This window comes from Juglans regia, chromosome 7 (genome assembly GCF_001411555.2).
Source record: "Juglans regia cultivar Chandler chromosome 7, Walnut 2.0, whole genome shotgun sequence".
NCBI lineage: Eukaryota > Viridiplantae > Streptophyta > Magnoliopsida > Fagales > Juglandaceae > Juglans > Juglans regia.
The window spans coordinates 33,514,804-33,586,892 of record NC_049907.1 but is presented as its reverse complement, the minus strand read 5'-3'; the positions used below and the strand labels follow the sequence as shown (position 1 = coordinate 33,586,892).

General features: G+C 36.6%; 4 protein-coding genes across 4 annotated transcripts; 3 read left to right on the top strand and 1 right to left on the bottom strand.

Annotated features, from left to right (window-relative positions):
• Nucleotides 1–28,049: 28,049 nt before the first annotated feature.
• LOC108982576 (exopolygalacturonase-like) lies at nt 28,050–30,470 on the top strand. Its single transcript, XM_018953989.2, has 5 exons — nt 28,050–28,289; nt 29,026–29,337; nt 29,471–29,760; nt 29,898–30,126; nt 30,246–30,470. Exons 1-5 carry the CDS (start codon nt 28,050–28,052, stop codon nt 30,468–30,470), a joined length of 1,296 nt encoding a protein of 431 aa, XP_018809534.2.
• Nucleotides 30,471–44,388: 13,918 nt separating this feature from the next.
• Nucleotides 44,389–47,204, top strand: LOC108988989 (probable serine/threonine-protein kinase nek3). The gene is made up of 2 exons (XM_018962425.2): nt 44,389–46,131; nt 46,720–47,204. The coding sequence occupies exons 1-2, from the start codon at nt 44,773–44,775 to the stop codon at nt 46,891–46,893; spliced, it is 1,533 nt and encodes a 510-aa protein (XP_018817970.2). The 5' UTR covers nt 44,389–44,772; the 3' UTR covers nt 46,894–47,204.
• A 13,786-nt stretch (nt 47,205–60,990) lies between these two features.
• LOC108988992 (ethylene-responsive transcription factor RAP2-3) lies at nt 60,991–62,381 on the top strand. Its single transcript, XM_018962430.2, has 2 exons — nt 60,991–61,267; nt 61,575–62,381. The coding sequence occupies exons 1-2, from the start codon at nt 61,081–61,083 to the stop codon at nt 62,180–62,182; spliced, it is 795 nt and encodes a 264-aa protein (XP_018817975.2). The 5' UTR covers nt 60,991–61,080; the 3' UTR covers nt 62,183–62,381.
• A 5,312-nt stretch (nt 62,382–67,693) lies between these two features.
• On the bottom strand, nt 67,694–69,055 carry LOC108988979. Its single transcript, XM_018962415.2, has one exon. It carries the CDS (start codon nt 68,891–68,893, stop codon nt 68,351–68,353), a length of 543 nt encoding a protein of 180 aa, XP_018817960.2. The 5' UTR covers nt 68,894–69,055; the 3' UTR covers nt 67,694–68,350.
• Between the last annotated feature and the right edge of the window lie 3,034 nt (nt 69,056–72,089).

The window sequence follows — 72,089 nt, the reverse complement described above, 5'->3', positions numbered from 1 at the left end:
CCCACATATGGGGCCAATGTTGATGTCGTATTTCGCGTGCCTGGGCCACTCCACACTAGTAGCGCTTGAGCTCTTCCCTACAAGGAGGAGAATGGGGAGCTCGGGGGTCGTGGTACCTCAGACGCTCGAGTCAATTTAAGGCTGAAGAAGGAGAATAGAGTGTAAAGGAAAGAATGAGGTAGCAAACAATACTCAAGAATGAGAGTAACCCCCCTTCTCGACAAAGAGAGGGGTATTTATACCAAGCTGAGGTGGACCCCGAGGTGATAGCGACCGGTGGGTTGCCCCGTACTATGATTGCATGTTCTTGCCAAACCCTACTCCACGCCAAACTTTTCAATCCTAGCTAGGACCATTGTCAGCACCCAGGTTGGTTCTTTGCTGCGTGCCGACCCCTAGGTGCATTAAATGCAACGTGGCTCCCTTGTGGCGTGCTTGCCTCTGCTTCATTTAATGCAGTGTGGGCCCAGGGCAGCTATGTCAGGGGAGAGGAAGGCCCTGATGGTCGGCCAACCCTGGTCGCCAGACTGCCCTGTCAGGGTAGAGGCACCCTTGTCAGTGGACCTGATTCTATGTCAAGTTATGCCGTTTACCCCACCCTTTTGTTAGAACATCTGATTCCACATCCTGAACTTCCTGGGCAAGGCCATTCCATCCCAGGTCCTAGGCGCGGGCCTGGGCCTGGTGATCGACCTACCCCAAATGCCGAGCGTGGGTCTGGGCCCGGTATTCATCCCAACCCTCATTGGGGATTTCTCCTTTCACAATCATAATTCCCAAAATATGAATAATGTTTTTCATTAAAAAATTATTCAAAGCCTCTTTGGCCCATTTGTATTTTTCTGCCTCCCTCTGTACCAGCCTCTCGCCATCTCGCCACTTCAGTATTCGATCATGTTACAAAATAAGATGATAGGTTGGCCTCTCTCACAGATATTGAAGTTGTGTTATATATATATATATATATATATATATATGTACAATACGTGTGTAATAGTAATACGAGTAGTTTCATAGATGCTTTGGATTTGTTAATATTAATATTGGCGTAAATATAAAAAAAATATATTTTTGGGGGGAAAGAAATAATTTTTACACACTAAAACAAAAATCATCTCAAAAAATTAGTTGTAGGGATTAAATTCAAATTCCGTGCCTAAAAAATGAAGGAAGTCATTAATCATTAGAATCGTAAATGTTTTGTTTGAATGATATAGGTAGTGACGAGAAATTTTGTCCCTAATAAAATATTTGTTTGAACATTTATTAAAATGTTCAAAATAATAAAATAAACTTTTGAGCAGATATTATATATGGTGGAAAGAGAAATTTGAGCATTAAGTGACTAAATTTAGCAGGACATTGACTTACATTTTGAACAACTTACTACACTGTTTCGTTATTCGAACGTAAAATAAAGAGTTTGAATGGAAATTAATTGCAGAAATATTTTCGAACATAATAAAATAAAATTTCAAACGGATACTATATAGGATCAAATGAGGAATTGGTGGGTTAAGTTACTAAATTTAGTGGGACATTGACTTACCATTCAAACAAATTATTACACCTTTCAAACATATAGGTTAATCGTTGTTCGAACGTAAAATAAAATGTTCGAATGGAAATTTATTGCAAAAATATCTAATGGAAATGGAGAAACGTCTGAATGCTTATTGATTACGTCCAAATTAGTACGCAGTGTTATAGTATAGTTCATGGTGTCGATCCACAAGGAGTCGGAAGAAACAGAGCATGATGCAAGCTTAAAAAAAGATCAAATTACAATATAACAAGAATCTGAAAATTCTACCTAAAGCATGTAATTAAAATGAGATTAGGGCACAGATAAGAAGGCAAGTAAAGTTTTGAGCTTCAATCAACTGGATTCAATACTCTGACTTTTTCAATCCAAACTATATATACAATTAAGAATTATAGCACAAAATTCCTAATTGGAAGATATGACATTATATTCATTTACTTTCTCAAATGTAATTCTAGAATCTATTCTCCCTTTAAAAACCACAAATTTCATATATAAAAATGAATATTAGATCTAAAGACGACATTATGTTCTCAAACAATAATGCAGTAAAAGATCACATCAATGGCATAAAAAGCATGTTTAAGTCACAATCATATATTCATAATCCTATAGCTCAAAAAAATCAAACCATAGCAAGATTTAATATAATTGTCTCAAACTTATAATATCCAAAACAAATAGCGAATTGAATCCTAGAATCTTAAACAATAAAGCTTAATCTATAAATTGAAATAAAGTTAAAATATTTTCACCGATCAATTTCCGGCCTAGGCTTTACCCAAGATTTAGTTCTCCATGGAAGAACTAAAAATAAATAAAAATAGAATTTTTCTCCTCCCTTCAGAACTGAGCCGTCTCCCGTTTCAAAAATTGTGCTTCCTCCCTTCCAAAACTCCTCAATTTCATGCTAATGATATGCTTATATAAGGGAGGAAAGAAACCCTAATGTATTCATGATTCCCGCATAAAAAATTACCTAAATTTTAGGACTTATCTTGGCAGCCACGTACGAGCTTCAAGAATTCTAATTTAGTAATCCCTATTAGGAAACATTTGTAACCCTTTAAGATATCTTTCCAACACATCAGGAATCGCATAAATCGAGTTTGTGAGTGGAAAGTTACGATTAAAATACTAAAGTATGTTCAGGTTGTCTCCTAGTGTGTTTTGGACTCCAACTTATTATCTTGATCCAAATTACTCTTAAACCCTATCATTATCCTTATTTGAAGAGTCATACATTCGTTGAAAGCTCATAGGTTGTTCCAACGTCTTGCCCACTTGAAAGTCTTTTGAATATGACTGGCTTTAACTTGCTCTTTTATATACCCTGAAATTGAACATAAAAATCTGCTTAAGAGTATCCTAAAGTAAATAGAAACTCAATTCAAGAATACACATTAATCCTATAATTTATATTCATATTTTAGCATTTTAGTCCAATAATATAGTATTTAGAATGCACTTTCGTATACTCATTACACCCCCAACTTGCTTATTACTTGTCCCTAACAATTTCTATGCAAAAGTGATGAAAGAGACCAAAGAAAATCAAACAAAAAGGCCACCAAGTCACACTTTCCAGATTCATGTATCAAAGTAATCTTAGGAATTCAATAACCCTATCACAAGCAATCTACATATAGCAATCCACAGAGTGTGTGTGTTCCAAACTATATCCATCTAACTAGAAGCTCTGACATATGCAACATCAAGAACATCTCAAGCGAAAGATTTGATCAGCCGGAAAGAAACTTTGATGTTGACAAGCAAAACAACGAAACGGATTTTCTGTATTTTCCCAACACATACGTCTACTTAGTGCAGCGCATGATTATAATTCATATTGAAGAGAGTTCGAGAAACCTGAGAGGTATGTGCTAAAAACTTGCCCTGAGATGGAGAGCCAGCCACTTGAAATAAGTTGTAATTATTTGTTAATTAATATTGCAATCTCCTTAAAGGAAATATAACATTATAAATTATTTGGTAATTTTCAATTTCAATAATCATATTAACGTCTCAAAGGACTGTGAGTAAATAACATAAACCAGAAACATGAAGAGTAGTTCCTCAAATGCTTTGAACAACGATTACTGACATTATCGATGAGAGTTTGAATTACCACATGTAAATTATGATTGTTTGTTTTTGTATGTTTATGATTTATTCAATATGTAGGTTGTATAAATGCATGCAAGTAATACAAACGATATCTCAGATGAATTATATGCATTGGCGCATGGCCCCTCAAGACACGTTGCTCGATATTCTGTATGTACTTATCAGGGAAGTGGATTTCACAAAATGAATGAAGAACGTTATAGGAAAACATAAAATAGTGGTGTCCTAGTCGAATGACGTCATGACGGAGAAAACATCAATTTCTATGGGATTAATTTCAATATCATTGGAATGAGATATTTGGGAGAACTTATGGTATATTGGTTTAAATGTGATTGGTGAAATTTAGGCAGTTCTCGAAGAGGAGTGCGTGATGATGAATATATCTTGAGTATTAATATATCGCAAAAATGGTATGAAGATCCTTTTGGTTTGGCTTCCCAAGCATTTCAAGTATTCTACTTAGATGATCTTGAGTTAGGAAATCAATGGCGAGTGGTACAAAATTTTTCTCCAAGAAATATATATGATGTTATCCCTGAGGTGGAGGGACAAGACAAAGAAAAAGATGAGCCATCTACTCAATAAGCATATCAAGAGAGTCAACCCGTCTTTAATTTGTTTGTCGATTTGAGCAAATATGAGATGATTCCATTACATATGGAAGATATTGAGGTTATAGTTGTTGATGCAAAATTGAGGAAAATGTTGACTGATCTAAAGTATCTACAAATGATGAGGGCGAATGGTCAACTGAAATTGATACAGTTGATTGATTTATTTTGTGTTCACATGACACTTTATTACATATCTCTTATGTAATGAATGTATCAGTGCTTTGAAATTATGTCATCAAAGAGGAAAGAAGTTTTCATCTCATCTCCACCTATTCCTACATCTCCATCTGACTCACCACTAGAGATTAACTCACCAAAACAAGATAAAGATGTTATAATAATTTTGTTTCAATTAAGGTAATTCATATATATTAAATATTTTCTAATCATCATTTACTTTGTTTTTACAATTAATATTATATTTTTTAGAGTTAACAGTACAATCTCGTTAAAGTCGAGGTACTACTAGAGGCATGACATTAAAAAAATATCGTAAAGTAAGTATAATTAAGGTAACATTCCTGACGAACATACTGAATGTGAAAGACAACTAGCAGCTTGGATTGCACGGCATGTGGGTGCTATTACATGAATTTATGCACCTTTAGTTACGAGTTCATGGCATAAAGTCTCACAAAATATAAAAGAGCTTATCAAGAAACGTTGTTTGGTAAAGTTTAATTGATTTCTAAAATTATTTAATATGTATGCAAAATATAGAATATGCAAATGATAATTTTTTTGTGTATATATTTTGTCAAGAATGATTTCGAACTAAATTTTGGTCTTCTGCAAATATAAGGTGAGGTTTCATCAGCATTATAAGAGCATTGCCATTGGACTAGCCAAATGTCAAAGCAAATCTATAATTTGACTATATGTGAGTAAAAACATCTACATTGGAATAGCCAATGTTCCAAAGTTTAACATGTGAGCTAGAGTAAATTAAGAGGGCTCTCCATTATTGGCGAGTCACTATTCATCCTCCATCCCATTATTTTATTGTTTTCATCAACGTCCCCTTTTCTCTTTCCCTCGTTCTTTTCTCTCTTCAAACCCACCGCAACCTTCTCTCCCTCATCCGTCCCTCTTCTCTCTTTCTCTGTAACTATAGGGCTCGTAGCTAGTCTGTCCCACAAGAATGGTGTCTAGAATCGCCCCCCCTTTTATTAGGATCACTGTGAAGGTACGGTCTCAAACACTACTTGAGTAATAACATCGGATTTAAATTTTGATTTCTCTGTCTCTCTTTTTTTTCGAAGGAAAAGCTTTAAATCTGTGAATTTATCTGCGGTCCATTTTCTGGGAGAAATCTACGTGGTTCAGCCATGCATCTGTTTGTATATTAGCATTATAGTATTCTAATTGATGTGGTTAAATACCTCGAATAATATTAGTATAAAATGTTAATATTAGGTTGAGGAAACAAATAGTTTGTAAATAATAATTTTATGTAAAATATAAAGGTTAACGCTATAGCTAGTCCAATGTAGATTCACCTAACAAAATATAAAAGGTTAATACATTTATATTATTATTTTGACTTTAAGATGGCTAGTCCAATATGGATTCACCTAGCTAAAGGTTAATGCTATAGCTAAAACTTGCAATTCTAGCCAAAATTTAGACTTGGCAATGCCAATGCTCAAATAAGTTCAAGAATAAGGACAAGACACACCAACATCATTTTCAGGATATCCGACCTTCTAATTGGAAAAAAACTTTGTGACATGTTTGAAAATCCAGTATGCAAGGTAAATAAATTGTTTTACGTGTCATATTTTATAATTTTCTCTTGCTAATATTTACAGCATCTATGCAGGAGTGAGGTTATATAAACAAAACAAATAGGTCAAAATTGAAGATAAATCATCATGCAGGCACAAGATCTTTCCATTGTCTCTCTAAGAAATTGGTACTAATATTTTATATATTTGATTGTATATAATTTGTTATTTGGATGTATTGTAATTGAGAAGTGTTATTTTTATGTATTTTTATCACTCTTTTATTTATAAAAAATGTCATTTTCCCTTAAATACTATTGATTTTATTTTATTTCTATATATTTCTCTATATTTTCTTGGATTTGAAGGAATGAGAAGATTTCGTGTAAAATGAGAGCATTTTGGTACAAAAGAAAAGACTACGGATCCAGACCGATGAGAGGCAGCGAGATCTGAAGAGAGCCAATAAGATTTGGGCGAGAAGCCTTGTCCCTTGGGTAGGAAAGCTCTTGCCCAAAGGCGAGAAGACTTACCTCTAGGTAGGTGAGGAGACTCGTGACCAGAAAGTGGAAGAGCTAAAATCATCTCAGCCGACATCTCCAAGTATGGAACCATCCAAGCTTGAACTCAAACTGCTTCCATCAAATTTAAGGGATGCTTTCTTAGGCCAAGACTCTACTTTTCCAGTTATTATTAACAGTTCCTTGAGTGATGTAGAGGAAGAGAAGTTGCTGAAAGTCTTGCGGGAACACAAAATGGCCTTAGGTTGGACTAACTCAGACGTTAAATGAATTAGTCCTTTGATTTGCATGCACAAGATTTTAATGGAGGATAATTTTAAACCAATTGTCCAACTCCAGAGGTGATTGGATCCATTGATGCAAGAAGTGGTGCATAAAGAGGTATTGAAGCTTTTAGATGCCGGGATCATTTATCCAATCTCAAATAGTGCATGGGTAAGTCTAGTGCAAGTTGTCCCAAAGAAAGGAGGGATAACCATGATCAAGAATAACAACAATGAACTCATACCGACTAGGACGATCACGGGATGACGAGAATGCATAGATTATTGAAGAGTGAATGATGCAACTTGAAAAGACCATTTTCCCTTACCTTTTATTGATCAAATGCTAGAAAGACTTACCAGTCACGCTTACTATTATTTTCTAGATGGATATTCCGATTACAATCAAATAGCAATTGCACATGAGGATCAAGAGAATACCACTTTCACTATCCTTATGGCACTTTTGCATATAGGCGCATGCCTTTCGGTCTTTGCAATGCGCCAGCCACTTTCCAAAGATGCATGATGTCCATTTTCTCGGACATGGTGGAGAAATTTTAGAAGTCTTCATGAATGACCTCTCCATTTTTTGTCACTCTTTTGATAATTGCTTATCTAATTTATCTTTGGTTTTGCAGAGATGCAATGAGATAAATCTTGTTTTAAATTGGGAAAAATGCCACTTCAGGGTCAAGAAGGGAATAGTGCTCAGCCACCGCATTTCTTTCAAGGGAATTGAGGTCGACCGAGCAAATATAGAAGCTATTGACAAACTCCCACCACCAACCAATGTGAAGGGTGTGAGGAGCTTCTTGGATCATGCCGGGTTCTATCGTCGGTTTATCAAGGATTTTTTTTCAAATTACTAAACCTCTCTGCAATCTATTGATCAAAGATACTAGGTTTGAATTTTTTGATGAATGCTTGCATGCTTTTGAAACATTGAAAAGTAAATTAATTTCAGAATCTATCATTGTATCACTGGATTTGAATTTACCTTTTGAGTTAATGTGTGATGCTAGAGGTTATGCTATAGGATCTATTTTGGGGCAGAGAAAAGATAAAAATTTTCATGTTACTTATTATGCAAGTTGGACCTTAACAGAAGCTCAACTAAATTATGCTACTACTGAAAAAGAATTATTAGTAGTTGTGTTTGCCTTTGATAAATTTCGTTCTTATTTGATAGATTCAAAGGTGGTCGTCTACACTGATCACTCAGCTCTTAAGTACTTGTTGTCAAAGAGGGATGTCAAACCAAGATTATTAAGATGAATTCTGCCATTACAAGAGTTTGATTTAGAAATAAAAGATAAGAAAGGTACCGAGAACGTAGTAGCCGACCACTTATCTCTTCTTGAGCTTAAAGAGGCGACTGGCGAGGAGAAATTCTCAATTAATGAGACATTCCTAGACGAGAAATTAATGGGTATACAAGTTGTTCCATGGTATGCTGACATGGTAAATTATTTAGTGTCCAGAATTCTACCGGCCAAGATGACTTATCAACAAAAGAAGAAATAATCAGGAGGAGATGGAGACCAAATAATCAAGAGATGTGTGCCCGAGGAGGAGATGGAGAGCAGACTTAGACATTACCACTCATTGGAAGCGGGCGGTCACTTTGGTGGAGCAAAAACAGCAGCGAAAGTTTTACAATGCGGCTTTTATTGACCGACTATTTTTAAAGACTCTTTTAATTTTGTTAATTTATGTGATCATTGTCAAAGGGTTGGCAATATTTCCAGGAAACATGAGATGCCCTTAAACAATATTTTAGCAATTGAATTATTTGAAGTTTGGGGTATAGATTTCATGGGTCATTTTCCTTCCTCATATTCTAACACATTTATTTTGGTTGTTGTAAATTATGTCTCCAAATGGGTGGAAGCGGTCGCCTTACCGAACAATCATGCAAGGGTCATAGTGGGTTTCCTACGGAAGAACATCTTTTCCCGATTCGGCACTCCGAGGGCCATAATTAGTGATGGAGTGTAGCATTTTTGCAATCATCAATTTGAAGCGCTACTAACTAAGTATGGAGTTACCCATCATGTGATGACACCATACCATCCTCAAACAAATGGCCAAGTAGAGTTGTCGAATCGGGAGCTAAAGCATATACTGGGACAGACTAGGCGAGAAGGTTAGATAATGTGCTATGGGCCTATCAGATAGCATTCAAAACACCGATTGGGATGTCACCTTGTCGGCTTGTTTATGGAAAAGCCTGCATCTACCCGTGGAGCTAGAACACAAAGCCTATTGGGCGACAAGAACACTGAACTTTGATTTACATGTGGTTGGCGAGAAGAGAATGTTGCAGATCAACAAGATGGATGAGTTCCGCAATTATGCTTATGAGAGTGCTCAAATTTACAAAGATAAAACTAAAAGATGGCATGATAAGCATATTCTGATAAGGGAATTTGAAGTCGGGTAGAAAGTTCTATTATTTAACTCAAGACTTTGACTCTTCCTGAGAAAGTTGCGCTCTCGGTGGCAAGACCATTTGTGTTGACCCGTGTCTTTTCCTATGGGGTGGTTGAAGTCCATCATGAGACAAAAGACACATTTAAAGTAAATGGACAAAGATTAAAACCCTATATAGATGGAGACTTTAACTCGAAAAAGTGTTTTACCGACCTCGCTAGTAATAAATGATGAGAGGACAATGTCTATCTATTGACTTTAAAAAAAGCGTTTTTGGGAGGCAACCCAAGTTTTTTTTTATTAATTTTTATTTTTGCTTTATATTATTAATTTTCTTTCATCTTGCAAGAATGAAGAGGTGAGGAGATCTCCAAGGAGTACATGGCTGCACCTTCAAGGAAAATATTCAATTGGCAGAACTGGAAACAATCAAGTGAGCATCTCTTACCTTCTCTCATTCTTTGCTTTAGTTTCTTTTTTTCTTGTTTTTCCACTTTTCCATTGAGGACAATGTGATATTTAAATTTGGGGTCAAAGAATATTATTTTATTTATTAAAATAAAAATAATAATTATAATGATGATGATGATAAAAAACAGTATGGTTTGATGAATAAAGAGCTATGATAAGAATATGATTGAAATTAATTATAATTTTTAGAAAAGATTCTCATTACTTAAGCCTAATCGTTAATTCTTTACTTGCTTATTTGATATTTTCTATGTTCAATGAATGCTTCTTATGATTATTAATTGTTTTGAGTACTTAGAGAAAGTTTATGTGAATTTTGTGAATTTGTATGATCTCAACTTACTCTAGAACTTGTTTGATTACACTCGAGGCAAAATCCTAGACAGAATAATACTAGGGAAATAATTAAGGTATTCTTTGGACCGATTGAGTCTTTCTAGCTTACCTGTTTATTATCTTTATCTCTAGTCGCCCCTTTGAGGTTTATTGAAATATATTTTGGCATTATGTTTTTCTTTCTTGTAAACCTCATATTCCCTACCCTATTTGAGCTTAAATACTGATTTCTTTACTTTTCAAGAGAACTAAGTTGACATAAAGTTACAGACTCACAAGAGCATGAAGGTCTACAAGTAAAGTTAATTATAGCAACATTATCAAAATCATAAGTTTGGGGGTGTTAAGAGTCAACTCGTCTACTATGTGGCCAACAAGAAAAAGCCGACGAGAGTCATCCACAAAGGCAGTCGAAAATGTTTGGAATATTTCCACAAAAAAAGAAAGAAAGAAAATGTCCGACTTGCCAAATAGAGAGGTAAAGAGATAGATACTTGAAAGTGTAATAAAGAGAGGTATGTTGAGAGATTTACAATGATTGAGAAGAAATGTTTGTGTTAGAAGTGAGAATGCTCTATCTATTATGTTGGTGTTCAAACTTAAGTTCTCTTGCTTTTTTTGAATCCTTTCTTTTCTTTGTAGCCCTCACCCTAGCCTTACATTACAAGTTTAATAAAAACCTATTGATCCCTGTTGATAGTTTCTGTTCTACATTAGTGGAAAGTGATTTGAAAAGCAAGCCTACGGAGTGTTTAAAGATCCATTATTTATTTACTTGTTTGCATAAAGCTATCCGGGGAGCTAATGATGAAGTGAGAATAATGGGTAAGCATGAATGTGGGAATGGATAATGCGATGGAATTGAGTTTTGAATTAACTTTTGGACTTGATTGATCTTGAATGATTCCTTTGAATTATAGACTTTAGGCAATCTTTGAGACAATAAATTTTATGAATCAAACTAATGCTTGTTTTAATTATCTTTCTTTTCTTCTTTGCTCGAGGGCGAGTAAAGCTTAAGTTTGGGGGTATTTGATAAGTATTATTTTTCTATGATTTTTATCACTCTTTTATTTATGAAAAATGTCATTTTCCTTTCAATACTATTGACTTTATTTTATTTCTATATATTTTTGTTTATTTTTTTGGATTTTAAGGAATGAGAAGATTTAATGCAAAAGGAGAGCATTTTGGTACAAAAGAAAAGACTACGGATCCAGACCGATGAGAGGCAGCGAGATCTGAAGAGAGCCAATGAGATTTGGGTGAGGAGCCTTGTCCTGTGGGTAGCAAAGATATTTCTCTCACCCAAAGGCGAAAAGACCTACCTCTTGGTAGGCGAGGAGACTTGCAACCAGAAGGCTCAAAAACTTGGCGACAACGCTCTTGGACACCAACTCAAAAGACCAACCTAAACAACATCTTGGACAACAACGAGACAAAAGGGCGAGCAGCACTCAGTAGGTTGGCGAAATGGTTCTATCATCCTAATCAGGAGTCTCTCCACTCAATAGGCGAGGAGACCAATTATATTCAGTGCACACGACATCTACCCAGTGGGATAATTCCTCCTGACCGAGATCAATCTGCTGCTAACCACCAAATCTGAGTTCCACAATCAATCTGTCGGCGATCAAATTCTCCCGAACTCTGTAAATCAAGCCGTTTATTACAAAATCTTCCATTTTAGATAATTCCATTATTCTTGGGATAATTCCTTTTACATTACCATTCATCTTTAGAAACTATTTTCCAGATTTGCAAGCTAGATTTAGTCGCATTTATCTTGTTTCCAGATTTGAGTTTTAACATCTATTTAATCTCGTCTTGTGGGATGAATATGAGAGTTTTTTTTTTTTTTTTGAGTTGTTTAGAGAGTCTAAGTTTAGGTTTCAATAATTCAAAGTTTATTATTTGAATTTCTTTCAAGGAGGCAGATCTGGGGGAGCAAAGGCGAGAGTTGCATGCTTCATCAACTAACTCCAATGAAGAATACTAGTTTGATTGTTTTTCTTTTTAATTTCATTATGAACTAATTTTATTTTCTAGAACTTTTATGTAGCATGGCATTGAACGCATAATTTATATTACAAGTTATTTTATTTTCAATATTTCCATGATTGAGTGTTTATTCTTTGTTTTTAACGCTTGTAATTTTCTAGCTAGCTATTGTTCGATCTATTGAATCACAGTGAGACCGAGAGGTGATTTGTGATGGTGATTTGTGATTAAAGTTTTAGGACTAAGCACCATTAGTTGAACGAAAGTAGATATACTTTACTGCGACTAGTGTGATTTTTAAGAAAAATTCAAAGAACTTAATGAGTCTTCAATTAGTTAAATTCACATAGAGATATGAAGTTATTAGTTGGAGATATTTTTTGTATTATTCGAGAGAAAATATTGAATAGCTAAGGGATTTTTATTATCAACTTGGGATAATTGGAATTCTATGATGAGGAAGAATAAATTGTGTGTGATTTGTTAAGTGAAATCAACGCTCTAAATCTATTCTAATTATCTTTAAAAATCTTAATTTTAATGCTTTTGGCTATAGTTTAATTTAGATAATTCATTCTTCAAATTTTGGTTTTCTAAATAGTAATTAATTTAGTCAATTTCAATACTCAATAGCATAATTATTTCATGTGGGTTCGACATCTGTTTTCTTTAAAACACTTTATTACTTGTTATGATTATGTGCACTTACAGATTTATTTTTATCCTAACAATAATGGCTTTATATCTATAAAATATGTATCTTGTAGCAAGAGTCAGATACCAACTACGATCTGACAAAATTATAAACTGCATCACATACTGATCGTAATGGAAAGTGGACTCATCCCAACATCCGAGAAATTATGTAAGTATTATTATCTGTTTTCATTAAACATATTTGAATATTTGTGGCAATATTAATTCTTTGTCTTATGTACAGAAAAAAATAGTTGCCCTACGTGCTGAATCTTTGTCATATCAAAATTTGTCAACAAGTGATGTTGAAATTTGTTCAAAAATTATGAGTCCACGTTCAGGATATTTTAGGAATTTGGATCGCTATGTCAAGCCTTCTAGCTCTTCCACATCGTCCAATAATGCCTCCAACAACTCTAGAGCATTAGAGGAAGCAAGGTCTGAGATCGAGGAATTGAGGATAAGACAACATTAGTTAGAGGCTCAATTGGTGCAACAAGCAGACATGGAGATGCAAATGAAACAACAAGAACAACAACAATAGGAGTTCAAGAGAGAGATGAAACTCCAAATGCAGATGCTTATGCAACAATTCAGACCTCCTAACAATTGATTTACATTATACTTATAGATTTTATATCTATTTTTGTATGATGAACAATAGTATTGTTTTATTTATTTTGTTTGTACTTATGAGACTACTTTTATGTGTGTTGAACCAATTGTAATGTACTTTTGAAGATGTTATGCATGTGTATTTGGTTTTTCATTATTGGATAAAATCAAGTACTTACTGTTCGAACAACCAAAAAAATGTTCGAACGAAAGTAGTCAAACCATTCAAAGAGTGATAGAGAACATTCGAACGTAATCTGTAATAAACGTTCGAACAATAATCGTAAACTGTTTGAACGAATTTATTTCCGTCGACCACCCACTAAGTATGCTTTTGAACATATAATTCAAGTCAAACATAATCATTTTACCGTTTGACCAGAATATATTTTGAGTTCAAACACTATTTAAAGTTTTGCTCAATTTCATCCCAAAAGATATTTTTTAGAACAAAATTAAGATTTTTTATCTCAAAAAATATTTTGGGACATTGATATTGGAATGACCTTGAGACATTTTTTTCATCCCAAAACATATTTTGAGACAAAATTACAGTTTTTTGGAACCTCTTCTCTTGTAGTGACAATCTACCTTGCAAATAATATTAAAAAAGTAACTTTATTTACCTTTTCCTAACCCCTAGAGCTCTAAGTGATACGGCCCCTTTTCTAGTGTGAGAAATTATCCGTTTACTAATATTGCATAGTTTATATTAGCTTTATAATTTAACATCGTATCACATTAAATTACGTCAATTTATATTTATATTTTTGTGAAATTTTTTGTGATTAAAATATTTCTCAATTAAATATAATTTTTTAAAACTAAAAAAATGTCAATTTAAACGAAAAACAATATTTATTAGATAGTTATGCAAAAGTTACGAAATAGTATAATACATCCCACATTCTACTCTGTTTTATAGATTTTTCTTGGAAAAATGTGGAAACTGGGAATATCATCATTTATCATCTTAGAAGGCCTTATATTTTGAACGAAAAAGACATTTTTTGGCATTTTGAATAAAATCAGTACCGTAAGGTGGAAGTGGAAGCCCGTCGATATGGTTCGGGAAGCTAAGCAATAATCGAACTAATTGGAATGACAGAATTTTCTGATCTATAACATGCATGTGTACCTAGAAAGCAAGACAACTATCTAGCTAATAAGTTTGTTTATCTAGCTATGATAATGTAAGTATTGCTAGTTAATTATGTACATGATTTATCCTCTAGCTCTCTGCTATAATTATATAGAGCTTGTTTTGCAATTGATATTAGATATTAAGAAGCTTTTAGACAAGGATGAATGAAGTCTTAACTTTATGTCATAATAGTATAGGCTAAATCTTGGGGGTTTGAGGATGGATCAAGTTTGGAACCTGAATCAGCTTGATGTATGGTTTTGGGATGAAATAGAGATTTCAAATTGGTACCATAGTTATTGTTTAAGACCCTTCAGTTTTAGGCCCATGTAGAAAATAATGTGAAAAAGTGACAAAGAGGCAAGAGGATAGACTCAGTATGATGGAGCATGGAAGAGGAGAGCTTGAGCCAAAGGTAAGGAGTCTGAACCATCAATTTGTTGTATTCCTGCTAAAAGAGGAGTGACTGATGGAATTGATGGTAATTTAAAGGAAAATGTGTGGCGCCCCAACCCCCGCTTGGGATTGGACGGATACTGAAATGCTGAGACATGTAACACATGTCTACATACCCCATGACAGATAATATGCAATGCTCCTAGATATACTAGCAGTATGCAATAAGTAATGCAATGAAATATATATGGCTCGTTTGAAACAAGGCAACGCCTAAAGCGCCTTAGCACATGGTACCTTAAAATTATGCATAACCCAAACATTGTCATCATCAAAAGATTTCATTTCAAAAGCGCCCAAAAGATGGTTATGTTCATTTTTCCAAAACACGGGACCATAAAAAATAACTTGTTTCCACAAAAGTAAACCTCATGTCATGTCTCTCAAAAGTAAACCTCCAATCATGTCTTTTCACCACAAAGTATTTTAGGTTCCCACTCTCTTCATTACTATGGCTCTATTTGGAGTCAAACACCAAAAGACCCCATGTGATTTCTAAAGCTCAAGTGCCAAAAGTTCCAAGTCCTTTACTATTTCTTTTGCTTCAGTCGTAGTCTCAGAGGCTTGCTTAAGGAAAGTTGACAACTAATCTATGTTCCACCAAAATCTTATGTTTTTCGTTGGGTTGGTAACTATAGCAACAATCTCGGTCTCTCTAATGCTAGCTAAAATCTCCATGAGAAGTGGGGCTATGTACTTTGAAACATCTGCAGTAAATTCATGATGAGTCTTCACGGTATACTCATCCTCTATCATGGAGCCATCCAGGTTCATGATTCTATGAAGTCTGGGGTACCTGTCACAACTTCTATCATTCCGAATGGGGAATGGTAGTAGAAACTACCACAATGAGAGTTCGAGAAATCTCAACAAGTAAGCACACAACATACAATGATTAACATAAGCATACAAGTGGCAAACTGTGGAATGTATGCATGAACATGTACTTGACACATGACGTGACCCAAAAACTTAACTTATGCACTTGACTTATGCACTTGACCTTTTTCAAAAGACATGTAACATATTCTTTGACTTCGTGAAAAAACATTCTTTGTCATCATTTCATATCTTGTTAATCAAGTGATTCTAACATATCATATCACATGATCCATATCATGTAGGCTCATTGCCTTGTTCTTATAACACATGTGGACACATAACGACTCCCCTATGCACCGCGTGTTTCTGCTAGTTACTGTACCACCAACGGTTTGTACACCATGGTGACTACGTCTTATTCATATTCATATGATGATAATACGACAGTACTTCGTCGAGTTATTTACCCTAGTCATGTTACCCACTAGCATTAGGTGCTACTTCCCTTCGGCATCCTTTATAAAAATATCCATTTGAAGCACGCCGACGGTTCTTTGTCGACCTAGGAGTTACCACTCTATTCTTAAATACTCCAAAGTAGATAGAGAAGCTCCACAAGGACATTCTCTCATCCTAGCATTTGGAGTCAAGATAAAACACGTTAGACACTTTTCTCTTTCTCTTTGAAAAATCTTTTACCCAAATGCATGTGACATGAGACTTAAGACGTGATCCTTCTCATACTAGACATGTGACACGTGAGATGTCGTGCATGAACTCATTAAACATAACATACTCAAATCATAGCATAATAACATGGGACATGTGAGACATCAAAACAATTTCATGAACATGAACAAATATGTCTTGGTCGAAACTTCAAAGGTATGTAACATAGAAAATATTCACTTAAACATGTTCCATACTTGAAGCACAATAAACAATAGTCATGGCATGGATGGAATGAACATGAAATCATGGCAACATCATAGGAATTCAAAAGATACAACACTACAATAGCCGAAACTTCATGATGTGAGAAACATCAACACAACATCAAGCAAAACCGAAACATAAGCATGTGATTCATGGCACTTTCATCATAGATCCAAAACATATAACATTATCTCATGATCTTATACAAGTCAAAGCAATATATTCAACTAAGCAAAAACATAGATTAACATTCAAAAATGAGAATAACAATGATTTACACAAGTATATACATATGTTAGCCAACTAAGTTGAGTGTATACTTACAAAAATCTTTTGAGAAAACATATAGCAAGCTGTAAATGGGATGTGCAAACCATTAGAACAAGGGCTTCAAAAACCCTAATCCGCGTGCATGAGTGTGTGTGATTTCGGGTTGTCTCTTGCTCATGGAAATTCCAAGACCATTCAATTTTAGGGTTTCCTGACATGAAAACCCTTCAAAATCCGTGACTCTTGGTTGGATCTTGAACGTGTGTGTGGTTCATGTGCGTGGTCGAACGTGTGGAGGTTCTAAGTCCTCAAGATCTCGGCTTCCTCTCTTTTCTCAAAAACTCTAGGTTATTTCAAGATGAAACAACCTTGAACTAGTGTGTATGTGTACCAAAAATCTAGAACTCTTTGGAGATTCATCATCTCTTTGAGCTAGGCATGAGTGATGTGAAGAAAATAGAAAGTAAGAGATCCTCACCGTAGCATCCTTCTTGCTAGTGTTGTGACCCTCTCTTGAGCATAGACAAGAGTAGCCTCTCTTGTTTGGATGGATGGAAAGTGAGTGAAAGGTGAGAAATCTTCCAGTTTTGGTGTAAAGTGGTATGGAGGATGGATAGCATAAGCAAATTTTGAAAATGGCAAGGGAAGAAGAATCATTGGGCATGTGTCTCTCTTCCCCTTTTATAGAATTCCTCTCAAGCCCTCATTGGTTGCTTGTGGTCCAATGCATGAAAGACAAGTGTCATCTCTTCTCCCCCCTCTAGTTGAATGTCTCTTCCCCTTTCACACCCTTGGATAGCCTTGGGAAGGTGGAAATATCTCTTAGGCGTGTGGCCCTTGGCCCTAGCCAAAAGTTTTGTCTTCTATGCCCCTTTTGTTTTGTCTAGACACAATGCATCTTAGGGTACAAATGTAAATCACTCTCTATGTTTCTTCATATCCCAAAAATGAGGCTTTGCATGTGCGACACATGGCATAGGCGTGTGCCTTTCCCTAGCCATCAATCTCTTTTCCCAATTCCCATGTGATCCTTCATCTTCCAATGCCTCTTCCCTAGGTGAATTTTCACTTTCCAAGAACCTCTTTGTAGCGCTAAGGTGACAAAGTAAGGGTAGGTTAGTCATTTTGCGTGGTTGTATCTTCACATTCCTTCTAAAAGGTCCTTGCATGTTGGACAAGTGGCAATATCTGAAGATAATCCCTTGGATGGGCATGTGGTATGGAAACCGACCACTCTTTTTTGTCCATTGGGCTTCCCCATGCAAATCCCTCTTGAAAATCCCCTTGGTCTTCCCAAGGTGTTACTTCCCTATGTAAATCCATCTTGGGACTTCAAACTCACGCTAAGTGGCATGGTGTAGGCGTGTGGGTGAGTTGACCAAAAGTCCCTTGGCCTTCTCTAGGTCCTTTCCTCTTCCTTTCTTCTAGAAGGTCTCTTCCATGCATGACATGTGGCATCCAAGCTAGGAATGGCATGCATGCCCTCCTTTGGCTTCCCAAACACTTCTCTCTCTATCTCCGCTAGCCCACTATCACATCTAGGTACATAGTGCTATGCATGCATGACACATGGCACTTGTAGCAAAGCCTTTTGGTCTTGGGCCAAACGTTACTAGGGTTTTTGGGCTTGGGTTTCTTATGGTAGCCGAAATATACATGGGCTTAGTTGGCCTTCTCTTGGGCTTGCGTTGCTATCTACAAATCCAAGACCTTAATCCAACTACACATATTCTCATGACCCTAGAATAATACTAAGGCAACAAAATAAACACGGATGTAATCTAATCATGTTTTGGGTTATCACAAAAGGCCACTAAGAAGGGTAGATATGACTGTGAAGGGTTGAAAGTTTATGTGGCAATGAATTGGCAATGGCTAGAAAACAGACTTGCCAATTGCAATGAAAATCTCAAGTTGGAACTGTCGAGAGCTTGGGAACCCTCGGATAGTTCAAGACCTTTGCTCCCCAGTAAAGAAAAAGAAAACCAATGTAGTGTTTGTTATGGAAACAAAGATGATTGCTAGAAAAGTAGAGAAGCTGGAAAGAAGATTGAGCCTTGATGGGTCCTTTGTGGTTAATCCTATAGGAAGATGGGGCGGTTTGGCACTAGGGTGGAGTGGTATTTTAATTTAGAAGTTCTGAATTATTCTCAAAGGCATATTAGTGCATGGATTACTAAGAAAGGGACAAAAATGTGGTTACTAATAGGCTTTTATGGGGAGAACCAGAGACTAGTATGAGATAGGAGGCTTGGAAGTTGTTGGCATCCCTAAAACCAACTAATCGTCAAGCATGGTGTGTTATCAGGTATTTTAATGAGATTGTAACAAATGATGAAAAAGTGGGAGGCAAACTTAGGTTGGAAAGACAGATGGAGTAGTTCAGAGATGCATTAGAGATGGGGTTTACATGATTTGGGGTGAAGGGGAGACAAATTTACATGGAGCAATAGACATGTGGATGAAACATTCACAAAAGAAAGGCTTGATAGGGCTGCTGCTAATGGACTTGGGTTGAGAATCCCAAGGAGGCATGGGTGGAGGTGTTGGTAGCAAGCAGTTCAAATCACAGGCCCATCTTACTTCAAGGAATCATCAAAGAACAACAACACATGTAGGAGAAGGGGCTACAAGTATGAAGAAGTTGGGGCATTGAAGAAGAGTGTGAGAAAGTGATAAGGGAGGAATGGGTGAAAGAAACAGTTGAGAGAGACCCTTTTAAGATACAATCACTTATGAGAAGATTTAATAAGGGCCTGTCAAAATGGAGCATAAATAATAAAAGTGGGAATCTAGCAGAGATAAAAGAAAAGACAGAATCTCTATGATTAATGCTAGTAGATGAGGGTAGACACAATGCAGAGGAGATTAGCAGGATACAAAGAGAAGTGGGAATGTTATTAAAGCAAGAGGAATTAGATTGGAGAGGGTCAAGAGAGAATGGTACAAGCTTGGGGATAGAAATACAAAATATTTTCACACATGTCCTAGTCAAAGAAGAAAAAGGAACACTATTAAGCAGGTTTTCAATGCAAACAACAGAAGCCGTACAAGTAGAGATGAAGTTGAAAGGGCTTTCAACTGTTACTTTGAGAAATTGTTTACTTCTAAAGGCCTTCATCAGAAGACATTGAAAGCTGCTTGAGGGAGGTGGAGCCAAGAGTTACAGATGAGATGAATGAGGCTTTAATCAGGTGTTTTACAAGAGGTGAAGTGGAAGGAAGAAGCAATCAAGCAGATGGCACATTTGAAGTCACCTGGCCCAGATGTCTTTGGGGCTTGTTTCTACCAAACTCATTGGAGTATAGTAGGTGATAAGGTGTGTGAAGCAATTATTTCATTCCTCAATGGTAACTCTTTTAATCCCTCTTTGAATTATACTTTTATTACTCTTATTCCCAAAGTCAAGACCCCTAAAACTGTAAGTGAATATAGGCCTATAAGCCTCTATAAAGTGTTGTACAAAATTACATAAAAAATGTTAGCTAACAGACTTAAGAAGATCCTCTTAGTCATTATATCTCCCACACAAAGTGCCTTCATACCAAGAAGGCTGATAACAGACACATAATGGTGGCGTATGAAGCATTGCATTCAATCAAATCAAGACAAAGGGGCAAAAATGGAAGCATGGGAATTAAGTTGGACATGTATAAGGCGTATGACAGGTTAGAGTGAAGATTCTTGGAGGAAATGAAGAAGAAGATGGGTTTCTGTGATAAATGGACAGAATTGATCATGAAATGTGTCACCTTGGTGTCTTACTCTGTTCTCATCAATGGCAGACTTAGAAAGCAGTATTATCCATCTCGAGGATTAAGACAGGGAGATCCTCTCTCGCCTTATTTGTTCATTATATGTGCAGAAGGGTTAAGTATTTTACTTAACAATTCTGACCAAAGAGGGCACACAAAAAGGGTGATAATGGCTAGGGGAGGCACTAGAATTAACTATCTGCACTAGGTGAATGTCTGGCACTATGGCATACCCTAGAGTTATGAATGTTGTATTTTTTTTTTTTTCTTTTTTTGTAAATAGTGGACTAGCATTAACATTTAGTCATTGGGCCCATAATGGAATGGGCCATTTTAATAAACACATATGGAGGCCCCTACTCTCACCCCTACTTTAAAAATAGAACTAGCTCATTGAGTTCTATATAGGTTTTTTGCTCTTCCTCTTCTCTCTCTTAGGGGCAAGAACAAAAATCAGACAAAGAGGGGTATAGAGTAATTCTCTCCATAACTGGAAATTTTCCTCCTTTACAGGAACTCTAAAGCTCTATGGAAAATATATGACAAGTTATTGGAGGTATGAACTCTCAGTTTTATTGAACACATGCTTTGCATATGGGAAGAAATTATCATATGTTTTGATTCTAACAGTTGGTGTCAAAGCCATCTTCCTTATTTTCATGGTTGTATTATTTTACCTTTTTGTTCACTGTAGCAAGATTTTTGGTGGGTTTCATCTCTTCTGGTTTCTGCAAACCGTATAATAAAGAACTTCATGAGATGTTGGTCAAATCTATGACTCCTTTTTTTCATTGGACATCAAGACATTTAAGCAAACCGTTGGTATCAGAGAGAGAGAGAGAGAGAGAGGATATTTTTGTTATATATCTGTTGTGCTATTTTATTGTCGTGACGATAGAAATGTAATAGGAGTCTAAGTCTAACAACCCTCACAAATGTTTATAATTTTATTGTCGAATTATAAAATAGCGCACTTACATTTCTATGCGTGCCTCAAAATTATCTGTTGTGTTATTTTATAATTTTATTGTGGCAATAAAGAATCTTATGTGGAGATACTCTTTTGAAGGGTTATGTCATTTTGTTGTAATACTGATGGTTTGGAGTGGCTATGTACCCTCTTCTCATGGGATTAGTCATGATAAATTATCGGAATTGTTATATTGATCCTACTTCTGCTTAATGACCCTATACTAAGATCCATATGAATAGTGAATTTGCCCCATTGGCAAACCATTAGTTGATAGGATGCTTAAGACGATAAAGATAATAGTGAAGTGCTTGACACTTGGTGGCCTAGTCCTATCCTCTCGGTAGCAGGTCATTTTAAGTTCTTGTATTTAATTATTTTTGTTTTATCATGCGTAAGAGCCTTTTATGTATCTTGGACTTTAGCATAGTGCATACACATCTATTTTGAATAAGACTCTAGCATGGATATAAGATTTCCTAAAGGAGACATTTATGGGTGCATGTTTATTCTTCCACATGCATAATAAATTTTGTTATATTCTCCTCAGCTTATGGCAATGCGGCTCTGACTCTCTCTTTGTCTGCCATCAAGAGTCTAACGAGAACCAATTATGAGGATTGGTATGAGTCTCTCACTATTAATTTGGCTATCATGAATTTGGGTTTGAATTTGAGGGTCGATATGCCTTTTGAACCCACTAGTGAAAGTTATGCAGCTGAAAAGACTCATTATGAGCAGTGGGTGCATTCTAATAGGACTTGTCTCATGATTATGATGTATACTATTGACAAGTCTATCAGGTAGAGCATAACTGATACAGATAGTGCTAAAGAATATCTTGATGTCGTTGGGAAGAAATTTACTAAGTTTGATAAGACAGAAAAGGGAACTCTGAATAAACTTCTTACTACCACAACCTATAATGGGGTTAGTGGAGTCCGAGAGCATATCATGAAACTTACTCATTTCTTTAACAAGTTCAAAGGAATGAAAGTTGAGTTAGCAGATAGCTTTCTTGTATGGCAAGTGCTTGAATCTTTGTCACCTCAGTTTGATGCACTCAAGACCACTTATAATGCTCAGAAAGATGAATGGAGCTTGAGTGAAATTACTGCTATTGTAACTCAAGAAGAGGAGATGATGAAAAAGGCCAAGTCTCATGCTGCTTTCATGGTAACTGTTAATAAAGAGAAGAAGAAGTTCTTCAAGGGTAATAGTAGCAACTCCTGTAAGATGAAGAAATCTGAAAGACCTTCTCAGCAAGCTAGTGTGAGTGTTCCAAATGGGCCCAAGAATGAAGGTTTTAAGGGAATGTGCAACTTTTTTCATTTGTTTGGGCACAAGAAGGTTGAATGTAGGAGATTTAAGGCTTGGTTAGACAAGAAAGGTACACGTTCACTACTAATATGTTTTTAGTCTAATCTAGTCGATGTGCCTTTTGATACTTGGTGGCTAGATACTAGTGTAACCATTCACACTACAAATTCTTTGCAGGAATTAAGGAACCGCAGAAGACTAATTGATATAGAGTTGGTAATAAATATGGGCAATGGTGTGAAGGTTAAAGTTGAACATATTGGTACAGTCAGACTTATTTTGCCTTCTAAGCATGTTTTGAACTTGTCTGATACTGCTTTTATACCTTTCATCAGAAGAAATCTTATCTTTGTTTCTATTTTGGACCAATGTGGTTATGTTTTTCATTTTGTAAATGGAAAGGCTACAATCTTTTATGACTATGTTGTGGTAAGTATTGCTACTTTATATGATAGTTTGTATAAAATTGACTTGCTTCCTGCTTTAGATCATACTTCTTCTAGTGTCTCTGTTGTGAATGCTATAATTGGTTTTAAACATACGAGATCCAATGAAAACTCTTCCATGTTGTGGCACAAAAGGTTGGGTCATATTTCTAGAAAAATAATTGAGAGGTTGATTAAAGATGGCATTCTAGTTGACTTGGATTTTTCTGATTTTGAAAATTGTGTTGCTTGTATCAAAGGGAAACTTCCAACAAAAACTAGATAGCAAAAGATTAGTAGAAGTCTGGATATTCTAGGTTTAATCCATACTGATATTTGTGATCCCATTTTACTTGCCGTTTTGGAAAATTATAGATACTTCATTACTTTTATTGATAATTATTTTTGCTATGGTTGTATTGAGCTCATTTGAGAAAAATCAAACTCATTGGAAGCTTTTAAGGCTTTCGAGGCTGCTGTGGAACTCCAGAAAAATAAGAAAATCAAAGCGGTAAGATCAGATAGATGAGGTGAGTTTTTTGGGAGATATGATGAAACTGGTAGAAATCTCGGACCTTTTGCTACATTTGTCGAGGTATGTGGTATCGAGGCTCAATACACAATGCCTGGAACTCCTGAACATAATGATATTGCCAAAAGAATAAATTGTACGCTTATGGATATGGTGCAGTGTATGCTTACTCATTCCACTTTGCCTGAATTTTTACAGGGTGAGGCTTTGAAACCTGCTACATATATTTTGAATTAAGTACCAACTAAGTCGGTTCCTAAAAATCCTTATGAGTTATGGTTAGGTAAGAGGCCTAGTTTGCATCATTTTCGTGTTTGGGGTTGTAAAGCGGGAATAAGACCTTATAATCTTCAGTAGAAGAAACTTGATCCTAAGACCATTACTGGTTATTTTGTTGGCTATTGTGTGGGATCAAGAGGCTCTAGATTCTATTGCCCTTCTAATGTTACTAGAGTTATTGAATCTAAATCAAGCCATTTTCTTTGAGGATGTTAGTGACAGTGGGAGTTTCGCGTCACGTGAAGTTGTATTTAAGGAGGAGCGTGTTGTTATACCTGGTCAAATTACTCCTCCATCAGTGGTTGCGCCACCATTGACAGAGGGAATCAGTACTCTTGTCCAAGACCCTGTTTTTGACACTATAGTTGATGTAGATGTGGGGATCGATGTTATTGTTTTGAGGAGATCACAGAGAATTCGTAGACCAGCAATTTCATATGATTATATTGTCAATTTGCAGGAACATGAGTTTAATACTGGTATGTCTAATGATCTAGCCTCTTTTAAGGAGGCTATTGATAGTCCTCAATCTTCATATTGGATGGACACTATGCATGATGAGATGACATCGATGTGTCAAAACGGTGTATGGGACTTAGTTGAACTACTATGTGGCTATAGGCCAATTGGTTGCAAATGGGGTTTTAAGACCAAGTATAATTTTGAAGGCCAAGTAGAAAGGTATAAAGCTAGGCTTGTTGCTAAGGGTTTTAACCAAAGACAATGCATTGATTATAAGGACACTTTCTCGCCTGTTTCTACCAATGATTCTTTTCGGATTATTATGGCATTGATGGCTCATTTTGATCTTGAGCTGCATCAAATGGATATCAAGACAGCTTTCCTTAATAAACATCTATTTGAGGATGTGTACATGATACAACCAGATGGTTTCCAAGTGGAAGGAAAGGAACATATGGTGTGTAAGTTTAACAAGTCCATTTATGGGCTTAAGCAGACATCGAGACAATGGTATCTAAAGTTTGATGAGATTGTTACCACTTACAGTTTCAAGGAGAATCTTGTTGATCAATGAATATATTTTGAGGGTCGTTGGGAGTAAGTATATCTTTCTTGTTCTTTATATGGATGATATATTACTCACCACAAATGACATTGAGTTTCTGTTTGAGACAAAACGCATGTTGTCATCTCATTTTGATATGAAAGATCTTGATAAGACCTCTTATGTTTTGGGCATCCAGATTTTTGGTAGAGATCTAGGGTTGTGGAACTTTATCTTGGGGCTAGGTGTTGTGAACAACATTTTGAGGCCGTTGAAGATATTTTGTGACAATTCTACAGCAGTCACTTTCTCTCGAAACACTATGAGCTCTTCTCGCTCCAAACATATTGATATTAAGTTTTTTTTGTTAGAGAGAAAATAGCCGAGTCTTATATTTGTGTTGAGCATATTTTCACAGAGAATATGTTAGCTGACCCACTAACTAAAGGTTTAGCTCCAAAGTTGTTTCAGGAGCATGTGACTCATTTGGGGATTGTTAAAGTCTTCTTTTGTATTTAGTTAGTGAGAGTTCTGTGATCATTGATTGTTTGACTATATACGCATATTCTATTTTAAATATAGCAATGTCAATGAATGCCTGAGTCATGCACATTTAGGATAGGACGTACTTTATATATTGAGACATTGACTATTCTCGTGCCTAGGTCACTCGCATTTTAGACAAGGCGATTGTTTATGTAATGAGACATTATGTTTGGTCTCGTGCTTGAGTCACGTGCATTTTGAACAGGGCGTACTTTATGTATTGAGACATATTGACTAGTCTCGTGCCTAGGTCACGCGCATTTTGGACAAGGCAATTGTTTATGTAATGAGACATTGTGTTTGGTCTCATGCCTGAGTCACGTGCATTTTGGACAAGGCATACTTTATGTATTAAGGCATATTGATTAGTCTTATGCCTGAGTCACATGCATTATGGACAAGGCATATTACCTACAAGACAGAATTTGTTTTAGTCTATGCCTGAGTCAGGTGGTTGTGAGTATAAGCTTGGTGTCATATATCCTATCGGTATAGTCACTAGACTAGTTGCTGCAACTGTATTTTGGACAAGGCCTATTGCTTTAAAGACATTCAGATTTGTCTCTAGGGCTTCTTATGGAAACGGGTGTTTGTCACTCTTTTGATTATTTCCATATTGCACTCGCATCTCATCGACCTGAATTATGTGATTGCAAGTATTGATCATGTGTCGTATGCTCTATCGGTATATTCTTCACTAGTTTGTACTTAAAGGTTTGAACAAGGCCTTTGATTGTGGGATGTTTGTTTGTGTTTATATTATTATTAAATATAATGATGTCCAAGTGGGAGATTGTTGTTGTTTTTTTTTTTTTTGGTAAACAGTGGACTAGCATTAATATTTAGTCATTGGGCCCATAATGGGATGGGTCATTTTAATAGACACATATGGAGGCCCCTACTCTCACCCCAGTTTAAAAATAGAACTAGGCCATTGAGTTCTTCTATATAGGTTTTTTGTTCTTCTTCTTCTCTCTCTTAAGGGCAAGAACAAAAATCAGACAAAGAGGGGTAGCGAGTAGTTCTCTCCATAGCTGGAAATTGTCCTCCTTTTCAGGAACCCTAAAGCTCTATGGAAAATCTATCACAAGTTATTGGAGGTATGAACTCTCAATTTTATTGAACACATGATTTGATTATGGGAAGAAATTATCACATCTTTTGATTCTAACAATGAAATGATCTTTGTTTTCAAAAAATAGTTATAGAAGGGGATGCTCAGGCTATTGTCAATGTTGTAAATAGGGATAAGGAAGATATGTGTTCTACATGGGTCACATTATAAAAGATGTAAAAGAGTTTTTAAGGTATAAACCTGAGTGGAAAGTGCAATACTCACATAGGGATAGTAATACAGTGGCCCACATTCTAGCTAGGAAAGCTTTGCAATTAGAGAATGAAAGGGCCGGTATGGATTGAGGATAGCTCCAAGTTTATACCTATAGTCAGTTGACAAAAGATAGATTATGTAATGGTTGACCTTTTTATGAATATGAATGAAGGAAAGTTTACACTAAAAGGAAAAAGACCCTTTGGTTTTCCGATGAGATTTATTTATTCTGTTAGAAATATGTAACTATCACGTATGAGGGATATATAAACCAGTGTTGCATATCCACGTCTTAATCACCACCAAATTCTAAGCGAGGGTCAGAAGCATCACATTTATATTCTAAAATCACTTAATAATTACTCACGACAGAAAATAAAAAATGAAGACAATGAAAAATACTGAGAAGACTGATCTTTTCCGTATCCTTGGAGCGTAGGTTTTCCTCAATTAAAAGACATTAGGATAAGCAACAGTACTTTCTCCCCCCGTTAACCGACTGTGACTGGCGGAGGAACCGATGATCATGATAACCTGCTGTCACAAGATGGTGGTGCGAAAGTGGTGGTGAATTTGTTGGTACATGGAGATCAGGTTCGTGGAGAATAAGTTCAGGGAAGCCATGCACACAAAGCATCATACCATCAATTTTAGACAAGAAAATTTGACAAAAACACACATTAATTAATATTCTCGATCCGTAGACTTAGATGGCCCATATAAAGAATCTGTATTGCTGGAAACCAAGTGTTTAAATATAGAGGCATAGAAAGAGAGCTGATTTCCCATTTAATCGAAGAGAGCCTCCACCAGAGGCTTTTATATTGTAGAAAATGCGTAAAAGGTTATAAAGAAATCGGTGCTGGGATTTGAGAAGGTACGTAGCTAGCTAGGACGCAGCAATGGCAGACAATAATGCAGCAGGAAACTGGGCTTGCGTGCACGCCACCATTCTGATTTTGTGCTTTGCAATTGCCTGCTGCTGCGAGGCAAAGGGCATGTCGCATGCACTTGTTGATACTCTCCTGAGTGCTAACTTACGTCGGATTACTTATGACATTCGGCCTGGTCTTAACTATGAGAGAGTCTTCAACGTATTACACTTCGGTGCCAATCCTGATGGTCGAAAAGATAGCACCCAGGTAAATTATAAATAGCTGTACTGCACCAGCTTAATTTATTGATCAATATTTGTTGTAAATACATGTACGTGGTTATGACAACAAGCATGCATTTTGTTCTGGTCATCTTTTATGGTTGCATAGAAAATCTAGAGGAAAAGGAAGGAAACATGGATATATAGTGAAAGCATTTATATAAGACTTCACGAGCGGATTGACTCTTTATATAAAGATCGACATGTTCAGTTGCAGTCAAAGATTCTCCATAATATAATATCCCATCTTATTAATCAGAAACAAGCTGTGAATATCAGTTTTACTTTGTTTTTAATGCACTTGGTACGGTCTTTGACAAAGTAATTCCATATTCCTCTATGCTCTTTCTCCACTTTTGTCTCTCTTTCCCGAAAGAATTATCTAGATGGCCTTTAGAGCAAATCAGTACCAAACAAATAGCCTGTCCTGTCCGTAGAAATGGAATTACTGCTTCTCCTAAGTAAGGAAAGGAAATAGATTTTATTATTTATTTTATATTATAACAAAAATTATCAATAAAAATATCAAGGTGAATAAATTTATATTTCATTCTCAAACTTTCTCATTAATTAAAATGTTTTTGAGCGATAATATTCACAAAATTAGTTGTATCCGTTTAAATATATCTTAGATAATCTGTAAATAATAGTAAAATAATTTAAAAATATCTAAAAGCAATTGTATTCCCAAACCAACCATAATCTAACCATAAACCCTGCAGCCGTTCAAAAGAGCATGGCGTGCTGCATGCGGCTTCAAGGGAAGGTCGAGGCTACTCATCCCCGGAGGGGCTTTCTTACTATCTGAGATTGTGTTTGCAGGGCCATGCAGCGGCCCATCTCCCACAATAGTTCAAGTTATAGGGACATTAAAAGCAACCACGGATATCAGAGAATACTCTTCCTCTGAATGGGTCTTGTTCCAATCCATCAATGGCTTGGTAATTACAGGAAGTGGGACTTTTGATGGGCAGGGTGGTGCTGTTTGGAAATACGACTGTAAGGGTAACAAAAACTGCGTCCAACTTCCATCTGTAAGCTAGCTAGCTGCTTTCTCGATCTTTCTTTTGATCAGTAGTTGATTTCCTTTACTTGAGATAAACTGAGTTGAAATTTAGAATGGTTTGTTTGTGTCCATTTACTGTTCGATCTAATCATTTGGAGCAGAACATTAAGTTCAACAAGGTCACCAATGGAGTCCTGCAGGGCATCACTTCCCTTAATAGCAAAGGGGTTCACGTATTCATCACTCAATGCGAGGACATCAGGGTACGAAACATTCGTGTAATTGCCCCCGGAGATAGCCCCAACACTGATGGCATCCATGTTAGCCATTCCAACAACGTGCGAATTAATGAAACCATCATCATGACTGGGGATGATTGCGTCTCTATGATCCAGGGAGCCACTAACGTCGCAATCACCAAATTAACCTGTGGACCTGGTCATGGCATTAGGTAAATATTAATATTTCTATGTATTTAAAGAGAGTTAGGTTACAAATTTACAATAATGGTTACGTTAGATAATGAGTTTAATCATGAAAAGGAAACCCGAATTACTTTTTGCTTAATTTTGATCATGTCCATGACAGTGTGGGTAGCCTCGGCAAGTACCGTCACGAGGAGGATGTGAGAGGCATCGTTGTGAAAAATTGCACCTTGACTGGCACAGATAATGGGGTTAGAATCAAAACATGGCCAGGATCTGATTCAAGTTCAGCGTCTGGCATGCTTTTCCAGGACATCATTATGAACAATGTCAAGAACCCCATCATTATAGACCAGCGATACTGCGAAAGATCAAGCAAATGCAAGAAAGCGGTTGGTTTCATTCCCCATATTTCCTCTGCACAAATCTCTCCCTTTTTCTATATATATAAATATATATATATATATCAGCTGCTCCATCTGGTACTTAATTAATAAATATGAATGTGCAGCCATCGCGTGTAAAGATCAGCAACGTTTATTACATAAACATTAAGGGAACCTCAAGCTCAGCAGTGGCAGTAAATCTGATGTGCAGCAAGCAGTTTCCTTGCCAAGATGTTCACTTCTACAACATCGATTTGAGGTATCAGAGGAAGGGAATGGGTGCCACTGCTACATGTACCAATGCAGTAGTAAGGTATGGTGGAAGACAAAACCCACCACCTTGCAAATAGGTGCAAGTTGAAACTTGAAATTAAATTAGGTGGAGTTGAAATTGTGAATCAGGTAGCAATTTGGCAGATCACCTATATGATCCGATCCATCAGTACATAAAGTGATCGATTCCAAATTGGAGGCTTATAACTATGTTGGCCATTTGTTTTTTACCCTAATTCATTGGTCTGAGACATTGGCACTTGATGTGGGAGGGACCTGTTGGTATCTGTTTCTTTTTACCATTATTTTCAAATTTTGCAGAGATCATGTATATTAACATTATCCTCTGTGACATCCCCAAGAAAGACAAGAAATTATTAGCTTCATTTTAGTTGTACTGTAAATCACAAATCAATCTCCTATTCAAATATTGTACGTGATTATATATATATTCGAAATTGAAACAAAACCAAGACGTACGTGATCAAAGCCCTTCCTTTATGTAACAAAATATATATACACGAACCTTCTGTATATATATATATATAATCACGTAAGTGATCAAAAGCCATTGAATTCAGAAATTCACTTTATGATCTAGTGTATATATCTCAAGATTAAAGGGCAGCATCCACCATAATTGGATTATACTTCTAGACTGAAACTAGTCTGAATTACACCCTTACATTTTTCTTTTTTCTGTTTTTGAAAAAAAACAAAAAATACTTCATATTCTTCTTTTCTTTCTTGTTTTGGTTTCGAAAAAGGGATATGGACGCTACACGGGTGGGCAGCCACCCCATCCAAACAAGGGCGGAGAGTCCTTTTTTTTGTATTTATAGGTGGGGCGGGCGGGCGAGTAGAATATCCACCCGAATCCTGTCCTGATTTTTCTTTTTTATTTCTATCTGTCTCATACCATGCAGGCCAAGTGGGGCACACGAATAGGCCAGATGACGGGCCCCTGTTGCCGAGGCCTAAAGGAAGCTCTACAGTTCTAAGGTGCTACACCCACCGACACTCTCCATCAAGGTGTCTACCGAGAAGGTTAACTTTTTATATTTTTTTTAATGTTTTTTCAAAAAAAATTTTAAATCCTTTAAATATTTTTAAAAGAATAAAAATCACAAATTTATTAAAACATACTTTCTTGATCATTAAATAGAAAAAAAATCGATGAGATCCTTAGGCAAGCATTATTATCTGAGAGTTGATTTGAATAGTGAGTTTAAATAGTATTAAATAAATTGAATATATTATTATTAAAATATTATTTTTTAATATTATTATTATTTTAAAATTTAAAAAAATTAAATTTTTTATTATATTTTATATAAAAATTAAAAAAATTATAATAATAAAATGAGATAAATTAAGCGTAATAAAAATTCAATACCTAAATTTCGAAGGCCGAGCATGTACCGAACTGTTTTAGATTGTCCTAAAAGTTGTAATGCATATCTGGGGAAATGATATCTTGAAGAAAAGTCACGGATACTCATTTTATTTTATTTTTTTAATTTAAATGTTAAGTAAGTGATTTTTAAATAAGTTTGTAAATTTTTTTAAATATTTTAAAAACATAAAATAAAAAAATATATTGTACTTAGAAGTGTCAAATCGTATTAACTGGTCGTATTTGTATCGTATCAAGACATGTATATTATATTATATGGGTCAATCTTAACTTGACCCGTTAAGCTTATCATGTCAAAATCACAAATTCTAACACGACTCATTAACATAACTTGTCATGTCGTGTCAATTTGTTTATGTAAATGGATTAAACAGATCCAAAATTAACCCGTTTGACCTATAATTTTATATAAATATTAAAATCACAATATCTATAAAAAAAAATATAAAACTAAATACAAGTCAAAGTTACAATCCAAACAATAAAAATATCGAAATTAAAATTCCAACAATTTTATTTTGAGGATATAACTTTAACTTTAACTTTCTTGACGAGTCATAACGGATTATAATGGGTCAAAACGGGTTAACTCATTAAGCATTCGTGTCTTAACGGGTCAACCCGTTTTGACCCGAACATGTTAAGGATAAATCCTAACTCACTTTTATTATATCATGTTTGTATTAAGTTAACGGGTCATGTCATATATTATCACTCCTAATTATACTTTTATGTAGAAATCATGAGAGTCACTCTTGATGGCTCTAGCAGGACTCCTAAATATTGGTATTCAGAAAGAAGAAATATATAAGCATAACAAACAGAGCATCTCTTCTCTTGTTATTAGAAAATATTCATATTATTATTCGAGTTTAACATTTTTCATGAACTATTTAATTTTAAAAAAATAAAATATTTATACCATATCTTTTAATTTTATCCACAAGTTTTGACCAACCAACTTTGAGTTTTGTAAATATGTTTATATATACATATATAATGACCTTTATTTGTAATAATCTAAGTAATAATCTAAAATCGCACTAAGAATGTGATTTCCTATTACAGCCCTAGCTCGACCCTTAAGAGCCATCCTTTGTCCTCGATAGGAGGCCGCCCTCGGAATTGGGAATTTAACTACCTAAAATTGTGCTCTCTTTTAAAAAATTACCAAATATTTTTTAAATATGGATACCTTTATATTCTCATGCTATTATAAATGTCATGTAATTAAGATTCTTACATTATTTTTTAAAAAAAATATCATTTTGGATACGATGAGAGTTGCAGTACACCCGTATTTCATAAATATCTAATAATATTTATTTTGAAAGATACTATGTAACACCTAATTCCTTAAGGTTAGTCACTTGCTTATGTAAATATAACCAAGAAAGATACTTGCATAATTAAATAAAACATTATTTACCACATAAAATAGTTGATAAATTGAACAATGTCTTAAATAAAACATAACCGTAATCTCAAACCAACTGAAATGGAACAGATAGTCACACAATAAGTCACTAACTTCATAGACTACTCCTTCTGAGCTTGGTCCGCTTGCTTGTATTGATCATTGTCATTACATGAGTGGTTAAAAATATGAAATAAAATTAAAATGAGTCTTTGACTCAATAAAAAATTCATCACAACATAAACATAATAAACGTAAAGTTTTCATAAAAATCTTCATGTTGAGAGTTTAAATCATGATTGATCTTACTAATATTTATGTTATAGATGACTTGTATTGATTTATCTATATCATTCCTGAATACCCTACACTCTCGAAGGATTTGAGTATATATACTCACGTGAATACCTGTGAAAAGCTAACTGCAGGCCATGGGCCTTTAAGTCAAGTCAAACTAATATAAAATGGGTGATGCTACAACCCCCGCTGGGAGCTCCCGCTGGGGGCTGTAGATTATTTTATAGGTATTTTATTTAAATAATTTTTTATATAAATTTTTTAATATTTTAAAATATTTTAAAAAAATAAAATAAATTTAAAATATTATTAAGAAAATATTTTTTTAATCAGAAAGTAAAAAAAAAATATATTAAAAAATATTTTCTTAATTACGAAATAAAATAAAGAAAATATTTTTTAATAATATTATGATTTTTTTTAAATATTTAAAATGAACATGCTACAGTCTCGCTGTGGCTTCCGTTGGGCTTAATATGTATTTTTTTATGTATATTTTTTTAATTTATTTTTTATATAGATTTTTTTTACACTTTTAAAAAATAAAATAAATTTAAAATATCATTAAAAAATACTTCCTTAATCAGAAAGTAAAAAAAATATTAAAAAATACTTCTTTAATCACGAAGTAGAATAAATATTATTTTTTATTCTATTTTGTGATTAAGAAAATATTTTTTAATAATATTATAATTTTTATTTTATTTTTTAAAATATTTAAAATTATTAAAAAATATTTATATAAAAAAATGAAAAAAATATAGATAAAAAAATGCTACATGCCCCTCTGGGAGCCCCCAGCGGGGCATGTAGCATTTTCCATATAAAATATAAGTACGAAATATAAGCAATTGGACTTAACTAACCAACCTCTCTCGTATAAGAAATACAATAAAACCAAGTGGAAAAGATTAACCATGCAAACCCAAGCCCATAAAAGCCTTGAGCCCAGATCTCTAAATCTTTATTATACCAAACCAAAGCCTAAATTGACCTTGGCCCATTTCTGTAGATGCGTTGAAGTGTGATAGATGGAGTCCTGTAAGAGTGTTAAGTTATTGTTCTAGGAGTGGATGTAATAAGATGGTTGCGTGGAATGGAAATTGGGAATACAAATGAGAAGTAACATAGGGGATGAGAAGTGTTTGTAAAAATGATTCAATGAGTCACAAGCTTGTATTGGTAATATGGTTCTTCGAGGAATCCCTAAACCTCCATACATTCAATAAACTTTCCAAAAGATTCTTCTGTTTCCTCTCTCTTTCTCATATATCCAAGATCTCAGATTCGGTAACTAACTTCTAGTAAATGATAAACTGACCTGATAGACATTTGCAAAATGACAAAAAAAATTAAATGCACCGTTTGGTGTTTTTAGTCCTAAAACGGTGTGTATTATAGTAAATAAAAAATGACAAACACTAACAGTTGATTAAACACAGCGTATTGCAACTCCTAAACAGCAACCCAGCTTTACCCAACATGCCTCATTTTATTTCCTCAAAACGAAGTGCTTTGTGACCTCTTCCAATGACGTCGTTCCCAGTCCCATGCCTCTCCACTTAGTTCACTTCGCATAACTTCATCTTCAATTCAACACTTACTTGCTTTACTTTCTTCTCTACTCCTCCCTAGGGTTTGCAACGCCAACGAGTTCCTAACAAATCCCCTCCGTTCAAAGCACCTTGCCCACAAGGTATGGGTAAAGGGCTTGAAACTTCCTAAAACTTCCCAACTACTTTCTTCTACTGGCAAACCAACTCACTTTACAAGTATCTCGGTGATGGTTTGGTTCCCCTGTTTTCTCATACACCTTTCCAAAACTTTCTCTGGCTCGGGACAAATCTCATCCATGGTATCTGTAGGAGGCAAAGTTGGGAGGACTTGGACTTGGGACCCCAACTTTCTCTTTAAGGCAAGAGACATGGATCATGGGATGCATCCTAGATGCTGGGGGTAACTTCAATTGGTAAGCCACTAAATTGATCTTCTCTTCAATTGTAAATGGCCCATAATATCTAGGAGATAGTTTCATATTATGCCTCATTGCTAGTTATTTATGCCTATAGGGTTGTAATTTCAAATAGACCCAGTCCCTTTTTTCAAATTCTCTCTCAAATACAGCTTTGTGCATCTGCTAAGATATGTTTCAATAAGTTGATGATTTGGTCTCTATGGCATAAGAATTCATATGTTGCTCCATTAACATTAGTTCCAGGAATGTATGATAGTAGTGTTGGGGGCGGATAGCCATAAGTAGCCTTGAATGGGGTCATTTTGGTGGTTGTGTGGTAGGTAGTATTATACCACCATTTCGTCATAGGTAGTCACTGTGACCAAACCTTGGGTTTAACCGCTGCATAACACCTTAGATACCATTCGACACATTTATTTAACACTTCAATTTGGTCTTCCGTCTGTGGGTGGTAGGCTGAACTAAAGTCTAATGATGATCATTGAGCTTGAAAAATGGCCTTCCAAAATAAATTTAGGAAAATTGGGTCCCTATTTGACACAACTGACTTTGGGAACCCATGGAGTTTGAAAACATGCCTCATAAATTCTTCAGCCACACCTTGGGCTGTGTAAGGATAGGCTAGAGCAATGAAATGACTATATTTTGTGAAACAGTCGACCACAATAAAAATAACGCTAAACCCCTTGGAAATTGGTAGTCCCTCCACAAAATCAAGAGATATGTCGGTCCAAGGATGCTGAGGAATGGGCAAGGGCTGAAGATGCCCTATTGGACGTGAGGTTTCATACTTCATAGCTTGACAAGTGTCACATTCCCTCACTAGCTGTTAGATGTCCCTCTTCATACTCCTCCAGTAGAAGTGACATTGAGCCCACTGATAGGTTTTCAAATACCCTGAATGACCTGCTTGGGGGTTGTGGTACACATATTGCAGCACCATTTTTTAAAAATCATATTCAAGATCCAACACTATCCTTCCCCTTTTAATGATTAAACCCTGCTGCAGTGAAAATCCCTTAGGAATGTTCTGGTTGGTTTGGAGTTGATTCAACAATTCAACCAGCGCATTGGATTCTTGGTAACTGTGCTTTAACTCCTCAACCCATAAAGGAGTGGGAAATCAGCTCATGGCAGTACACATGGGCTCTTCTAATTCTTCTTCCTTACGAGAAAGGGCATTAGCCACCCTATTTTCCTTTCCCCTCTCATACTCAATATAAAAATCATACCCTATTAGTTTTGTCACCCACTTATGTTGTTTTTCAGTTCCAAGTTCCAACCCTCAATTCAAGTAGGAATTTGAGGGCCTGTTAGTTAGTTTTAATAACAAAAGATTGACTTAGGAGATACGATCTCCATTTTTGCACCATCTTCACAAGAGCCAATAGCTCTTTTTCATATGTAGAAAATAGAAGAGCCTTCCCCTTAAGTGCTTGACTTAAATAAGAAATAGGTTGTCAGGCAGTTTCAGAACTAAGGGATGTGAAAGAGCTTGTTTTAAGGCCATGAGTGCCTTGCTAGCCTCCAAGTTCCATCAGAATGAATTCTTCTTGAGCAAGGAGGTAAAAGGTGCTGCGATAGACCAGTAATTCTCGATAAATTTTCGATTATACCCTGTGAGCCCTAGGAATCCTCTTAAGGATTTCACATTTTTAAGCTCGGGTCATTCTAGCATGGTGGCAATTTTAGAAAAATCGGCCATCACACCCTTAGCATTAATTATATGGCCTAAATAGTCAACTTTCCCAACTGCAAACCGACATTTAGATTTTTTTGCATACAAATAGTGCCTCTGTAACATGGATAGGCCCTGCCGTAGGTGATTTATGTGCTCTTCCCAAGACCTACTATACACCAATATATCATCAAAAAATATGAGCACAAATTTCCATATATATGGTTTGAAAACATCATTCATTAACTCTTGGAATGTGGCAAAGGCATTGGTGATGCCAGAAGGCATCACAGAAAACTCATAATGCCCTTCAGGGGTAGGAAGGCCATCTTAAGAATGTCATTAGGCATTACCCGGACTTGGTGATAACCCGATCTTAAATCGAGTTTAGAGAAGATCATAGAGCCAAATAACTCATTCAGTTGTTCATCTATCACTGGAATAGGAAACTTTACCTTTATTGTTTCCTTATTTAGTGTCCTATAATTGACGCAAAGCCTCCAACTACCATCAGCCTTGCAAACTAGCAAAACGGGAGAAAAGTAGGGGCTGGAGCTTGGCCTTATCATCCCTGACTGCAGTAAATCCACTATTTTTTCGATTTTTGTTTTCTGGTAGTATGGGTATCTGTATGGTCTATTAGGGATGGGTTGTGTTCCCTCCTTGAGGATTATGTGGTGGTCATGGTTATGGGGTGGGGGTAACCCCTTTGGTTCACTAAATACATATTTAAATTCTTCCAACAGTTCAGTAATTTTTTCATCCACTTTTTTAGAAACTTGCTCTTCCCTTTCATCACAAACAATTTCTAACAAAATTTCCTTGCCCTTTAGCCATAGTGGTCTTGAGCATTTTTTGGCCATCCTTCATAATTGATTAATTCAATTTCAACCCTTTTAACTCAACAGTGTTACCACCATGCACAAAACTCATCAACAATTTTGAAAAGTCTCAAGTTATACGACCCGAGGTCTCTAACCATTGGACTTCTAGTTCTAACACAATATCACAACCCGCAAGATCCAATAAATGAAGAGGAGGTTGGAATAGAGTACCTTGCATCTTCAGTTTCATAGTTCTGGACGTCCCTTCACTGGTTAGACTTTGGCCATTAGCTAAATTTACCCTCAAATTAACTGAATAGGCCACTGGCAGCTGAAACTTAGAAATCAAGGCTGAATCGATGAAATTATGTGAACCATCCAAGTCCACTAATATAACCACTTGTTCTTCTTTCTCTTCATTTTCCCCACACTGTTTGTCTTCTTCCTCTTCCAACAGTTGATCATTAACTTGTAAAAGATAAATTCTAGGGGTTTTGCAAATGTGCGTTGGGCTCCACTTTTCTTCGCTGTAGTAGTATAGTCCCTTCCTTCGCTTCTCATCCATTTGCATGGATGTCACATTCTTCATAGGTCCCATGGGTTTTTGCCATTTTCTGTAACTGTTATTGGAATATGAGGTATGTGCAGTATCACCATGGGCATGCTGATTTTTTTTGTACTCTAGAGGTACTCTTCTTGCATTTTTGCTAACCCATAAGCTGCATTTAAATTGATAAGATTCAACATTTGGACGAGAATGCGTATCTCATCCTTCAAGCTGCTGAGGAAACAACTCAGCTTATACGCATCCGATAGCCCCCTCAGACGGTTGGACAAGGCCTCAAACTGAGCCTTGTACCCTGCCACAATGTTGGTGTGCTTTAGTCTAGTCAATGCTTCCATGGGGTCATCATACGTTGTTGGCCCAAAGCGAAAGATCATGGATCTGGTGAATGCATCCCAATCCCTGCACTATCCGCCCCTCCACAGCGTCTTAGTACCACACAAGAGCTTCACCCTCCATATGATAAGACTCCATGAGCATCCTGTGGGCAATAAGAGTCAGATGGAAGTTGAAATAATGATTGGCTTTAAAGATCCAAGATGTTGGGTTGGTTCCCTGAAAGTGAGGAAACTCAAGCTTGACACCCCTTAAGTTGATCCTTCCAGTTTCTAGGTTATCATGCTCCACATTGACGTTCTGGGGAGGCTTCTGGTTATTGTGGTTATGAATAGTAACGAAGTTTCTCATCATGTCCTTCATTTCTTGCACGTCTTTTTTCAATTCAATAATGGATTGTTGTTGATGGTCGACTTGGTGTTGAAGAGCCTCATGTTGTGAGTGCTTAAATCTTGTATTATCTGATGTGACGCCTCCAGATTTCGCTTAAGATCGGACGGACATCTGAAGCATCGGGACATGCAACAGGAGGTTACCTGCCCCCGTTCATGACATATAAAATGCAATATTTCAAGAAATCAAATCTTACTTCTAATATATTCATAACATCATCCTAAGATCAACCATGTTTTAAATCATCAAACAAAAGTCACCAAAAATCACAAAACAACACTTTGAGTTTTTGGTTTTACAATTAGTCCAAAAACATGAACTTTTCTCACAACTAAGTTTAATCAAATCTTAGGCCTAACCGAAATCATCTTGCATAAAAAAATCATGTCTTTAAAACTAATACTAAATATTTTCAAAATAATATCCTAACATGTATATAAGAGGCTTAAGGCCATTACATAAAAATATCAAAACCATTGGAGTAAGATTAAACCACAAAATATTCAAACTTTCTCAAAACAAAAACTGTTTTTCCACTTCCACTTTTCAAGTTTCTAGATCTAGATAAATCTATCATCAAAAGCTTTAGTCATGCAATAAAACCCCTATGAACATTCATAAATACATGCTTATAACACTCCATTAAATTTTCGGACCAAGATATATCCATTAGCTTGATCAAAATTCCAAAACATAACATACTCTCCAGTTTCACGTCCAAAATGACATTTCCATGATTAAAAATACTTTTGACCGATCAAATAAGTATGGAATGAGACTAATAAGATATCCACAAAAACTACACTCAAAGACAAATAACTTTTACAAAAGAGTTATTGTGTGGAAATAACTACAAAGGGCCAAAAATATCCATGCAAAAAGACCTAGAAATTTGCCCGAGAGAGCTCTTTTGAGTTTCTCTGTAAGAACGGGGTGAATAAGTGATTAAAGTGAGTGAAATGTGTCTTGCACGACTTTAGACTTCTGGAGGGGGAAGTTATGGGCTTGAATAACCATTGATTAGAGTTGGCTATGTGACATAAAGTAGAGAATAGTAAGGGGCAAGGATTGCCTGCAACATTTGTGAGATATGGAGGTTGATGGGGTGGATTTCTCTTTCACATCAAGGCACTATTGGGTGCAATCAATGGCAGTGAATGGTCTGCCATGTGGGGGAGGAAACTGCTTCAAGAAGCTTTGCCAAGGTGGCCAAATTTGTGGGCCTTGGTGGGTTTTAACCAAGTGGGCTTCAATTTGGGTTTAAATGGGGTTTGGTTAGGGTTTAGGATGCTAATAAGCCCAAATCCAATTTTTCTTGGCAAAATCAAATTTTCAAGATTTAAAAGGTTAGATAATGATGTCATAACAAGGATTTGATTAATTAATAGCATGTGGAAGTGATTTAATCAAGTGATTAAACACAAATGTTAGAAATCAGATTAAAAAGGGTTTGAAGGCCAACTTTAGGGTTTGGGTAACCGTTTAGGGTTTTGGTTTCAACCAAGCTTTTATGATTTCAATTGGATCCCAACTATTTAGAGTTTATCTAGGATTGAAACTCTCTTTGGTCTGACACAATTTGGTTGATCATATGGAACAAAGTTTTGCTTAGGTGGCATGATCTCACACGTTGACTTCCTTCACAAATCTATCTAGTGGTTCCTCATGATGCCAAATGTCTAATACTATTCACTATGTGTGGCTAAGGTCTTGCCAAGTGTCCAAATAAAACTTCTCTAATCTAATTTAGACATTCTACACTGTAATTTTGAAAACACTACACTAGGTGCACTTAACAAGATTACTATTCACTCTGAAAAAAATGCATAATAAATTTAGTATTAAAAAATTCTAAATATTCATATTAACCTATTGTGAAAATCATTTTCCGAAATTCAACCCCGAAGTGCCCCTAAAAATAATTTCGTAGTTTCAAACATATGTTATGTCCGAAATTATGAAAATGAGTTATTGCAGCATAAAATCCTAAATAATCAACTAAGTCTAATGACGTAGACCATAATATATTTTGACACTTCTAACTATCTCAAATAATTAAATCATATTTCTAACAATATAGTGAGTGATAACACTAATTATGTTGACAGACTAAAACTTATGCGATTGGTTGATTCGTAAAAACTTATGGAGTTTTCACGAAATTCCTAAAATTAATAGAAATTCTACCAGTGAATTTTTAGCAGGCTAATACATCTGCCATTGGATCAATGGATACTGATATCAATTGTTAAGTTACTGTTCTGGGAGTGGATGTAATCAGATGGTTGCGTGGAATTGAAAATGGGAATACAAATGAGAAATAACAGAGGGGATGAGAAGTGTTTGTAAAAAGGACTCAATGAGTCACAAGCTTGTATTGATAATAGGGTTCTTCGAGGGAATCGCTAAACCTCCATACATTCAGACTTTTCAATAAACTTTTCAGATGATTCTTCTGTTTCCTCTCTCTTTCTCACATATCCATGACCTCAGATTCAGTAACTAACTTCTAGTAAATGATAAACTGGCCTAATAGACACTTGCAAAATGACAGAGAAACTAAAAGCATCATTTGGTGTTTTTAGTCCCAAAGTGGTGTGTATTACAGTAAATAAAAAACGACAGACACTAAGAATTGATTAAATACTGGGCATTGTAACTCCTAAACGGCAACCCAGCTTTAGCCAACAGCCCAACATGCCTCATTTTATTTCCTCAAAACGCAATGCTTTGTGACCTCTTCCAACGATGTCGTTCCGAATCCCATGCCTCTCCACTTAGTTCACTTTGCACAACTTCACCTTCGGTTCAACACTTGCTTGCTTTACTTTCTTCTCTACTCCTCCTTAGGGTTGCGAAGCCAACAGATTCCTAACAGAGAGAGAGAGAAAAAAAAATGGCTCTATGGCCTTAAATCGAGAATGGCGGAGTGGAGAGGGTGAGAGACTGACGGGCTTATCGAGAGGACGTGCGGCGAATCTGGGGTGACGGGAAGTGTGATGCCACGGTTTCTATGGAGGTTGGAAGGTTGAGGAGGGATGCGGCTTGCTGGTTTGGCGTAATTGGAGGGTGGGTTTGTGCTTGTTTTTGTTGTATAAGAACACGGTTGTGTTGGTAGTTGGTGGTTGCAGGTTTGGTGGCGCTGCGGCATGGAGGAGATGGGTGGTGCAGTACTAGGTTGTTCGTAGCTGCTTCGGCATGAAGGAGAGGACATATGGTGGTGTTATTCATGGCTAAAGTTTGTTGCTCTGTTTTTGGGTTGGTAAACAAAGGTGTTTCATGGTGGTGTTAGGTTGTTTCATGCGAAGGAGACCTTGGACGGAGGAGGGCTGGTTTTGGACGTGGGCTTGGTGCATCTGTGACCCATGGGTTATTGCCTTCGGCTTCAAAGCACAATGAGGAGAAAACTATCGTGAGCTTGAGGTTGGCAACATGCTACGGTGGCTTGCTGTGGCATGCTTGGAGGCTTGCGATTTCGTAGTGATGGAACCTGAACCTAGAAAGCTTGTTCGGCGTGTTGTTTCCTTCGATTGCTGCTCCGTGTGATGCAACAAATTGTAGAATAGAAAAGAGGACTCGGAGTAGACATCGAGGAACTAACTTCTGCATGTTGGGTTGCTCCATGCGATCGTGACTGTCGTGAGTGCTTTGTGGCGTGCGCAACGGAGATTTTATGAGAAGTTTGAGGATTTATAGGTGAGGTTTTGGTGTGTATGTCAATTAGAATTAGGAGACCCTTTAAAGTAGGAAATCACCCAAGAGATTACATGATACATGAAAGAGCTTATGAATACACGGTTCGATGAGGATACAAAAACGAGTTTGTGCCTTTTTAGTGGTTTTGGGCCTTAGGTTGGCCCATCACACAGATACGTGGGCTATATCCAATTTTAATGGGCTTGAAACCAATTATTTAGGCCTAATAAAACTATTAACCTATCATAATAGAATTCTTGTCGTGGCCTAATCAAAATTATTCGAAAATTATTCACTACATCTCAAATGAGCTTTTTTGAAATATTAACTATCAACACCGTCCAAAATCATCAACTAGACATTAACTACCTTAAAATAAATTTTTGAACCTATAAGTATAATCTAAAATTCACACAATCTCAATAAATTATAGATAGCAAACTTATCGAAAATGGCCCATTAAACTTAATTAGGTCCAATAAAATTTATCCTTACAAATATTGGGCGGGGTGGTCACATACTAGTATATTTGTAGTAATAATATAGATACAACATTTTTATAAATTTTGTTTTAAATGAACGATAGTTATGTAAGATTTCTATAACTCTTAGCAAAGCAACTGAAATTTTTATATAACTAATAATTTTTAAACATGTCGAAAAAAGTCTAGGTATCCCTACTCTAAAACTAGTTAATATTAGGTTGTGTTTAGATATTGAAGTGAGTTGAGTTGAGATAATAAAATATTATTTTTTAATATTATTATTATTTTGAGATTTGAAAAATTTGAATTATTTATTATATTTTGTGTTGAAATTTAAAAAAATTATAATGATGAGTTGAGATGAGTTGAAATGAGTTAATCAACCAAAGTCTCTTTTTACCATCTCTGATAATGTAACGATGATTACTTAATTTACCTGTATTCTAGTATTAGTGAACATTTCATATGGATTGCATGCACTAAAATAAAATAAAAACCAATACATTAATCTGTAAAAGTATATACCTAAGTAAAAATAATGTTACAACTGTTGTTGATTATTGAAATTGTTTATGAAATAATCTGAAAATGAAGAGTTTGACTTCAAATGTATATTTAACCTAAGATTAATTTATATCTTCAGTTTTTTTCAACCTTTACTCATATATACTTTATTTTGTGAATTTTATTATTCTCAATTATAATAATTAATATGATATATTTTAAGTAATTATTTATTTAAAAAGTTAATACAAAAATTTATTTAAATATGTTACGTCAATTAACATGATTAGAGATAATAAATTCAAAATTAAGACTAACACGGCTCAATTACAATATACGCTGCTCTTTTTCTTTTCAAAGAAGAAAAAGAGAATTATAAAAACAGAGCAGAAAAAATAAAATAAAGTCAGTCATTTTTGGCTTTACATTTTCCGATTTTCCCGAAATAAGAGGAATTTGGTCCTTCTCCATTCCATTTTTGCCAAAGAGAGAGAGGCAAACGGGTATTCGAGATCTAAAAAGCGCCCGAATCAGTGAAGGCTGCTTCCTGTCCTTCATCGTCAATCAGGTACTACCTCTACCAGCCAAACCATCTCTCCAAATCTTCCGACACCGAAGCTTAGCACAGCCACCGCTTCTCTCTCTCTTTGATTTACGGCCTCTGCTTTTTTTTTTTCCCTCCTGCTCTCTCTGGTACGCTATCAATCGCACCAGATCTCGTATCCCTCTCTTCGATTTTCAATTTGAAGGAATTTGATTCGAGTAATAGTAAAATTAAGAAAGGTTCAAACCATGAATTCAAATTTCGGGAAATCTAGCTTCGACTTGGATCTGGGTCTCGGATCTTCCCGACCCAAATCCCTCAACCAGCAGAAAAACCAGATCTCCTCCTCCTCCTCCTCCTCCTCCTCGTCGTACACCTATGCTTCCTCCCAACCCAAACCCACGTGGCAGCCTAACAAGCCCTCCTGGACTCACCAGCCCGCGCCGACCCAGCCGGCGGCCAAGCCAGGCTTGTCCAATGGGCCCACTACTTCCATGGTCGGCGACATCCTTGGGAAGAGCTGGAATTCCTCGGTGCCTTCTGGTTCAAGCGTCGGCATCGGGATCGTCGACAAGAACCCAAATCTGTTCGGGGATTTGGTCAGCTCTGCCTTGGGCGGTCAAGGTAAGAGCAATTCCAATGTCCCTTTGAAGAACGCGACGCCCGTGTCATCGGCGTCGAATAAGAGCAGCTCGTTCTCGATGGGAAACATGGCTGATACTTTGCCGAAAACTGGTAATTCGGTTAAAACTAGTGGAACCTGGGGATCTTCGGAGAGTTTTGGAAGTTATGCTAATACTGGTGGATTTAATTCTAGTAATAGTAGTATTCGCAACAATAATACCATTAATAGTGACAAGGGTCTGAATCTTGGAGGTCCTTCAATGCGAAGTATGGGCAGTAGTGGTGGAGTTGGGGTCGGGATGAGCTCTAGTAGGGACCCATTTGTTTCTTTGGTTGATTTTGGATCAAAACAATCGGGTCGTGGTGTTGATTCGGCGACTACAAACAGTAAGACTAATTCTGGTAATGATTCCTTTGGGGATTTCCAGAATGCCTCGAAATCAGGCTCAACTGCATACCCTTCGGGTGGTTTTACGGCAAGTAATAACGATTTTATGGGAGTCAATTCCGGTACTGCTTCAAAAATGAGTGATTTTGGGATACCGGGAATGGATTTTGGTTCTAAGAATCAGACTCCGATTCAGAGCTCTGGTGATGATCCTCTCAACATGTTTTTCTCCTCTTCATCTGCGGCTTCTGCCGGAGGTGCTGTTGGAGGACAGCAAACGTCAGGAGTTGATGATTGGGGACTGGATAATGACTTTGATGGTGGGTTTGGAGGAGACCATGATGGTGGTTCCACAACTGAGCTTGAAGGGCTTCCACCACCTCCTGCTGGGGTGTCAGCTTCCATGGCTAAAAACAAGGGGATGGATAGTTACAAGCAGGGACAGTATCCCGATGCCATCAAGTGGCTTTCTTGGGCTGTAATTCTTCTTGAGAAAGCAGGTGATGATGCTGCCGCTGTGGAGGTCTTGTCGGGCAGGGCATCTTGTTACAAAGAAGTTGGAGAGTATAAGAAGGCTGTGGCAGACTGTACAAAGGTAATGATGGTTTTCTTTTCTTAAAATTGTGATTGCTAAGATTTTTTGTTATGCATTTGATATTATCCTGTGGCTAGTAACTTGTAGATGACATCAGTGTCTTTAGAGTTGTTGAATTACTTATAAAAAAAAAAGAGTTGTTGAATTATTAGTAATATCATTTGGGTGCTTGGCATAACATTAGTAGAGCTACACCGAGCTAATGAATCTAAGCTAGCTAGTATTTTTCTGACATTCAGACTATAGGCAGAAAAGAAAAGAATTGCCTGTGAAAAAGGGCATTATTTGAACAAACTAACAAACTTTCATCTACACATATATGCAATAAGTACTACTGCACGCTGGTGTGTGGCGGCATCAAGGTTTGCTTTTGCCAGATCTAAAGCATTTTTCCATAGTTTGAGTAATGGTAGATGACCAACTTAAAAGAGGTAACCAGCCAAATGGTGCATGTTGGAGTGTGGTTCAACTACATGTAGACAGCTGAATGCCACATTTCTTTGCTCCATCATAGTGATTAAATAACACGGTCTTGATCGCCTTATTTCCCTTAAGAATAATGTTAGTAATCTGGATTCTGTTGTGCAGGTACTGGAAAATGATGGGGCAAATGTATCTGTCCTTGTACAACGTGCTCTTCTGTATGAAAGTATGGAGAAGTACAAACTTGGGGCAGAGGACCTGAGGTCTGTTCTGAAGATTGATCCTGGTAATAGGATTGCAAGAAGTACCGTTCACCGCTTGGCTAAGTTGGCAGACTAGAAATTCAGATTTTTAATCTTTTATATTCATAGACTTTTCATATAGATCGATACTTTTCCCTCTTACTATAACAAAAAAAATCGTGGGAAAATGAATATTTTGCTTGGATACATGAACAGTTATCACGATCTGGCTGTTGGGATTATTACATGTGTGGTGTATTCCATTTGTGACTGGGAATGATTCTTTGTGTTGCATGTATGTGGCTTTCAAATTTTGAAATGATTTGCAGGGTGTACTTTGTATTTCATATTTGCGGAACAACTTATTTTCTAGCTGAAGCCCTTAACTATGCATTTCTTTGTTTTCTACTCTACCTCTTCATGCAATTACACTCTGCGTATCCTCATATTTCTTGCTAAGCTCAGTCCTATTTAGTTTGGGCCCTGGTAGCCATATAGTTTTGGCCCTTGTGGTTCTTCAAGTTGCTAGTCTCCCTTAGTCTGGCAGCTTGTAGTCACCTGTAATTTTCCATTACAGTGCTTCAATAATGCTTGTTGACATATGTACTAAGTTCCGCAATAATGGGAATGTAGTTGTAATTTATTTGTTTCTTTGAATGGCGTCTTCTTATGGTTGCATTGTCTATTCCTATTTGATGGTGCAGCTTTTGCTTGAATGGTTTTAGTGATTGTAAACCATCGTATGGCCAGGTTAGCTGGAATCGAAGTTGGAATGCCTGTTTATTAGAAAGCAAATTAAGAACTCCTTTTGGTTGGAAAAAGGTTAAAAATCACCAGCCAGTTAAGCTTTTTGAGACAGTTAATGTTTAAACATGGTATTATAGCAATGACCCTTAAGTTCAACCTTGATTATACACTATCTTCCAATTGAAAATGCTGAATTTCAAATAGATAGGTGCACACACCCTTCAGTCTTACATGTGATGGAGAATATTAAAGAAGATAAATTAAACGGTTATATAAGCATCTTCCTATGGGAGGTGCATATGCCGGCGATGGTTCACTGTGAAATGCAAGTAGGGCACGATATGGAAAAGTCTGCAATTGGGTACTCTGTTGGAAATATGCATCGAGCCACTCACCTTGATATACGGGAGGGGGGCGTTGGCAGGGATGGTCTCGGGCAGGAGGAGGTTGATGTACGAAACACTCTGGTGGAGATGCAGGCACAGTTATGGAAGTTGCAAGAGGAAGTGGAAAAAATACTGAAATGTGTTGAAGAGAATAAGGAAAGTGATAGGGACTAGGATAGAAAAAGGGAAGAGATGGGCTTAGGGGATCGAAGGCCCTAGGGTTATTAACTTGCAACAAAATATTGGGAAGGCCTTGGGGAGAAGCCAAGTGGGCCGACGGGCTGGGCCTAAGCCCTTGGGATGTTATGATGGGAGAGCCCAACCCATGTGGAGAGAAAGGAAGGAGGCTCTAGCTAACAGGGAGGTGGACGATGGAGGACCCATCAACGAGGACATAAAAGACGCCAGAGAGGGTGATGGAGTTGTCGGTAGATGGCTAGCACACATCGTGTGCTTAGAAAATGACAACAGAGACTCCAATGAGCATTTCTACACCTCCGTGCGTCGCGTCTGTAATGCCCCGGTCCCATAGGGATTAAAGAGTTACTCCATATAACTCAAAACTCACAATTCATCAATATATTTATAGACTCCAAAATATAACGTCGTCAGAATACTACAAAATCTCTTAATAAAATCCTCAACTTCTCAGAAATCTTCTATGAGTAATCCACTATGCTTAAATAATCATCTCACCAATGCTCCAAAATCCTGATCCTTAGCTAGACTATTCAAAAATCATCTGAAAAATAATTGGAGATAAGGGGTGAGTTATCAACAACTCAATAAGTAGAGGACATATACTAGTGTGTAAACATGAGCATTTACAGAGTTCAGAATACAGAACAAAAATATTTTCTTTCAGGATGCAGAATCAGAATAATGGTTTCAAAATGCAGCGTCAGAACATGTTATCAAAAATATCAAAGCAAAAGTTCAAAAATATTCATAATCAAAATCCCTTTGGCATAGCATAAACTGAAACATCACATCTTATCTTATCAAATCAGAACAAATACCATGTTTAACCCCCGTGGTAGGGTTGTGCAAATCTCGGTGGCTAACCGAGCAGAAACAGAATGTGAATCTTCCCCTTATTCATTCTCAAAGCCTCGAGTGTGCATATAGGAAAGACCACGCAGAAAACTACTTTGTTTCTAAAGTGGGTGCACCAGAAACAGAAAAGTTGGTACCAACCTGAACAGAGGCCACAGTTTTACACCCGTGATGAGGTCAGAACGGAACAGAAACAGAATATTATGCCAGAGGTTTTCAGAAATCACATCAGATCATATTAGAGTACAGAAAATCTTCAGAACAGAACAAAATCATTACACAACATAATTTATGCACAAAATTTCATATTCGCTCTCTCTTTCAAAGTTCAGAAACAGGATGTCAAAAATAAGCTCATTCTACACCAATCATGATAGAAAGTAATTTATTCTTAAACAGAATCTCATGAGTAATACAGAACAAATAACTGAAGCAGTTCAAATTTCTTTTCAACATCAAATATGTATATTTTCCAAAAATAACCTCAGCTCATTTTATTTTAATTGCAAAGTCTAGCATAGGAATCCCGCTTACCTGGATTTTCTAGCTTTACAGAAATTTCCTCAAAATGCCAAACAACTATTAATCGTCACCTATAACATAATAACATAAATTTCAAATTAATCATGTATTTCGATATTTAACCCTAAGGTTCTAAAATGACATATTTTATTTCTTCAAAAAAAAAAAAAAAAACTAACTTCACGTAATCCTAAAATATCGTCGCATTTTCTAAATTCATCAATGTCTCAATAATTAGTCCGAACAAAACACAAAATCTAACCTATTTATTAATGAGATCAATTTATAAAATTTGGGTAACATAATTATATCAAAATATATTAAAGTAGACAAAACAAAAATACCATTTAATTAAAATAGACTTAATTAGTCTCTCTTTAAAGAATTCAAAATAAAAGTCTTCCACTACATTGTACTTCTAGAAATATATTAAAAAAAAAAACATAATAGTAGTAATACCATATTACAAATCTTTATTAATATCATTATGAAAATCATGTATTTTCTTAAATAAAATTAAACCGAGACCATTAACTAAAAATATAACCCATTTAAACATAACCCCAAAAATAAATCTCTCACCCGAAAACATAAATTTAGGAACTTTCCATATATATATATATGTTAGGTTAAAACTGTCCATAAATATCATATATATTTAGTACGTATAATAAACTAGACGAACACACATACGGGGATTCCAGTATGCGGCAGCAGCAACTTACCCAAGGGAAACCGAGGCACACGTGGAGGGGTGAGGAGCGACGGGGCTGGTTGGAGGGATTGAGGTGGCGCGACAAAAGAGCGAGAGTGCGGCGGAGACTCCGTCTAGATGGGCTGCGCACGAGTGAACGAGAGTGTGTGGTGAGCGAGAGAGAGACGGAGAGAGAGTGATGTGCGAGATAGGAATAGAGATGGAGAGAAAAACACACGGAATACTCACCGAGAGGGCAGCGATGCGGCGGCAACAAGGTGGTTGGGCAGCAACAGGTCACGGAAAGGTTGGGGTGTCGGCGTCGCCGGGCTTCCCTTCGCCGTGGCTGGTGGCACCGAAACAAGAAAAAGTGCCTTGTTTTGAGATGCAAAAACAGAGGTCCTTCAGTGTGTTTGATGGTGGTGTTTTCCGACGTGGGTTCACGGCTGGGTCACGATGGTGGCTTATGTCAGCGTTGTGGAGGAGCATGCAGCGGCTTGACCTCCTTGGGAAGCTGCAGTTTCCGTGTGATAGTTGAGTAAAACCGTGCAAGTGCAGACTGGTTTTTGGCCGTGCGTGGGTGAGTCTCTTGCCGTGCGATCTGAGGGCTCGGCTTCTCAGGTGGTGCTACCCGTGGTGATGATCTTCCTTTGCTGGTCGTGGGTGGTGCACTGCATAAGTGCACGGTGGGGGCGGAGGACTGTGGTGCGAGGGCTTGGGGTACGATGTTGAGTATGCTGACGGCAGAAGAAACCAGGTGGTAGAAGCTGCGGGGGCTGCACGATGGTGGCTTCTGTGATCGTTGCTGCATGTGGAGTGGCCGAAAAGTAGTGCATGGTGGCAGACGGGGAAGATGGCAGCAACGGGGTGGCTGAAGAGGGCAACAACTGTGTTTCGGCAGTACTGGGAAACCGAGAGGAGAGGTGGGAAAAGAAGAACGGCTATACTAGGTTTTCTTTTCTTTTTTTTTGTTGAGGATGAAGAATGTGTGAATAAAATAGATGGAGAAAGAAAACCCTAGAGATGAGAGGGTAACATGCAAGCGGATAGAAAAGAGTCATGCGGGTGAGAAACTACTCATAAATCGATAGCTTTTCTAAGATTTAAACAAACAGTTAAGATCTCTAAATAAAATAAAAATAAATCACTACTCGATCCATAACATAAAAACCAAAAAAAAAAAAAAACCTAAAATATCAAGCTCTAAAAAAATAAAAAAATAAAATTTTATAGTCTAACCATACAACTTATGGGTCTGGGTGTTACAACATCACCATCGAGAGGTGGCTAGAAAGTGCTAATGGGATGTGGGGGGTGAGGATTTACTTTGGTGAACACTATTTCTGTGCTTCATGACGACTCTGAAAGGGACATAAGGGAAGGGATATGTGTGGATGATTCTGGCAGTGAAGAGTTAACTCTTTTTTAAGAAGAAAATAACCGAAGACTCATCCAGGTGCTAAGTGGGCCTGTTAGGGAGGGTGGAAATCCTTTTGGGAAAGAGACTCAAATTTTGTCGATGGAGTTCAGAGTGGGTGAGCCCATCCCTCTGAACTTCATGTTACGTGATCAGTCTAGTGTTTTTGATTGGGTATTTCACAAGGTGAAGGAAATACAATAGCTTGTGGGATGAAGTGTAAAGGGTTCGAGGAACAATTTATGGATCGCCTTACCACCATTGAAGTGGGGCACCAACAATACAGGAAAGTTGGATTAAAAAAAAAGCAACGAGAGTTTAAAAGGTTAACATGGTCAATGAATTGTGAGGGTAGTTCCAGTAGGGACAGGTCAAAAGGGAAGGGGCTGGCCTTCTCTTAATGAAACTCAAAATTGTGTCATGGAATATATGCGGGCTCAACGGGGTTAATAAGCATCTTCAAATAAGGAACTTGTTGAGTGAGTGGAAGATGAACATTGTTTGTTTACAAGAGACAAAGATGAAATTAATTACTAGAAGAGTTGTACGAAATTTATGGAGTTGTGTACAAGTGGATTGGGTGTACTTGGCTTCAAATGGAGCATTAGGAGATGTGTTGGTGATGTGGGATAGACGGGTGGTGGAGAAAAGATAGGAGTTCATAGGTGCTTACTTGGTAGCATGCTCCTTTATGAGTGTAACAGATAACTTTTTGTAGGCCTTTGCAGGTGTATATGGACCAATCTTAGACAACAACAAAAGACTATTATTGTCGGAAGAATTAGCTGGAATACATAGCTTGTGGGACCTCCCATGGTGCATTGACGAAGATTTTAATGTCATAAGATTTCCAAGTGAATGTTCGAAAAATAGAAGAGAGCGGTTGGCAATGATAGAGTTCTTGGAGTGCATCTTTGATTTGAACTTAGTGGATCTGCCACTAGCGGGGGGTTCTTTCACGTGGCTGAATAATCAGACTGGATCTTGACTGGATAGATTCCTGATATCGCCAGAATGAGAGTCATTTTCTGGATGTTTGGCTAAAGAGAATGCCTCGTCTTTGCTCAGATCACTGGCCTATCATGCTAGATTGTGGTGGCATCCAAAGAAGGCGTAGGTATTTCAAATTTGAAAATATGTGGCTAAAATTTGAAGGCTTTGTCGACAGGGTTAGACAGTGGTGGGCATCATATTAGATACAGGGGATCCCTAGCTTCACCCTTGCAGGTAAACTGAAAGCTCTAGAAAAAGATTTAAAGTTTTGGAACATGCAATCTTTTGGTGATATAGGGGAACACGAGAAAATGAATGGGTTGGAGATTCAGGAGTTAGAGAGGATACAAGAGGACCGGCCTCTTACACAAGAAGAAGTAGCTCGGAAGACAATGTTGGTGGCAGAGCTTGAGAGGATTATTTTATTAGAAGAGACCTCTTGGCGTCAAAAATCAAGAGCATTGTGGTTAAAGGAAGGAGATTGTAGCACAAAGTTTTTCCATCGAATAACCAACTCTCATAGAAAAAACAACAATGTTGAGATGCTGAAAATTGATGGAGTGGACTGTAGGAAAGAGCAAGTGATTCACAATCATGTAGTTGATTTCTATGAGCAGCTACTTACCAAACATATGGGATGCAGGCCTACACTTGATGGGCTTGGGTTTCATTCCATTGGGCTGCATGATGTTTGTCAATTGGAGATGCCTTTTGAGGAGGCAAAGACTTACGAAGTGTTGAGAAAAATTATTAAAGACAAGGTACCGAGTCTTAACGGTTTTTCTATGGGTTTCTTTCAAACATGTTGGGACATGTTAAATGATGATCTTATGAAGGTATTTCAAGAGTTCTTCTCAGCTGGAAAATTTGAAAAAAGCCTCAACACCACTTTTATTGCTTTGATACCGAAGAAGGTTGGGGCTACGGAGGTTAAGGAGTTTCGGCCTATTAGCTTAGTAAATGGGGTTTATAAGATCATCTTCAAGGTGCTTGCGAACCGTCTAGGTGAGGTATTGGGGAAGATAATTACAAAACCTCAAAATGTTTTTGTAAATGGTAGATAGATTTTAGACGCGGTTCTTATTGCCAATGAATGCCTTGACAGTAGACTGAAATTTAGCACTATAGATATAATTTGCAAGCTAGACATGGAGAAGACGTACGATCACGTTAACTGGGATTTCCTTCTTTATCTTCTTGGGCGGTGTGGTTTTGGGGAGAGGTGGCAGTCATGGATTCGCTGGTACATATCAATGATGAAATTCTCTATTTTGATAAATGGAAGCCCAATTGGTTTTTTTCATAGCACACGAGGTTTACAACAAGGAGATCAATTATCTCAAATACTTTTTGTTATTGTGATGGAGGCGCTAAGCAGAATGACATCGACAGTGGTTTAACAATGGGTTTGTGGCTGGCTTCTCGGTTGGTACCCGAGAGGGGAATTATTAATATTTTTCATTTTTTTTTTTGCAGATGACACACTAATATTTTGTGAGGTAAATTTGAACCAGGTTCGAGCACTAAAGGCTTTTCTCCTTTGTTTTGAAGCGGCGTCCAGGTTGAAGGTGAACCTCAACAAATCGGAAATGGTGCTAATTGGAGATGTTTATCACATAAGATGGTTGGCCAACACTCTGGGGTGTAAGATTGCCTCTCTCCCTATGACTTACCTTGGACTCTCATTGGGAGCTATCTCGAGAGCATTTTCGTTATGGGACACAGTGATTGAGAAAGTTGAGCGGAGACTGGCAAGATGGAAGATAATGTATCTGTCAAAAGGTGGTAGGATTACCTTGGTTAAGAGTATATTATCTAATTTACCTGCCTATTTTGTCTCTATTCCCTATCCCTGTAAGTGTGGAGGTTTGAATTGAGAAATCTCAATGTAACTTCTTGTGGAGTGGAGTGGGGGAGGAGTTCCAATTCCACCTCGTCAAGTGGGAGAAGATATGTCACCCTATCTCCAATTGTGGTTTGGGTATTAGAAATATGAGAATTTTTAATCGGGAGCTACTTGGCAAATGGTTATGAAAATACAATAAGGAACCAGAAGCCTTATGGAAGATGGTGATTGAGAGCAAATAATGAGGATTATGGGGAGGATGGTGTACTAAAGAAGTGAGAGGCGTTTACGGAGTGGAGTTGTGGAAACATATAAGAAGAGGATGAGAGGTATTCACTAGACACACAAGATTTCTTGTGGGTGAGGGTTCCAAGATTAAATTCTGGAGTGATATTTGGTGTGGTAACAGTGCTCTACATGATGTATTTCCTTCACTTTTCCGGTTTGCAAGTGCCAAAGATGTTTTAGTCGCTGAAGTCATGGTGATAGCGGGGGAGCAAGTCCAATGGAATATCAATTTTAGTTGAGAAGCACAAGACTGGGAAATGAGCAGCTTTGAAGAATTTTTTAGCCTCTTATACTCTATAAAACCGAGCAACCAGCAGGAAGATATGTTGTAGTGGACATTTGCAGGTAAAGGTTCTTTATCGTTTCGCTCTTACTACAAGTCCCTCACACAAGTGCCCAATATTCAGTTTCCATGGAGAAGGCTATGTAGACATAAGGCACCGCCAAAAGCAGCCTTTTTCGTGTGGACAATTTCCTTGGGTAAGATCCTCACAATCGACAATTTGAGAAAACAGAGGGTGATCATCGCAGATTGGTGTTGCATGTGCAGAAAAGGGGTCAAGTTGGTGGACCATCTCCTATTACATTGTGAGACAGCTAGGGTGTTATGGAATAAAGTGTTTAATAGACTAGACTTGGCTTGGGTTATGCCCGAGAAAGTGGTGGTAGTTCTAGTTAGCTGGACAAATCTAAGAGGCATTCAACAGATTAAAGTTGTGTGGAAGATGGTCCCCATATTCGTCATGTGATGTTTGTGGCAGGAACGCAATGAACAGACATTTGAAGACAATGAGAGATCGCTAGAGGAACTAAATTTTTTTTTTATTATAACTCTATGTAGTTGGGCCATTACTATTGATTTTAATGGCATTGATCTATATGATTTTGTCTCTATTGTGCCTACTTAGATAGGGCATACTTTCTGTATGTGTACTGAGCTATGCCTATTTGTTAGTTGCAAACTTTATTTGTTTGGATTTGAATTGCAAAATGTCCAACCATCACCTGAATAGTTCCTAGCGTCCCACACCAATGATTCCTAGTGATGAGTTTGTTTATTGCGGACCTCTTTTGCATTTTGAACGTAATTTTCCATGAAATGTTCCAGGTTTAGGCTGCAAAGTTTCTTGTAACTAGTATTTCTGTATAGGGGTGTAGAACTGGATCCGAATCCGTATATCCGGCCATAACCAGATCTATATCCAGGTTTTAAAAAACATTTGCCCGGATAAGCTCAAAACAAATCTAGACGATAACCGGATGTAAATCGGGATATCCGGGTTTATTACCTTTTGTTTTTTGTTTTTTTTTTAAAAAAAGACTTTTTAAAACCATTTTGCAGCTTTGCCTTTGGATACCCAATTTCATGCATTTGATGATTTTTTCTAGCTAAACTTTTTGTTTTTGTTTTCCCAAAAAAAAAAAAAAAGCATTTTTCATTTTTAATAATATTTTATTAATTTTTATTTTATTTTATTTTGGGATAATAATTTTATTCTATCACATTAGAAGATAAAAAATAATAGTAATTAGAATGATGATAAATAAATAAAAATATTTTATATTCCATATAATATTTTTCATTTTTTCGAATGAAAACTTAGACTTAACATACAAATATGTGAGAGAAAAAAGAAAGTAAAATACATTAGTTACCATTACTGATATGAACCCGCGGGAATGGAATCCTTTGAACCCACAATCAATTTGAGAACTTCCCAAAAAAGCCAAAATCAAGTCAAGGATGGAGAATCTAGATCCGATGAGAATTATAGTTTCAAGAACCTAGATTATATTAAAATCTAGACATGTTGAAGAACTTGTCTCAAGAACCCAGATTATAAAGGAAGAACGCCATAAAGGTTATGATTTACCTTTGATAAGTTCAAAAGTTCAATTAAAAACAAGAGGAGTAAAACTCAACTCACAATGAATAAATTTATCAAATTTCATAAATTTATTAAAATAAGGCTACAAAGAGTATTTAAAGTAAAATCTAATCAAACCCTAGCCAAAATAAAGCCCATTTTACCCAAAATGCCCCTGAATGAACAGTACCGTGGCTACAGTGTTGCGGCTACAATAACGCTACAGTAAACTCTTGAAACTCTAGTTCCTAAAAAGTAACTTTCCAAATAAGTCATTGGCCAAAATACAATATCTTCCCAAAAATCCTAGTTCATAAGAAATAATAAATTTTCTAACATGCCCTTGAATAGATACCCCCTTAAGTCATTTTCATAATAAATCTAATTATTCTAAACTAATAAAATAAGTCATTTAAATGAATTAAACAAGTTGAAAGTCTTCAAGTGTCCAAAACTTTTAAGTCATGTTGTTGCTATTTTTCCATAACTTGTATCAAAGGAATATTTGTAACTTGTCACCTAGGAAAACTGTGACCGAAGAAGTCAGGAATGATGTGTAAGGGTGCCTCTCCACAGATTCTTTGTTCTTTTTCTTGTTCTTTGAAGTTGTTTTAATTCTATCTTTTTACGTTTCAGTTTTTTAATATCTAATATCTTTTAAATCTCTTATGATTATATGGATTTTAATTTTTAGATTTGGTTTTTATGTTTTTCCTTTCTCTTTACTATTTGTTTTTTTTTTTTTTAATTTGTGACTTCTATAAAAATAATTTGTGAGCTACTCTTAAGCTATATTTACTTGTATCTTTTTTAGATGTGGCATGCAAGCTTAAGCCGATTTAGCCATTTATTGACAAGTTTTTTTCTTCTAGTGATTCTGACGGTTAGTTGATGAAATGACTATTTTTATTTTTCAAATCCAAAATCTAAGGAGTAAAAATTAAAATTTGAAAAATCATTAAATGGCTACAAAAAAAACTGTATTGAAGTTTTTGAAAAACTGAGATAAAAAAATACCTACAAAAAAATAAATTAAATAATTAAAATTAAGCAATTTTTTTTTTTTTCATTCCAAAGTATGCTTATATAAAAGTTTGATGCAAGTCTTAAATTTGACAGACATCGACTGTTAGGCCCAATTTCCACCTTGAAAAATGGGCCCGACCCCATCGGGCCAGCTGATCCATGCAAGTTCGGACTGAGTTAGGTGCAAGGTGCGCAAAGGGGGAACAGTTGACAGACCTAGAGGTCCTTTCCTAGCGCGATATCGACGAACCCATCGGGGAAAGGCCAAGGAGTTGATATGGCCATTCGGCCATGGCTCAACAGGGTACGCCCATAGGAACTAGTGCCGTCAAGGTAGGCCAACGCATCTCTGCTAGCTCCATTAGTGATTGGGTCAGGTCTGAGCGGCTCTCCATGCCCCATTTTCAGAAGGGGTTATCGTGTTTTTTTTTTTTTTTTTAAACAACGGATCTCATTCCATTTATTGAAAAAGAACATATAAATTTGACTTCAAATAACAAGTCAATTACAAACGTTAATAAAATCTCAATACACTATTGTGATTGACATGATCTCGTCCAGAAGACTTATCTCTAAAGACCGAAATATAAGAGATAGCACAACTTTATTCCCGACAGAATTTACAGTAACCAAATTGGAGTTATCGCATTAAATGCACCGAAATACCCTCTCTAAGAGACATATTTGTTTTAGACCGTGCTGATCAAGGTCTTAGAAAGAGTTACCACATTCAATGATATGACATGGACATGCCTCTTCAAAGGGGGTGTGCTGTTGTCAAACCGCCAGAAAGAGGACATGCAACGGCAACCTCGGGACGACATATAGAAAGAGAAAAAGGGCCTCAAAAAAGGTAATCACTATTTTTCTTCTCCACAAAATAAATCTACCCTCAAAAGAACAATTGAACTCAACCAACTAATGGCATCGGAAACGTCACCCGCTTAAATCCCGAGCCACTCTTTCCCTTTTCTAATCGCAATTCAAAGCAGCGATCGAAGGTGCGAGAAACATTTCAACAACATCGACCTTAACGTTCAATTAAATTGTGGGAATTAAACATATATAGTTTGGATTATGCATAGTTGAACTATATATATATGGAATAAGATTCATGAGCCTTTGCATCGTAAGATCATAGTCTCTATTATTTTAAGGTTGTATTTAGATGTTAAACTGAATTCAGTTAAGTTGAATTATTTATAAATAGTAATGAGTTGAGTAGTAAAGATAATTATGTAGAATTCATCTAAATTGAATTTAAAGTGTGTTTAGATGTTAAGATGAATTTAATACTTTTTATACGAAATTGAAAAATATTGTGAGTCTCATATATAAAGATGTTTTAAGTTAAAAAAAATTATAGATTTTTTGTGTAAGAAGATTTTGAGTTGAGATAAATTTAATAATTTAAGAATTAAATATTTAGATATTAAACTTAACTTAAAATTAAACTGAATTTAATTGAATTTAAGATGAATACAATAGTTAAACGAAATAGCCTAAATCTTATAGTGATCTATCCTTTTTTTTTTTTTTTGACTTTGCTTGACAGTACAGTATCGTCTACTACGTACATTGACGTGCTTTTCCTTATCCACAAATAATCTGATAATCATAATCTTAATTATATTCAGAGTGAGTAATTAGTACCAATTGAGTAGTGGATGCAGGAAGTCGTCGTCCATACCCATTATAAGTATTCAATTACGTTAATATTCTTCATGAATTGAAAGATAAAATTTAATTCGGAAGATAAGTAACATTAACAATATTTAATTAATTTTTGAAGGAAAATATAACAATAAAAAAATCAATTGGAAATTAAGATTAGGATGAACATCATGAATTAAGAAGGCGGCTGCATGTATGAGGACTGAGGAGCGGGAATTTGAGTGGAGAAAAAGCAAAAGGCGATGATTTTCTGACCTATCATCAATTCATCTTTGAAAAGAGAGGCGGCGCAATTAAAAATAAAAAAATTGAATAAATATTAGATTTATGCGAAAAGAAAATAATTTTTTAATAATAAATTTTTTTCAGAATATTTCACTACGTACCCGAACTAGCACTTGGTCAGTCTTAGACTCTTAATAATCGTGATGACCCATGAATGCATTATTCGTTCGATCGGGACCCAATTTCTTTGGTTTGCAGGCCATCATGAGTGATCAGGATCGAACATGAGTTATTCAAGTTTCTGCTAAAACTCTGATCTTAAATATTCCAACTTCATAAACAATTACATATATATATATATATATATATATATATATTTATATTACGGCCCAAAATATGTATCTCTCGTAGGTACGTGGTCGATACCAAGTACGTACCTATATATTTATCGTGTCATGCATGCATCATGTGGAAATTAAATCCATTACGAATGCATATTGATACATAGTAGGGGAACCCAATTTCAATTTGAATCCATTATATTTCGATCAGAGCATGAGTACCTCTAGTGATCTCTTGCTGCATGCAACTTCAGTACCCTCTTTGCATGGTTTGTAATTTCCTAAAAGACCAGCTGCAAATATCTTCGCCAGCTTGCTGCTGATGATGTAATATTAATGCATGCTCTCTCCTTAATTATAAATTTATATATAGATATTGTCATTTTCTTCTACTTTCTCAATGATCAGAGATTAAATGCATGCATGGGTTCGGTCCACATTTCTAGTATGGATCAGATGATTTTGAAAGACTAATCCTACGTGTCACTAACCATTTTCAACGTCATGTAATAACTACATGACCATATATGACATGCATCGTTAGCTTTTGTTTTCTTGAAAATAATAATAAAAAGAAATATAGAAATTATGGAGAGCATTATACGTACGTACATGGATGACCATGTCCCTTGGTTTGGTTTCATCGGTAAATATTGTTCGAACTCGGGGGCATTTGATATATAACTACCCCCGCTTCGAAGAAACCGAGCGCGAATCCTTCATCCGTGGCAGTTAAATTTTGGCACCACCCGTGACGTACGTTACATGACTAGCTGTTTCCCTGCACGAGCACGGTTACAGTACCGTCGTCTAAGCTTCCGGTTTCCCCCAATTGCAAGCAGCCACGTACACATCCTCCACAAGCCCAACTTGTTCCGTAAGGCCCCCCCACATGTTCCCTCCCTCGCTTCCATAAAAACCAATCTTCCAGAAATCGTACGGTCGCTATCGATTCAATCCCATCTGTAACCCCACACGTCTCTCTTCAACTTTACCTTCATATTAATGGGCCTGGAAAAGCAGGCCCATTTAAAGAAAAAGTAAATGAAAGTTTGTCTGCTTCTGGGCCGAGTAGTTGTAACCGTCGGTCTATAAATGGAGACCCCAACACAGCCGTTTGTTCGTCTCTCCCAGACACGTTCTGCAGACCTGCCTTCTACGAGACTCGTCACAGTGATCTCTGTTATAAGCGGCACAAAACATGTGTGGGGGTGCTATCATTTCCGATTACGTAGATATAAAGCCGGTTAGCCGGAATCTCACCGCTCACGATCTCTGGTCGGAGCTCGACCCCATCTCCGACCTCTTTGGCTATGATTCAATTACCAAAGATTTCGCTAACCAGTTTGCTCACAGGTTGCCTCAAAAGACCAAGCAGATTCGCAAAGGTAAATTCCTTGTATCTGAGTCTCGTCTAGTTCTAACTTTTCTACCTTTTTTTTTTTTTACTCAAATCTTGTGGCCTTCTACTGAAGTAGGAATCTGGGTATTTTATTTTTTCTCGGTTTTTTTTATAACTTTTTTTTTCTTATATTTATTTTGCTTGGCATGATTGATGTGATAGCAGATTTCGGTATATATTTTATTTTGTAAATTTATGATTTTTTGCTGGTTTACCGGTTTATGTTTGTAACACTAGAGTAGTTCTTATCGAAATACAATGGTTTTTTATTTTTATTTTTGTGGGTATTACAGTGAGGCGTGATAAGGCTCAGAAAACAAGCCAACTTGCAGAAAAGGAAAGTAAGTGTCAGAGAACTCGGAAGAACGTGTACAGAGGAATCAGGCAGAGGCCATGGGGCAAATGGGCGGCCGAAATTAGAGACCCACACAAAGGCGTCCGAGTCTGGCTCGGTACCTACAACACCGCCGAAGAGGCGGCCCGTGCTTACGACGAAGCCGCCAAGCGAATCCGAGGCGACAAAGCCAAGCTCAACTTTGCCAAGCTACACCAACCCGCTCCGGCTCCACCAGTTGCGCCGCCGCCAGCTAAGAAGAGGTGCGTCGTTCGTGAGTCGACACAGACTACTTTGCTGAATACGGAGCCGCCGCCTCCGCCGCCTCTGCCAACACCACCACCGGCTTATATGGGATACCCATATCAGAAGGAGATTTGTTGCAAGAGCGAGGGGGCGAATGAGTTTGAGCTGAAAGAGCAATTCTCGAGCTTGGAATCGTTCTTGGGATTGGAGCCAGAGCAGCCGAGTCTGGAGAGTGGACGCGGTGAGTTCGACGCGGTGGACCTTTGGCTACTGGATGACCTAGTAACGCATCACCAGCAACAACGTCAGCTCGTGTATTAGGGCCTTAACAAAAACAGATGATAAACGGAGAGTTATGTCTGTGAGTCTGTAATCTTTTTGTGCTAGGGTTTAAATTTGAATGGCTACGCGGCCTACGGCTGCCATATGTACGTGTTTTATGCTCTTATGTTTGTCACAACTCTCTCCATCGGTGCCGTAAATACCATAAATAAATCGTAGCGTGTGTTTGCAATGTCATCGTCCTTGTCCTCATCTGCCTTTGTTTCAAAACCTTGGATTCTGCCCGTGATCTGTTGTCGGTGCATGTATCTCATCCTCTCGGTTGTTTTTTTTTTTTCCTAATAATTAATCACTCTTATTTTAGTTTGAGTTATGCTACACTATTTAAAAATGAGTTGTGCTACACAGAAGCCTCACACTCTGCACACCCACTTAAAAATATGTGATTTTACTTTTTTATCTTCATATTTCATATTGAATTCAATATGAAATATGAGGATAAAAAAGTTGTTTTTAAATGGATGTGCAGGGTGTGAAGCTTATGTTTAGAATTTTTCTTTAAGAATATGAAATATAAAAGTAAAAGAATAAATTCACATACTTTTAAGTGATATGTAAAAATGTGAAGCTTATGTATATAATTTTTCTTTTAGTTTTATAGTATAATCTTGACTTATTATATTGGTAATACACGCACTTTTATCTCGTTAATTCTTATTTTATCATCACATCATAAAGATATTATATTTATAAAATGTTGTGCAATGTAAATAATTTATTTATGAGTAACAAGAGGTGTAAATATTTAGCATACAAATCTTTTATAAAAAAGTAGGGTTTAAAAAAATGATTTTGTTTATACATTTTATAGTGAAATTTAGGGTTGGTTTAATTATATAAAATTAAATTATCTCATATCATCTTATATAATTATTATAATTTTTTTAAATTTTTATATAAAATATAATAAATTAATTAATTTTTTATTCAACTTTTAATAAAATATTTCATTTCATCTATTTGAATTAGGCTTCGTTTCAATGACAAACATCTCTCAACTCATCTCAACTCATCATTACAACTTTTTCAAATCCCAACATAAAATATAATAAATAATTCAACTTTTTAAATCTTAAAATAATAATAATATTAAAAAATAATATTCTAACAATATTTTATCATCTCAATTCAACTCAACTCAACTCACTTCAACATCCAAACGCAACCTTAATCTTTTTTAAAGAATCGTGATTTAGGTGGGATTTATATATTTAAAATTTGTATAGATTATTACACTTTATATATTATAAATTTTTAATATAATTTAATTATATATATATATTTATATTTATATATAAGGAAGGGAGGGTGGCAGCCACGGCCACTTCTTTCAGCTCAGAGTTGCTTTATTTCTACCAACCCTTGTAGGCCACTCGTGGTGAGATAAGATAAAAAAGTGCAGATGGCTCTACAGCCGCCGAGCTCCGCTACCGCTTGTTTATTTTCATGTATTTTTTTAATATTTTTAAATATATTTTTTTAAAAATTTATATTATTAAAAAAATATTTACTTAATTATTAAATAAAAAATTAAAAAAAAAAATTCAACGATTGCTGCCAGCAAAAGCTACCGGTGGGAAGAGCAACGTTTTCGAAAAAGTGCATGCATCTTTGTTTTGTATTTGAAATAAACTTTTATATGAATACCTTTTCTGAGGATAAATTCTTTTTGAGCACTGAATAATGGTCGTTTTGACACTTAATTTTAATCTGACAATTTAAATTATAAAAAAATATGACACAATTTCAACGATCATAGTTCGTCTACCATCAAAATTTGATAATTCAACAATGCTGATAATTTAGAATAAAATAGAAAAATGACAATTTAATGACGTAAAATATAATTTCTACCTTTTTCTAATTATAGTCATGGCATATTATTTTTCAATTTAATAAATAATCATAAATTAATTAATTGCTGATGTATCAGATATTCTAATAAAATATTATTGATCAGCATATTATTTGTAAATATTTTAATTATCATCTTTTTATATTGAATAAACGCTACTTTTCATCATAAATATTTATTATCTCATGTCACACGTCAGTACTAATGTCTCTCATCTCTTATAAATATTAAAATCTTGCATGATCGGGCCTGACGGTTGTTTCGAAATTTTGTCTGATTGACAATTTCAGTAGAATGGAAGGGATGTCACAATCTTTTGATAAATCCGGTCTCCACAACTACTCTTTATCTCGGTTGGGCCGTTCCTTTCTATCGTTGAGTGCCTAAATAAAATGGCTATGAAAGTTTCATTTTAATGGTTGCTTATATAAAAGAATATGAACCAATTTTACGTTCGTAGTTCTGTCCAACTTGATTTGTAGGAGGAGTGTCTACGCGTTTCTCATCTAATCGACGACAAGTTTATGTTGATGGTTTGACCTCTACATCTTCACTTTCCACTGCTGCTTTGGACCAAGGAAGAGAAGATGAAGAAAGAAGATCCAAGAAGAATGTTCAACGTTCCTCATTTAATATTTTCAACCCAAGCAGTTGAAACAGGACAGCAGAGGCGTATAAATATAGCTGTCGGACTCCAAATTAACAAAATAACAGCATGCATGTGTCATTACTTACCACAACACGTTGAAAATTCATATGTCTCTGCCTCAGCAAACCAGATGGGAAAATGAAACACGGGAACATGAGTCCATGTGTCAACTGCCCCGGATCGAGTTGAGTAGACATTACTGGACGCGCGTGAAAAGCCTGCAAATTCAAATGGAACGTGATCATATATTGAATTCACTGAAACAAATAACTCAAAATACCTAAACATTTTCTCTTCCACCTTGAGCTTTTTTAAACTTCAATTGATGTTAAAGCATATACAGGTGGAGTTAACGTACGCAAGTCTCCCTCCTACAAAGAAGATCCAGCAAACGAGTAGCATTTTACTACCAACTCACTCTACCTCGTATGGTTGGTTCTCTAAGATGAATCCTTATCTGATGAAATCCCTCACCCTGTTTACTGTCTTTGATATTCCAAAGAATCAGAGGATTGACAATATACATCAGGACGACTACCATAAATTTGTTATGCAACTGCAAACCAGCACAGGGCTGAGGGCTCTAACATTAATGCCAATGGCCAGTCCTTATCACCACACTCTGTCTATGGGGCTCCTATGCTCCTGAAAATTGAGTCACCTCTGCACCACCCCGCAAGCCACAACTGCTCACTATTATATAACAAACATGCCTTCTCTCAGATTGTAATCATGATGACAAAAAAACCCAGTACCACGTATAGCATATATTTAAAATGTAAAAAAATAAAAAATAAAAATTGACAGGTCAGTTTGTATATGCAGAAGGTTGATGGGACAACGAGACGAAACATTTGAATAATTTTCATCCATAAAGAAAGATTCATGAACCAGAGCAAACCAAACGTCACACGATTCTGAGTGGGACATTACATTAGGATAGATACATACACACCATCATTACAGAGTAATCAATAGAGTCTCCTTATTTTTCGTGTAATTGAAATCCAATCATTGGAAGCTAAAATTTCGTATATCAGGTCACAAAAAGTTAGGTACATGTCAGCTGACTTCTCATTTTTCAGAACAGTCATAAACAAGCTGGATTTGGAACATAACGTGGGTCAGACTTTGTTGCATCTTGTAGGCCCCCAAGTGGGACCCTATTTCTCCTTGAGATTTAGGTACTTTTTGGTAACCAATCTATAACAATAGTTAAGCACCAATATGCAATTATCTATTTTAAAATATGTATTTGTGTCTCTTTGGAAACGACAGATCAAAAAGATACTTCATTAAAAAAAAAAACAAAAAACAAAACAAAAAAATTCACTCCTATAGATGATCTAAATATGGAACAACATATACATATGCACATCTACGTGAACCCCAAGGGGTTGCCATAAGTGGTGAATTTTGGAATATCACATCCTTCAAAGTCTAAGATTCAATAACTAATGGATGTAAATAATCTTTTGGGGTCACACTCCTAGTAAAAAATCAGAGATTTAACCAATTTTATGTGGAGAATTTTTTGAGGGTGCAATGCACGAGATCAAAATTTACTCTACAGGAGTGGACTCGGAGAGCCCTGCCTTGAATTGAAGAGGTTCCTGACATAAAAAAAAAAAAAATATATATATATATATATATATATATATGCACATATACATGAATGAACCTCTAAGCCGTCTCTATGACAATTTGTGGTTTCCAATCAATGATAGCCCTTGAGAATTCGATCCCAATATATTCAAGCCTATATTCCTGTTGATTGAGACACAGCTGATTCCAAGTCAATACAAATACCAATGAGGTTTGTCCACAGTTTTAAACAAAACCACCTAAACCGAGTCATAATCCTACGTTATCTAAGGCACACTATGACATGATTATCTCTTCACATATCAAACTTAATTTACACACTTTATAAAATCCTTTCCCTCAGTAAAAAAAGCATGTGATTGCTTGACCATAAGGTCGTATATCACTTTCACAAACGCTGTCAGGTAAAACAGACAACAGTTGACATATCCAGAAAATTTTCACAGACCAATCTATGAATGTATGCTAACCAAATCTTTCAGCTTAGCACCTTACAAAACAAAATGGATACCCCTGCAGTCACACCCTGATTCAGATAACAAGCCGATAAAACATATGGTATATTTGGCTCGTGGGGGAAAACAAGCAAGCGAAGTGTCCGTGGTCAAAGATTAAGATCCCAGAATTTGAAAACTCCACCAGGATAACAATTATAGGCATCCCGCAATTTCACAGAAAGCAATATGTAACCCAAAGAAAAGCAGCAAAATCCTCTATCATTGTAACAAAAAAAACTAACCAGTACGGGGTTTTGCTATTAGAACAGTTTGGGCATCTCGGCAATCAGTGGCAACAAATGCACATACCAAAGTTGCATTGACGTGTTTAGCCTCCCTCAAGAAACTAGAACACTTCTCAACCTACCATGCAAGGCATAAACTCCGTATCAAAAATATAAAAAAGCCCGATTCAACCTCTTTAGGTCTACACTGGCATCGTACTATTTGTCAAGACAATTTGATGGCTATTTCTATCGAAACACTCTCTTATCAAGGCACCCACACTAGTAATATATTACCATAGAGATGACTGCATATGCTGTTCAGATCCATGACTGGCCAGTATTAAAACCATTCTACTACCCACAAGGGACTTCCTATGGCAATGAAGACTTATCATAAAACTTGTTGGAACAATTCTATCAAAACGTTCTATTAAAAAGACACTACATCAACAAGGAGGCTTCAGATAGCAGTGCCCATCATCATAAAACTAATCAAAACTACTATTATAAAAAAATCAATGTTAACATATTCAAACAAACTAATTTAGCAGACAACATAAGTTGAAAAGCCACCAGCCTAGGAGGTGAAAGAGCTGCACTAGGCATCACCCAGCCAAATACTTGTGCTCGAGTCACCACAGAAAAAATATAACCACCTATTTCAATCTCTTGATCTATGGATTACCACAAAGCTCTAAAAATCAGTTTTCCCCTTACAAAAGCGCATTGTGCAGTAAGTAATTTACTATTCAGACATGCAAATTGCCACAAAGTTCAATGTTCCCGGGTTAACTAGACCTCCAATTCGTTACAAATACTTGGCTAAGAGAAAGGAAAAAAAAGTCAGTTCGTGAAACACTTTATCAGCACCGGGTGTCCAAGAACAAAAAGTTCCGATTAATCCCGGAGGTGGACAGACCCTTGATAAGGAGTATCCTGCAGCATCTTAGGTAATTCAAGGGAAGTTTCCCTACTCTGACAGCGCCTATAAATTATTTGCATTTAAGAAAATTTGAATCTTGGACCTGGAGAAGCATATCACCGCGACCAACTCCTTTACCACTTGAATGTGACACACAACAGGGTGAATGATCAATCAGCAAATTGAAGTTCTCGAAATCAATCATACCAATAAATCATATCAATTTTTATTAACCAATTTATAGGTCAATGAGATTATGTGCAATATATACAATATATACAAATCTTATCAGAAAGTTCAGAAGCCACCCCTCCCCCAAAGTCAAATTCAGAAATTACTTCCGAATAATCCCTCATTTGTATGCCGAGCATTGAGTAGATAACGGTACCGTATTAGCAAACCGATGTCAACCTCATCGGCACCTTCTCTCTCTCAGCATCTCCAATCCCATCCGCCAGAATCCGAACGATCCTCTTGAACGCGAAGTGCACGCAATTCGAGAGCGCAATCCAGCAGATGACCTCGTAAACGAAATCGAAAGCGGGGTCAGAGGGCGGTGACGGCGATCCATCCCAATTAAGTCCTCCGAATCCGTCAAAATTCCACCCTCTGCCACCGCCACCACTGCCTCCGCCGAATGGACCATCTCCACCGTCGCCAAAAAAACCGTCGTCTTCACCGTCCTCGGAGTCCTCGCCGCCGAAGGATCTCCTTCTCGTGCGGCGTTTTTTTCGGAGGAACGTCCGGGCACCAGTTCGAGAGTAATTGGATCTGACCGTCGGAGGAGCTAGAGCGCCGACCGCGAAAAGCACGGCAGAGATTGAGAGGTTGTTGTTGTGGGAGGCGACGCAATGACGACGAAGAATGGATTTGGCGAAGCCTAGGCCTTGCGCGGTGGCCACATTAACCGTGTCAGCGATGAGAGAGATGTCCATGCCCGTGAAGTCCTCACACCCGAGAAATGAGAAATTGGGAATCGGTTGGAAAAGAGAAGAGCAAGGGTTTGGAATTTATTTTCCCGAGAGGGAAAATGAGTGGGAAAGCCACGTCGGGAATACAGATTGCCAACGCAAACGCGATAATATACTCGATTCCTAGTCGGGGCGACGTAAGACAATGACGCGTAAGGTCATAATTCCGAGATTCGCCGGCTAGGGGTCAAACTAGGGATTAACCTTGCAGCCTGGTCCAATTTTAGAGAAATTTTGAAAATAAATATTTTTAAAAATTTAAGAATCGATAACCGATTTATCATTAAAATAAATTTTTTATTTTTTTAATTTTTTAATTTTAGTCCGAATTTCCGATTTATCATTTATATGTATGACACTGTTTAATATTATAATTTTTTTAATATTAAATTTAATTGTGATAATTTAATATTTATTATTAATAATTATTAATTCTTAATTCTTTAATATTCAATTATAATAGTATAATATAAGTAATGTCTAGCCTATTAGTGAGATTAATAAACTTGAATAATAAGATTAAAATAGTATAATTAGTGTTTAATTATGCTAGTATATTAATAAATTTGAATAATAAGATTAGAATTTCATATTATTTAATTCGAAATGTAACATATAACATATATAAAAATTATATATAATATAAAAAATTAAAAATATATATGTACCGGTCTGATTCGGTTTAAATCGATTTTCAAAATATAAAAATCGGTATCGTACCGATTTATGATCAGTTTTCATTTTTAAGAACTGATACTACACCAAACTGATTACAAACTGATCCAGTTTAATCTATTTTTCGATTTTTTCTTACACCCCTAGTCAAACCTCACAAAAAATGTTCAACGAGCACAATCACTAAACCAGTAAAACTAAGAGTAATGCTACATGTAATCGTGAAGTGCGTAAGCGTCGTGCAGTCGTTTTGAAAAAGAGTGGAGTTCACTATTAAATTTTATCAGCTACGAAACCATCTTTGTTTCCGGATAGGTCTTTCTTAGGCAGATTTCTGGTGAATGAGCCGGGTGATTCCCTTGCCCTTGACAAAAGCGCAAGTTGTAACGAGTCTTTCAACTCATGAGATGCTTTCTAATATACGCTATTTTGAGTTGAGTAAAGGGCGGTCTAGAGAGAGTGAGTGTGATTTTCACACTGAATCATTTAATTCGAAAGGTGTTTACAAAGTTCCAACAAAAGAAATAGCAAAATAGAAGCTCCATTCCGCTCGTTGTGGCCTTGACACAGCAGGAAAGACATGGGGTATCAGAATAATGGACTAAAAGAAAGGTGTAATCCAATCCTCCAAAAATAGTAATTCTATGAAAAAAGCATCCCACACTCTTTCATATGAATAAGATGCCAATGAAGCATCTGTAGAAGTCTAAGGATTGTTTTGAAATGTTTCCGATATACGAGTGGTCTTTTTACATAAGAAAATGAACATGATGATAAGTCCGTCCAACCTATTTACCCAATTTACTTGGAAGTAGAGCGAGATGATCCATAGAGGGGAGGGCGGTGGGAAGGAGGGAACAGTAGAGGCACTACTTTGACAATGTTGTTTTCTTGCAATGCTGCAAAGGCTTTTTCGGGAATCTGCCTTTCTATTTTGAGCTTTACCATATGAGGTTTTTATTGATCTCTTGCCGCTCCTAGAACGATTGGGCTCTTCTAATGTTTGGCTTTCTTCCCCCCTAACATAAGTACAGAATTTGGTATTCCCCTTGGGCTTGTTTTCATCAGTTTTCTTCAATAAATCATTTCTGCAAACACCCTTATGCTCAAGCTTTCTAGGATCAAAGGCTGGTCAATGAGCAGCATCTCTATCTAAACGAGTCCCCGTGTGACTCCAGCTTAACGCCAAGCTGTATTCTCATGATGGTGAGCTACTATCAGATCCATCGGCCTATAGGAGTATGTATGGTGGGCGGTCTCCAGTACTTCACTCTGACTCGCCCAGAGATTTCATTTGCTATTGGACTTGTAGACAAGTTTATGCAGTCTCCTCAATCCCTCATTTAGTAGCTGCTAAATATATTTTGAAATATCTAAAAGCTTGACTAATAAAATAGGGGTAGGTAGTAATGACAATGTTTCATGTGAGTCCCGTATTTATTTACTTTTTTTAAAATGATTGCACGACACTTATACACTAACGACTGCAACAATAATTTCTCTAAAACTAATTACTCGGTCTGTATGATTGAAGTATGTGGGCCTGTTATCAATGAAAGGGTTAGGGCCCAAGGGGGGAAACCATGATGAGCTCAAAGTCCAGTTGTTCATGGACCAACTGAAAAAATTGTTTCAAACCCTTTACCAAAAAGAAAGCCCGAATAACTTTTACAAATTAATATATAAGATTTGTTAGGTACAAACAGTTTGACGCACCATCTAACGCACCGTATTGCATCTTTTTGGTGAAACATCTGATCGGAAGCAAGGACAAAACTCGATCTAGCCACCTTTGAAACCTTAATTCCATCTCGCTTCATCGCCTTCACCTTGCCCCTCCCCTCACAACCTGACTCCCTCCTCCGAGTGGCTGTCCTAGATGCATCGATCCAACCCGCTGATTCACCCCTAGTCGCGACCATGTCGGTCCCCGAGCACCACGAATATGACTGGATCTTATCCACAGGGTCCGGTCACCTCCAGCTACTCATCGGCTCTTCCAGAATTTGCATCTTGGTCTCTGACATTTTGAGGTCTCGGAGAAGAAAATGGAGGTTCACGATGATGGGCTAAAGAACTCCAGCAAGAACTTTGGCTGATCATGCTCAACAAACCTACTCTAGATTGGAGACAATTGATAATGGCTCCTGATGTTCTCGACAGACAACCATTACGGAAAGGACAGCCATTACGGAAAGGCTGAGGGCTCAAGGAGATTGATAGTTTCGAAAAAAAAATTGAAGTGAAAATGGAGAGCGAAAGAAACATAGACACTTTTGTTTGTTATGATGTTTGTGGTAAAAGAATCCTACATAGATTCGAACGCCGAACTGAAGTGAAAATGGAGCGAGAGACTTCAAGAGCTGGTTTGGCAAGTGCTGATGCGTTCTAACACGTTAGGTTCGTGCGCAATGTAGTCCGCCAACTCACCTGTACCGAGAAGAACTCATAAAGTCGGGTTGAACTTAATTTGCAGGTTCAACAT

Excerpts from the sequence above, each read along its gene's own strand:
- LOC108982576 (XM_018953989.2), top strand. The coding sequence starts at position 28,050 with ATGGCAGACAATAATGCAGCAGGAAACTGGGCTTGCGTGCACGCCACC. Across the intron at positions 28,290-29,025 it reads GTCGAAAAGATAGCACCCAG|CCGTTCAAAAGAGCATGGCG; the intron begins GTAAATTATAAA and ends TAAACCCTGCAG. Across the intron at positions 29,338-29,470 it reads ACTGCGTCCAACTTCCATCT|AACATTAAGTTCAACAAGGT; the intron begins GTAAGCTAGCTA and ends CATTTGGAGCAG.
- LOC108988989 (XM_018962425.2), top strand. The coding sequence starts at position 44,773 with ATGAATTCAAATTTCGGGAAATCTAGCTTCGACTTGGATCTGGGTCTC. Across the intron at positions 46,132-46,719 it reads CTGTGGCAGACTGTACAAAG|GTACTGGAAAATGATGGGGC; the intron begins GTAATGATGGTT and ends TCTGTTGTGCAG.
- LOC108988992 (XM_018962430.2), top strand. The coding sequence starts at position 61,081 with ATGTGTGGGGGTGCTATCATTTCCGATTACGTAGATATAAAGCCGGTT. Across the intron at positions 61,268-61,574 it reads GACCAAGCAGATTCGCAAAG|TGAGGCGTGATAAGGCTCAG; the intron begins GTAAATTCCTTG and ends TGGGTATTACAG.
- LOC108988979 (XM_018962415.2), bottom strand. The coding sequence starts at position 68,893 with ATGGACATCTCTCTCATCGCTGACACGGTTAATGTGGCCACCGCGCAA.